Genomic DNA, 72,089 nt, shown 5'->3' on the forward strand with positions numbered 1-72,089 from the left:
ATCTTGAAGACTGAGAAGAGAATTTGCAGCGCGTGCCCCTACTGGAGCTGTGGCGTTTTTTATATGACCACTGCCTATCCTGGGTTCACGTCCAAAATCCACAACAGAATCAAATGGATCAAACATTCAGTTTCTCCAAGGTGGAGTGTGACATACAGCATGCACTCTAGCTGTGAAAGACATGATGTTTACTCGTTTCTGTTGATGGACCTCAGCTGAGGAAAGTGATACAAACACAAGCCATTAATACATCATTGGCAAAGTCTTTCATTTGAATCCCAACAGCCTTGCCATTCCTGGAAAAAAATTAGTTTGATCTAAACCTGTTAATCCTATTCCCCCTTAGTAGTGATTAGTCTAGGAATGGGCCCATTGACCCACTGCCTCTCAGTGTTCCGTGAAGATAAGTGTCCTAGTACTTCCTGGGGTGACCCAGGAAGGACAGTCCCTTTCTCTCTTGTGTCCAAGTGTGACCCATGGAAAAGCTGCAGCCATCTCACTACAGCTGAGGATGAGGCAAAACAGAGAGGAGACTGGAGCTAGGAGAGACACAGGGAAGACCCGGGACAGAGCTTGACATGATCTACCTGCCTTTTCTCTCATGGGCAGACATCTGGGGCAGGAAAGAAACTTGGCCAGGAACAAATTTGTAGAGCTATGCCACTTGCCAGACACAGAAACATTTGGAAAAGTCTCACTCTCTCTGAGCCTTGGTCTCTGCGACTATGAAACAAGGATACAAAAAGCACCTACTTTATAAGGCTGATTGTGAGCCTTAAGTGAGTGCATACAAGTGGGCTGCTCAAAAGAGTGTCTGGTACACTGTGGATGCTCAGTAAATCCCCGCTATACTTATTATTTTTGTTATGTGAAAAATGGTCTTCCTTTATTGTTTAAACCATTATGAGTCAGAATTTTCTGTCATTTTAAAACAGAAATATTTGGCAATTTCACATAGCATCACTGATACATTGGTTTTGCTCCAAGGTCATATTTTTAAGGAAGACTCAGCTCACCAACCTATTTCAATGACGCCTACCTCTAGCATTGCCTGCCTCCTCCCCTGACTTGTTTTTCCGCAAAGAACCTATCATCAAATCAATAATATATTTTACTTATTTATTTGTTTGCATGTTTTCTTCCCTCATGAGAATGTAAATGTCACAGGGGCAAGGGTTTTTTGCCTTTTTTTTTTTACAGCTTTACTCCACAGTGTCTGGGTTGAGTACCTGGCACAGAGGAGGCACTCAATAAACGTTTGTTGACTGAATAAATGTTGTATCACGTGCAGTTTGGTAACACTGCCGCAAACAGGGCAAGCAAACCTCTACACCCTTGGATCATAATGGTGACAGACAGGCAGTGAAGTCAATGCTTCTTCCTCCAAATAGAAAAGTGAAACAATTTAGGTAGCTTAGGGCTTCCCTGGTGGCTCAGAGGTTAAAGTGTCTGCCTCCAATGCGGGAGACCCGGGTTAGATCCCTGGGTCGGGAAGATCCAAATGGCAATCCACTCCAGTATTCTTGCCTGGAGAATCCCATGGACGGAGAAGCCTAGTAGGTTACAGTCCACGGGGTCGCAAATAGTCGGACACGAATGAGCGACTTCACCTTCACTTTCGGAAGTTATTGAGCACAACACTCACTTTCTGGGTCAAGCCTCTACTCTAAGGGAGAAATTATCAGCATCTTTAAGGATGGATACATCATATCAGTTTGTGTGGGCTGCTAAGTCTGAAATACACTGGGTAAGGCAACAGTCTGGAAACTGGGGCAGAAATTGATGACGGAGTTTTAGGCAGAATTGTTTTCTCCAAGAGACCTATTTTTGTTCTTAAAAGCCTCGAAACTGACTGCATGAGGCCCATCCACATTACTGAGGTAATCTCCTTTACCTAAAGTCAACTGATTGGAGATGTCGCCACACTGCAGGAAGTAAGTGGTAGGCATAATCTATGCTTCATCTATATTTACGGCCACTCCCCATTGCTCACATTATCACCTGAGCTCTGCTTCCTGTCAGATCAGTGGCTGCATTAGATTCTCATAGGAGTGCAGACCTACTGTGAACTGCGCAAGTGAGAGATTTGTGTGGTGTACTCCTTATGAGAATCTAATGCCTAATGATCTGATTCCACGCTATGGTGAGTTGTATAGTTATTTCATTGTATATATCAATTAATAATAATAAAAGTAAGGTACCTAAAAATGAATGCACTTGAATTATCCTGAAACCAACCCCCTCACTGCCCTGATCCCAGGAAAAATTGTCTTCCACAAAGACAATTTGTCTTCCACAAAGACACTGGCCCCTAGTGCCAAAAATGTTGAGGACTGCTGCCTGACATGATTTATCTCATTTAATCCTCACTGAAATCCTGTGAGGTAGAAGCTACTGCTGCCCTCGTTTTACAGTTTAGTCTCTTGGGCCACAAAGCCCTTAAGATCATGAAGCATTTCTAGTCCTTCCAGTGTACTCAAGTTCAGAGCTTTATTTGCAATGGATTCTAAAGAAGGGCCGACTGTTAGACTGGCTGGGGTTCCTTAAAAGCTTTGCCTTTAAAAAAAAAAAAAAACAAAAAACAGGCCTGAGAGGGCTCACTTTGTCTATCCAAAGAGCAATAAACCTGTGTCTTTTCATTTCAACCCCTTATTGTAATGCTGCCAAGACCAAAACACCTTGGGTTGGAAACCTGACTAAGAATACGTTATGATCAAAAGTGGCTCCATCTTATATGTCACAAGTTTTAAATTTAGGGTTCATTTCAATGTTCATTTCAATCTGGAAAAGCATAATTTCATTTGAAGGAAAAAGAAAACAATCACTTTAATAAAAGTCTTTATGAACGAGGTTCAGAGTGCTTCTTGGACAACAAATGACTCAGAAAACAATGTTGTGGTGAGTTAAGTGTAAATGGGTCAGAAACATGCAGATTAAATTTCCCTGGAAACACTCAAGGGCTTCCAAAATTAATGGGGGGGAAATACTTGGACAATGTATAGTTTAGACTTTATGCTTTTAATTCTTTTTTCCCCTTTTCACTCTGCTGATTTAATTTTCTTCTCCAAAACACTTCCTAGGGTGACTTCATTTCTTGCGGTCAGGATGCTGTCAGGCCAAATTGTCATTAATCCTGGTGCATTCTGGGTGGCCCAACCTGGGTATCAGCTGTATTCTTTCTCTAACCATAGTTCGCTTTTCTCTCCACTATGTGTCTTTCAATACAGGAAAGGTATAAAAATAAAAACACAGTTCAAAGTCTGTGCCAAGCTTTGGGGCCTTGTGAAAGTCCGCCATTATGACACTCGAGAGATAAATGTGTGGGGTTCTCATATGTTAAAAACTGATAAATCTTTTGTGCTTTAACTCAGAAAATACAGCTATGGATATGGATGTGGTAGAAGGATACATAAATCAAGATTTGAAGATTCTTAGGAGGGACTTTTGAAAGGCCCTCTAACCCATTCCCAAGCCTCAGACATATCTCAATATAAAACATGACAGAAACATAATTATAGTCCCATTTCTTAAATGATGCCTGAGATAAATTTTCTTCAACATACTTTAGAAAAATATCCCTATATATTTTTCCTCTCCAGAAGTCCCCATAAAACTAACCAAATTCCATTTTATAGGAATTTAGGTTTATTTTCTTTTTTCCTGTCTTTGAAGGAGAACACACTCTGCAACACTGGATTGGTGTCCATGACTTTCCTTGCCTGGGCCTTGTCTGACCTTAGTCAGTGAAGCTTGTCAGACATTTCTCTCTTTCTGAAGATAATAATGCTGACAATGCTTGTTTTGCAATTCTTCCTGCCATATCTACAAGCAATATCCTCTCCAACATCTATTAAATCCTTTCCATCACAGCACATTATATGATAGAAAAAAGCAATTTACTTTATTTAATGAGTGTCAAAGTAATGGAAAATATGGTAGCTGCCTCCTAGAGCTTAGAGTTTGGTTGGGGTTATAGAATTCACATGCATGGTTGTGTGACAGAGTTGGCAAATCTCTCTAAAGGCAACCATCAAGTTGGACAAAATTGATAAAAACAACTACTTCTAGAACTCAACCAAAGGTATGCAACAATATGATTAAGATGGCAACTCACCACAAATTGGTGTATATAATCAATGCAGTCTCTAATACAAGCAAATATTTTTTGCAAAAATTGACAAAATTCTCTTAAAATTTATAAGGAAATACAAAGGACCTAGATAGCCAAAATTAGTTTTGAAAATAAGCACAGACTCGAGGCATTATTTTACCTCATTCCAAAACTTACTATAACATCTTAGCAAAAAACAAAAAAATCAGTGTGTTATTGGTGTAAGGAAACACTTAATAACCAATGGAACAGATTTAAGAGTCCATAAATAGTTCATTTCATTAAAGGGTAATTGATTTTTAGCAAAGAATGCCAAGACAATTAACTGGGAAACAATAGTCTTTTCAACAAGGATGCTAGGATTATTGTATTCCTTGTGGAAAAACCTGGACATGGAACCTTCATATCATATGCAACATCGACTCAAAATGGATTATAGATCAAAATGTAAGAGCTAAAACTATACAACTTCTTGAGGAAAATATCAAAGAAAATATTTGTGATCTTGAGTAGCAAAAAAATTATTAAACATAACTCCAAAACATGATCCATAAAAAAACTGATAAATTGAGCATTACCAAAATTTAAACTGTTTGTATTGCCAAAGACACCATTATCCTAATAGAAAGACAAGACACACATAAGGAGAAAATATTTGCAAGTCATACGTATTTTTTCATAAAGGACTAGTACCCAAAATACATGAAGAACTCTTACAACTCAGTAAGATAAATAATCTGACATAAAAATAGGCAGAAGATCTGAGTAGATATTTTACCAATGAAGATATTCAAGTTACTAATAATTACTGTGAATAAAAAAGTTGAACATTAGTTTATGAGAAATGCAAATTAAAACTACAATGTTATACCTCTATATATTGATTAGAATAACTATAAAAAAGATAAAACCAAGAGTTAATGAGAAAGTAGAGAGACTGGAACCATTATGCATTGTTGATGGGAATATAAAATGCATAGTCACTTTAGAAAACAGTTTGATAGTTTCTTTAAAAGCTAAACATAAATTTACATGACTCATCAATTTCACTGTTAGGAACTTACCCAAGAAAACATGTCCACACGAAGGTGTGTATATGAACATTCAAAGCATAAAATGGAAAAATCCAAATATCCATAAAATGATGACTGATGTCAGTATAAGGCAGTATTTATTTATCAATAGAAAGGAAATAAGGATTCTACTAACTGACATGCATGAACCTCAAAAAATGATGCTGACCTGAAGAAGCCAGATATAAACAGCTGCATATTATATGATTCCATATACATAAAATCTCCAAAAAAGGCACAAGTTTAGCGACAAGAAGCAGGATATTAACTGCTTGGTGCTGAGGAGAGTGATGGGAATGAACTACAAGGGGCATGAGTACACTTTTTGGAGTTTAAGGGAATGTTCTAAAACTGGATTGTGGTGTTGATTGTTCAACTCTATAAATCTGACTTAAAAAATCATTGAAATGTACACTTATAATGAGTAGATTAAATTATAATTCAATAATGCTCTTAAAGAAGAAAACATGATATATATACCATTTATCAGACATAGTACTAGGTGCCGGCAACAGAGAGAAACTAAATCAGAAAAAAATCCTGCCATATGGGGGCTTATAGGCAGCCAGCGTCTCTAAGAATTGTGAGCAGGTTGGCCTGCCTTTGCAGTTTCTGAAACAAACGAACCATGTTAAATGCACTATATTCTTCCGCTTTCATGGAAAGTGAAAGTGAAGTCACTCAGTCATGTTCGACTCTTTGCGATCCCATGGATTTGTAGTCTACCAGGCTTCTCTGTCCATGGGATTTTCCAGGCAAGAGTATTGGAGTGGGTTGCCATTTCCTTCTCCAGGGGATCTTCCTGACCCAGGGATCGAACCCAGGCCTCCTGCATTGCAGGCAGACGCTTTACCCTCTGAGCCACCAGGGAATCTTACGTTCTGTTTGTAGAGGTTTTGGGGAAGATGGAAAATAAGGACATAAACATGTAAATATATAACACTTTGCTGCTGGTGTAAGTTGCTTCAGTTGTGTCCGACTCTGTGCGACCCCATAGATGGCAGCCCATCAGTCTCCCCTGTCCCTGAGATTCTCCAGGCAAGAAGACTGGAGTGGGTTGCCATTTCCTCCTCCAATCCATGAAAGTGAAAAGTGAAAGTGAAGTCGCTCAGTTGTGTCCGACTCTTAGCCACCCCATGGACTGCAGCCTACCAGGCTCCTCCATCCATGGGATTTTCCAGGCAGGAATACTGGAGTGAGGTGCCATTGTCTTCTCCCAGATAACATTTTAGGAGACAATAAAAGATGTTCATAAAACCTGATCAAAGAAAGGAAATAAAAACTGTTGAGAGGACCAGGAAGAGGTGTTATTCTAAACAGGATGGTAATGGAAGGTCTCCTTAGTAGGGTAATATTGGATTAGAGAGATCCTGGAGAAAGGGAAGGAGAGCCACACCTTGTCCAGGGGAAAGAGCAGTCCCGGCAGATGGAACTGAGTCCAGGACATTCATGTCTTCTTTGAGGACTGGCAAGGAGAGTGTGGCTGGAACACACTGAGTGGAGAGCAAAGAGATACAGTTAGGGAGCTGGGGCAGATCACTTAGGACAATGATATGCATTGTAGGACTTTAGATTCTGCTCCAAGTGAGCTTAGAAGTCATGGGGAGGTTTGTTTGTTTGTTTTGTATGTCTCTCATTAAAGCTGTAAATAATGAGAGACTTGGGAAGATTTTGAACAGAGAAGTGAAATGATTTGACACACTCCAGTGGTTCATTTTGGGCTTCCCCAGTGTCTCAGTGGTAAAGAATCTGCCTGCAATGCAGAAGATGTGGCTGGAGACCCAGGTTCTACCCCTGGGTCAGAAAGATCTCCTGGAGAGGGAAATAACAACCCACTCCAGTATTCTTGCCTGGGAAATCCCAAGGACAGGGGAGCCTGGCCGGCTACAGTGCATAGAGTCGCAAAACAGTCAGACACAGCTTAGTAAATAAGCAACAACAACGGTTCATTTTGGCAGCTGGCAGAGAATAGGCAGTAGATTGCAAGGCTGGAAGCAAGAAGCACAACTTGGGGAACTGCAGCCATCCAGGAGAAAGATGCCAATGGCTCAAATCAGGTCTTAGCAATTTACACGGCGAGAAGCGGTCCTGGTATACTGGGACTCTAGACCCAACAGGATTTGCTGGTGGATTGGATGACTGGTGTGGGAGGAGGAGGAGAGGCAAGGATGGCCCCCAGGTTTCTGGTTGGAGAACTGAACTAGGTTATGAAACAAATGTTCTTTGACTCTGTGCAACCCCATAGACAGCAGCCTACCAGGCTCCCCCGTCCCTGGGATTCTCCAGGCAAGAACACTGGAGCGGGTTGCCATTTCCTTCTCCAACATGTTGGGTAGGATTCTACAAAATTAATCATATGAAATAGATACCCAAAATCCTAAAGAAAAGAAGAGCAGAATGGGATGCCAGAGCTCTCTTTATACAATATTTAAGTCTAATTATGCAGAGCTGATGACTTTAGAAGCACTGGTCTTTGCTCTTCACACCACAAAGAATTTTCCCCACTATCACGCAAATTCCTGACATTTTAAAGATGGTGGTTGCCATCTTTATTCTTTGGCCTCAACAAGCATTTTTTCCACCAGATGGCAGCACTAAAGTTCAGAGGCCTTCAGCACAGAGCCTCTTTAATGAATATAAGTGAGCTGCTTCAGGCCCCCTTTTCAGACAAGTCAGACTTTTTAGTCTCTTGCCTACCTCTCCTCCTCCACTGAGGGCAACCCCTCCCAATAATCAGCCTGCTAGATGATACCAGAGGCTTTTAACGTCATAATCTCTTGTCACATTACTCAGCAATCTCAAGTCGCCCCCAGGAAACCATTTCCTGGAGGCCTCTTTTTTATTTGTGTTCATTAACTCCACTCTAATACAATCTCTTGGAAACCACAGTTTAATAAATTTCATAGTGCATGACCAGCGGACTTAATGAATATTAGTCACTCGAAGCAATTTTTGTTTGTTCAGCTTCTCTTGCCTCCCCTCCCTTCCCTTACCCCAGGCTTCATTCTGTGGAATGATAATAATACACAGAGAGCCGACCAGCCACAGCTGACTGAAAACAAGGAGTAAAAGGATCTTTCTGAACTCACACCTGCTGTAAGATTTGTTATCCTTAACACGAAAAGCTGTAGGGATTCACTTGACTCCTTCCTTGTAGCTCCCAGGGGACCTTGCTATTAAACCGCAGGGAGGAGCCCAGCCTTCAGAGCACTTAAAAGTACTTATGTCAAATCCATCCCATTCTTCCGGCCTCTGTTCCTCAATCCCGCCACCATTCCCAGGGGCTGGAGCACATTACGAGGCATTCACTTCATATGAATGGGCACAAACAGACTTTTTCACCATTTAGATATGTCTACATTTGCAGGCACATCCTGTAGGCTGCCTGAAACAGCCCTAATTTCAATTTACTGTCTCCCCATGGACCCTGCCATTCTCCCGAACGTGGAAAACTCAACGGTCGTTTCTCCTCCCCGACCTCTCACCCCCAGCCTCTTGCTACCCTCCTCCTCTTTCAAGGAAAAGGCTGTACTGGGAGGAACATTTTGCTCAAGATGAATAGAATGAAGCTTTGATGCTTCTAACAGTGCATATGATCTTTTACTTAAAAAAAACAAAATAATGAGCAAGCAGTACCAGATTATCACATTTGGAACATGTTCAAAGTCAGGGCACTAGATCCAGTAAAAGCCATCTTGGGCCCCCTGGAGCACTGCTGTTCAAGAGAGCGTGAAACTGTAGCCCTGAAATTCTGCCTGGTCCGTTTCTCCTCTGCTAGGGCTAACTCTATTTAATGTTTTGATATGGAAATTCTCAAATGTATGCAAAAGTAGAGCTAACAGTATAGAGAACCTCCATGTATCTGTGCTTCAACTTTTACAATAATGGACATTTGGCTAATCTTATATTATCTAATCCTCCCCCGCACATCCGCATCTTCTTTATCTGGAGATCTAAAAACAAATCACAGATATTTTTTTCCCCCTGTAAACAGCATGAATTGCTAACTGATAAGGGCATTCTATGTTTATCATCATCACTCTGCCCATATCATACCTAAAAAATTAATGATAATTTCTTAAAATCATTTAATACCAAATCCATACTTACTTGCCCCAGGGGCCCTCAATACATCTTATAGTTCAGAATCCGAGCAAGTTCCACTCATTCTACTAGTTGCTTCTTAATCTTTTTTGTTCTAAAGAGCAGTTGTTCTGCTTTTCCTTCCTCCTCTTCTTCTCCTTCCTCTCCTCCTTTTCTTCTTAAATTTTATGCTGTAGGTTTGTTAGTGTTACCCCTATTTTTGTTCTGTAGAAATGAACCGCACTTTCCATTTGACTGATTGCTTCCTTGTGGTGTCATGTAACTTGTTCTTATACTGTTAGGACTATTTATGGTTGAGAAAATTTGGGCTGAGTTCTTCAGTCTTTAAGTGAACAAGAAGTATACTGAAGTAGCTAAATGGATTTGACTGTTAGGGGAGATCATCATTTTGCTTTGCCATCCAAAGCTAGACTTACTGTTAATTCACTCAGTCTATATAAATTAGCTCCTAGACTATACCAAGCAATCTGCTGGGACTTGGAAATGCACAATGGCCAAGAGCAGAGGGGATGCAAGATAACTGAGAAAAAATAGGCATACTATCCTCATGAAACTTAAGGGTCATGAGTTGAAAGTACTACTTAGACGCTTGTATTGAGTTCCCCGAATGCGTTTGTCAAGTCCACCAACTTATCGACCCCTCTCAAATGTACTGAAGAATATTGAGCATTAAGTGATGAGAACTACACTAAAAATTAGTAATAAGAAGTCAGACACCAACCCTCCTGGGCCTTTGGATTCCAACCATTAATAAATTAATTTTAGATCTCAAACTTCAACAGAGGTGGAGCGATACTTCTAAAAAAATTAGGCAACTTCTGAACCAAATTAATATATGGACATCAACCTTTTTTGGCCTAGGTTACAAAAGAGGTTCCTTAACAGTCCCTTGATTTTGATGCTCATCTTCAAGAAACCACCCATGAGTTGAAATTGGAATTGCGTTGCAATGTATTGCGTGCAGACTAAACACAATTGAAATGAGTTGTGCAAAACATGACCTGTCTTATCTACAAGAGTGTCATAAATGCTGACATTTCAAAACCTATCTGGTTTTATTTTTGTTCTATTTTATTAAAAAAAAAAAAAACTGCGGTTGCAACCCTGTAAATGAATTTTATGACCTACCAGTGAGTCAGGGCCTGCTGATTGAAGTGCTGACTTTGGGAATGACACAGCTTTTGGATAAGATAGAGTCATGGATCATCTGCTTTAGTTACGCAATTGAGCCACGCTCTCTCTCAGCCATCCTCTCACAGAAGCTGAGCTTTTGTGCCTCTGAATTCACATTTGAGAAGGAAATTGGGGTTTTCAGAAACTGTAAAGATCATCACTGAACTTTTCTTGTTTATTTTTTAAGTTTTGGATAGAAGAGCTGACAGGCAAGATGGAGGGAGACACTTGGGACAAAGTAAGATCTTTGGGAATTTCAAATGTTTTATTGATAAGAAGGAAGACTAACATTTTGCTATTTGGCTCCTGCATACTGAATGTTGCTTCAATGTATCATATGTAATCTGCATAACAGTATGATGGAGTAGCCTTTATCATCTATAAGTCACATATGAGGAAACGAGTTCACAGAAGGTAGGTAACTTGGCTGAGCTGACAGAGTTCACAAGAGGCACAGACTAGCCAATTAAAAAAGACCATATCTCCTGGTGACTAGGGACCCACAGAAGCTGAGCTCAGTCTTTACTTCAGTTCCTCGTTGTGTCACTTAGTTGACTCAATCCTTTAGTAAGTGAGGAATAAGATAAAATGTGCTAGTACTCCATACCTAGCAAGCAAAGATTATATATTGCATATATGTATATGAGATATATTAAAATATACATAGGAAGATACATATACATGTATACATATGCACACATATATATGTATGCAGATAGATTTTTGTTTCTTGTGATCCCTTGCAAGAAGACAATGTTCGTAGGGACGTACATTGTCTACATTTGTCTGTTAGCATGATGCATTGTCAGATTCCCTAAGTAATAAACACTGGGTGTCAGAGCCCTGCTGGTGTGCATGTTAAGGAGCTCCAGCTGTGTCCGACTCTTTGCGACCCCATGGACTGTAGCCCGCCAGGCTCCTCTGTCCATGGGATTCTCCAGGCAAAACTGGAGTGGGTTGCCATGCCCTCCTCCAGGGGATCTTCCCAATCCAGGGACTGAACCCACGTCTCTTTTATCTCCTGAATTGGCAGGTAGGTTCTTTACCACTAGCGCCACCTGGGAAGCCCTGCATGGACTAGGCACTATAGTAAACTTTGAAGAGCAAACCAAGAAACATACAAATTCAACAAAATGTGTCAATCTCCAGTAGAGAAGTTTGATAGGAGTCATAATTTTGAGCACTTGCTCATGTCTCATCAGTACTATATTACTTTTTAAAAACCCAGGTATTTTGTTGTTGCAATAGAAACATTGGTCTGAAAATGTTTTAATTATGCATTGTATCAAGAGGCAATAATATGTTGTATTTAAGAGCAAGACCTTTCAAGCTAGATGCCTGTACCCAAATCTTGGATCTGCATTCACCTGCTATGTGTCATGGATGAGCTAATTAACCTCCCCTCCCCCACAATATTCTTATTTGTAAAACAAGGTTGATGATGTTGATTCATGGTGATAATGATAAAAGCGTCCACTACCTGGGTTGTTGTGAGGATTAAATGCTTCAGAATGCCTTAAGCACTTGAAACACTACCTCGAATATAAGAAATACTGGCAAATATTATGTTACGGTGGCTCAGTTGGTTAAAAACCTGCCTACCAATGTAGGAGGAACAAGAGATGCGCATTTGATCCCAGAGTCGCGAAGATCCCCCGGAGAAGGAAATGGCGACCAGCTCCAGTATTCTTGCCTGGAGAATTCCATGGACAGAGGAGCCTGCAGGCTATAATCCAAAGAGTCAGACACGACTGAGCACACATGAACACATGATGTTATGAGTTAGGGAGCATTTCCTGTACTTTTGAGAGTCAACTTTCCCAATCTCAGTTGCGAATGAGGAATATTATATTATTTAGTGACATTCTCCAGATAAAAATATGAACAAGTTTATGATTAAACATTTTTATTTCAGGTCCGTCTTTGGTCCATCTTTTTTTTTTCCCCCTCTTCCTTCCTTTCCTTCTGCCCTTTTCTCTTCTTCCTTCTTATCTTTTTTTTCCCTTCTTCTCTTGTCTTCCTCCTCCTGGTTAATCATTTATAACAACTTGTCAAAGAGGCAATGCACCTCCCAAGTTGTTTGCTTCAATTCAGTCTCACCTCTTGGCAATGATGATTGAAGAAGCTTTACTCATTTATTCTCTTCTCTTCCAGTGAGGTAAGTAACTTCCAAATCTCTGGACAGTCTTTCCCTTGATATTTAGGAGGACCTTTGACAATTCTGAATCCATTATTTCAGTCCTCACACAGGTCACTCTATCTCAAAATCATTGCTAATTGAAAATTGAAAGCCATGTTTATTTGTGACATTAATAGAGTCCCTAAAGGGGAACCAGATGCCCAGATGTCTTCATTCTCTTTTAATCAACTGTTTGTCTTCCTCTGAAGATACATGTCTTCTACAACAGCAAACAGCGTCATTCATCTTTAAGCAGTTACCCTGCGTTTAGCCATATAATAGGACACTGACTTATTGAAACGTTGAGAGCCTCCATAATGCACCACATGTCTCATTAGCAATATAAAAATCTGCTCCTGGGCAGAAGTATTAACTAATAGCAAAATGGACAACTGTCTGTCATATGAATGCACTGCCGGAGTCAGCTACTACATGTTGTATTGTGAAAGGTTTCCTTTAGAACAGGGTACAAGAGGCATATGAATTTGTTTTCCTATGTGGTTCCTCAACATGGGTGGATGCAGACAGCCTTAGAAATGGGTTGTGTTTAAAGAGTTCATTTATAAGCTTATTATTTGCAAATAAAAAGCCATCTTCCAATAATGACAGTGGACAATAGTCCAGAAATCACCTATGAAACCTATTGAAAGAAAAGCTGAAATTTGATAATTTACACCCATTAATCTACCTAAGTAACCCTCTGTCCCAGCATTGAGTTCCTTAGGCCCCAAGAGTTGAGTTACTGCCAAGTTAGTAAAGAAGTTAGGGCTTCCCTGAGCTCAGATGGTAAAGAATCTGCCTGCAATGCAGGAGACCTGGGTTTGATCCCTGGATCAGGAAGATCACTTGGAGAAGGGAATGGCAACCCACTCCAGTATTTTTGCCTGAGAAATTTCCATAGATGGAGGAGTCTGGATGGGCTACTGTCCGTGGGATCACAAAGCACTGGATATGACTGAGTGACTTGCACTTTCACTTTCATGCTTTAGTGAAGAGGGATTGGGATGAGTGGAGAAATGCATGGCATTCCCAAAGATGGAGAGAATAAAAATTGAATTTCATGGCTCCTTCTGGGGTCATTGGTAAATCAGAGATCTGTACTCTAAAGACCCTGTATTTCCCATTATGTAGTTTTCTATCTGGATTTCTCCATAAAAAGTCTTAGGTATTTGTAATTGAAAAACCTTGTCGTTAAAATTTTAAGAATTTATGGCCACAACTAGAACCCCCCAGGAATAGATATATAGGTCTATTCATTGGGGAGAAACAGAGAATGCAAGTTGCTTGGCATCATATATAGATGGCTTTTAACATTTATTACCTTAATACTGTATTTGGTGAATAGTTGGACTATGTAGTTTATTGGGATTAGTTTGATTATAACTAAAGCCCACATCTTTATGAGGATTCTATTAGTTTGGTTCAGTTCATTTGCTCAGTCATGTCTAACTCCTTGCAACCCCATGGACTGCAGCACACCAGGCTTCCCTGTCCATCACCAACTGCCAGAGTTTGCTCAAACTCATGTTTATTGATTCAGTGATACCATCCAACTATCTCATTATCTGTTGTCCCCTTTTCCTCCTGCCTTCAATCTTTCCCAGAATTAGGGTCTTTTCCAAAGAGTCAGTTCTTTGCATCAGGTGGCCAAAGTATTGGAGATTCAGCTTCAGCATCAGCCCTTCCAATGAATATTCAGGACTGGGTTCTTTTAGGATGGACTGGTTGGATCTCCTTGCTGTCCAAGGGATTCTCAAGGGTCTTCTCCCACACCACAGTTCAAAAGCATCAATTCTTCGGCACTCAGCTTTCTTTATGGTCCAGCTCTCACATCCATACATGACTCTTGGGTAAACCATAGCTTTGACTAATCAGAATGATGGCTTTGTGGAGCTGAATCATGAACAGTGTCCTGGAACATAATTCCCTCATTGTGCACTGACTCGTTGGGAAAGACAATCTCAATCCCACATGTGTCTGATGAGGTGAGGGATGCAGTGTGCACCCACATTCCTGACGCACATTCACAGGCGCAGCCTCTGCCAGGTGATGGCAGTGTTTTTCCAAAGTTGGTACCATGAAAAAGGAGGTGTTCTCACAGTAGACTGAAGGTTGATCAAGTGGTAAAAAGTGCTTTCTGGATATATTTAAGTGCCTCAACACTGCCCTAGAACTAAGTATGTACACTTTATATTACCTGCCAAGATACCTGTGTGCATGCTCAGTTGCTAAGTCATGTCCAACTCTTTCCTGGACTATAGCCTGCCAGGATTTCCCAGGCAAGAATACTGGAGTGAGTTTCCATTTTCTTCTCCAGAGGATCTTTCTCACCCAAGGATCGAACCCGTGTCTCTTGCATTGCAGGTGGATTCTTTACCACTGAGCCGCCTGGAAAGACCTGAGATATTTAATTAGAAATAAATGTAATGTTTTATATGCTAAGAGGAACTGGTGTTTCAGATATTACATCTCTACCCTTGGGAAATTTGTAGTCTAGCTGTGCTGAAATGTAGTCCAAAAAATACCATGCAATGAGACATATGCTGTAATAGACATATATCCCCACAGGAGGGAGAAATTAATTCAATTTTGAGGAAAGTTGGGAAGACATCATAGAGGCTGTGACATCTAATTTATACCTTGGGAAAAATGAAGGGTTGTTGTATATGGTAAACGAAGTGAGGGACATATTAGCTAGAGAGAACCATGTAAGTGAATATCCAGAGGAAAAGAGTCTAACTTGCTTGGGGGATAGCTAGGGCCCCTGGCGTGGCATAAATTTAATGAGGGACAATGAGGTAGGAAAGATAAACACAGGCCAAAGTATAAAAATTCTTCAATGTTATATGCCATGCTAGGAAATTTGGATTTTAGTCCATAAACAATAGAAAGTCATGAAGGTAATATGCTGGGTAAAGCTCCAGAAACGTTGACAATAGAATAGAATATTAAGGAAAGTAAAAAAGCCTATAGGACTGAAACTTTCTGGATTTGGAGCCCCTTGAGAATGGTCAAAAGCAGTTCAAAAGAATGCTTTTGAACTGTGGTGTTGGAGAAGACTCTTGAGAGTCCATTGGACTGCAAGGAGATCCAACCAGTCCATTCTAAAGGAGATCAGCCCTGGATGTTCTTTGGAAGGAATGATGCTAAAGCTGAAACTCCAGTAATTTGGCCACCTCATGCGAAGAGTTGACTCATTGGAAAAGACTCTGATGCTGGGAGGGATTGGGAGCAGGAGGAGAAGGGGACGACAGAGGATGAGATGTCTGGATGGCATCACCAACTTGATGGACGTGAGTCTGAGTGAACTCCGGGAGTTGGTGATGGACAGGGAGGCCTGGTGTGCTGCAATTCATGGGGTCGCAGAGTCGGACACGACTGAGCGACTGAACTGACTGACTGAACTGAGAACGGCCATGGTCTTCCCCGGTGGCTCAGAAGGTAAAGAATCTGCCTGCAATGTGGAAAACCTGGGTTCGATCCCTGGGTCCAAAAGATCCCCTGGAGAAGGGAATGGCTACCCACTGAAGTATTCTTGCCTAGAGAATCCCATTGTCAGAGGAGCCAGGTGAGATACAGTCCAGGGGTTGCAGAGTCGGACATGACTGAGTGACTTTCACTTCAGTGAGAATGGCCGCATCTTCTAATTAGGCCCATCTAGAAAGCAAAGAAGCCCGGTTCTTGGAGCTGAACTTTGGTATCACCAAAGGCTGTCAAGGCATTTCCATCAAAAGAACAAAGACTCGTCTCCTTCAAATTCGGATTTGAGATGTGCTGATGTTCTGTGGGAAATGGCCCAGATTCTCTGCCCCTGCCTCTTAGCAAACTTCTTTGACTGCCTGATAAATTTCCTTCTCCTTCCTTCTCTCTCTCTCTCTCTCAGATGTCTGGCAACGTTGATGAACCAGAGGAAGATGCAGGCTTTCTAGCAATTTAGTCAGTAAATTTTCATGGAACAGACGTTTGTTGAGCATCTTCAGTGTGCCACACCCTGAGAAACGCCTTATGTCTGGTTATAAACAAGACTGATGTGACTGGCTGCTGGATTTCGGGGAAGCATCATTTATTCATGACTCCACTTTGCTGCCTTATTTTTCCCGTGTCAAATGTATGCATCAATCAAGGCCACTCATGATCTGACTCTGTATCTGTAACTTCTTCTATGTCAGTTGTAATTCTGAGCAACGTGTTCACACTTGTCAGTGTACTCCCTCTCCTCCAGTCAAGTGTGTACTAGACCTCTTTCCCTAACCCAACCTTCTGGTCTCTCCGCATGTTTTCTCCTTGCTGTAAGTCCCTTCTCTTTGCTGAACCAAACCCCAGTCACCATTCAAGTCAAACATGTCCATTTTTATTTCCAAGGGCTAGCATCCTTTTGGTTTCTTTGGGATACAGTTTAAGGTAGCAGTTAAAAAGTTGGACTCAGTTAAAAAGTTAAAAAGTCCAATTTATTCATAAGTTCAACAAAGTTAGCCTAGGAACCGAACTAACATGATTGTCTAAATAGTATTGAACTGTAAGAGGTTATATAATACTTTTCACACAAATAATACATAAAGACAATAACAAAAATAATGAAAATATTTTAAATCTTAGTACAGTACTTGGAAAAATATAGTAGTACCAGTTACATCACTGCTGCTTTTACACTTGCTTCTGGACATCTTGGGCCTGAAATAAAGATACTATACTCCAGTAGTCTATATAGTACTGTTCAGTAAAGTCCACAAAAGCACAAGCACTTATAGAGGATGCATGCACGGGATAATGTATGCCAGACATGGGAACTAGCTTGTGATTGGACATGTGAATGCATGTTCACATCTTTGAAAGATCTTAACATGAAGGTTCATACGTAGAGGACTTACTGTATTTAGGAGTGTGGTTAATTCTAGAGGGAGGAAGAAGAGGTGTGTTTAGAGAAAGATGTTCAGAGGGCTTCATCTAGTAATGCATGCTTAGTCGCTTCAGTCTTGTCCGACTCTTTGCAACCCTGTGGACTGCAGCCCGCTAGGCTCCTCTGTCCATGGAATTCTCCAGGCAAGATTACTGGAGAGGGTTGCCATTTCTTTCTCCATAGGGTATTCCCAACTCAGGAACTGAACCCATATCTCTCTCATTGCAGGCTGATTCTTTACCACTGAGCTTTTGGGGAAACCCCATTTTGGTGGGGGTAGAGGCAAGAAAGGAAAGTGATATACTCTGAGATATTTGAGGCTTGCAGCTACACTCACACAATAACATCTCTCTTGAAATATCTTCACTGTTCAAGAACTTTTCCAGTGGGGAGGGAGGTGGGAAGGGGGTTCATGTTTGGGAATGCATGTAATAATTAAAGATTTTAAAATTAAAAAAATTTTAAAAAAAGTCAAAAAAAAGTAAAAAAAAAAAAAAAGAAAAACCATAAAAAAAAAATAAAATAAAAACTGCTTAAACTGCAAAAAAAAAAAGAACTTTTCCATGTTCTCAACTTGAAGTGATGGATGAGGGATCAGAGGACACTGACAAATACTCAAGAAATGGACTCCCTAAGAGTCTTTTACTGAAGTAGTAGGCAGTGACTGCTGTCTTAAATTTGATCTCCTGTGAATGATTTTACATTCTCTACAGAACTGTAGGCACAGGAAACTCGAAAATGCTACTGTTGAAACTCAGGAACAAGACTGTGTTCTCAGTTCTGGAGGCTCAAGTTGTAAAGGAGAATGGAGAGCTACCCAGAAAGCAGTTTCTATGCCAACGTGCAGCTGAGCAAAGAGCAGGGGGTGTCCCTTCGTGTGTGGCTATAGATTTGTGACAAGAGATTCCTTCTTCAAAGAAACCTGACTTTTATTTTCCTAAATAGTATTATCCACCATTCTCCTTTTCATTATAACATTTGTATGTGATGAGAAACTGATGCAAAGATCTGATGACAGCTCAATTTATCACCAATTGCAACATAAGCCTGAAAGAATGGAGAGCCTCAAGAAATTGCCAGAGTGGCCTAAGAGCCAGTATCACTCTGTTCAACCATCCTGAGAGCAGATTTCACAGTGTCCAGAAGATATTTAGTGTCCAGTGGATATTATCTTCTAGTAATAACATCTCTCAAGCTGGGTGATGGGTATAATGTATTGTTTTTAACATAGTTTTTTATATCTTTTTGTATGACTGAATTATTTCACCCAAAAGAAGAAGGAGTATGTCATTCAATAAGTGTGTACCCTGTAGGAGTTATTTAACTTCTTTATGCATCAGGACCTCATTTGTAAGATGGATATGATGATAGTTTCCACTTTATAGAGGGTTGCAAGGATTGACAATGTAAGTTAATGCCTGCCAGGTATTTATTTACAAAGTGCTTGACATATAGGAAGCACTCGATAAATGTTAACAATTATTGTCCTCTCTCTCTCCCTCCTGAATTCCCTAGAGTACTTTTGCTGTAAATGATATAATTCAACCAACCATTGTGAATTTTCCTTTGCCCTGTGCTCTGTAGCACCCTTAGTATATTCAGATGGGTTAGGAAATACTTATAGGTTGATTGATTGGAATAGTATTTTCAAGAATTAGCGACGTGACCCTCATGGTTTATCACTCCTCTGATGTCTGAATATTAAAAAAGAAACCTGTGCATGTTTGTTACTCTTCTCCTGTAATATGACCCAGGAGATGGCCACTTTGGGCCCAGATTTAAAATATATGAATAAGCAGAGGCCATGCTCATTCTCAGTCTTTCCAAAGCCCACCCACCACCTCCTTTTTCCAATGAGTACTGGAACATCACCCAATAATTCAATAAGCATGCACACTTCCCCCTTCTCAAAACAATATTTCTGAGGGCTATAATCTTCTGTTTCACACTTTAAGGAAAATCTGAGTGAACCAGTTGCTCCACAGCCAAGTTCTGTGGGTGATAATCATCCTACTCTTTGTGAGACTATTTTAGGGGTTGCTTAAAGCCACAGGGTGGTTTCCAGAGCCTAGAGCAGAACTAAAATCTCATCCGGAGCTGACTGCAGGGCATCACTTTACCCAGCAGTATTCCATCTCCCAAGCTGTTGCCTGTCTCCGGGGTGGATCCAATCCAACACAAACAAAGGCGGTCCAGAAAGACTGGTGTGAACCCCTCATGTGTGCTTGCTGATCACTCCATTCATTACAGGGGATCTGAAGGTTCTAGAAGGCCAAGTATTTCCACAGGTGTTCCTGGGTTGGAGACCACATCTCTGTTTCTACCTCTTTTAGTTAGAATTTGGTAACCTTCTAGTCTTGGGTTCAGTCTATCTAATTTCAAGGAAGCTGCTTAGTTGCACTGCCTTTGCTGGGCCTCATGACTGGGCAGCCAAGGAGAGAGTGGTGAAAGGAAAGGCAAGGGATCAGGATAATGAAGATAAATAATTTCAAGAAGAAACCTCACTTAGTATGATAATTAGGTCTCTGAATTGTGACTGTAAATGGATTATAAATTATGCTAAAAGGATAAAATCAAAGGACACTCAAATGAGTCATACCTAATTTTATGTAATGAATTTGTTGTCTATAAAGCAGAAGCAGCGTTTAAGCAGAGCAGGTGTAGAGAAAGGTCATGTGCAGCTTAAATCATAAACACCTCATATACTCTGACTTCTCCCATCTCTGCCTCTGTCCTCATCTTCTAAAGTGCACCCCAGTTACATTGAAAACCGACAGGCACATCACTGATAGCAACCACAGAGACCTGTTTCGCCTGGGAATTCCATGCAGTCAGGCCTGACTTCTGTCAATTACCCCAGATGCTAGACTAATTGGCTTGATTCTCAGATGAAAGAATCTACCTCTAGAAAGGCAGGAAAAGTCCTCTTCTGTGACCAAAGTCATTAAACCTCAATTAGGACATAGACAGGGAAGGTGTAGATGAGTCTGGGGTAATTACCAGGCATTGTCTGACAGCTCAGTTCCTGCAGCCTGGGCCAGAGCAGGTGATTTGGAAATGTGATCCCCAGACAGCTGCAGATGGTGCAGACTGATTGTACTGTGCCAGCTGAACCTCCCCATTATGGACAGTTCACTGCAGTGTGTGAGCCCCTCACAACTTATCACCGCCTGAAGCTAACCCCACCTATTTCTGAAATAGGTGTTGAACATTTATTATATGCCAGATACTGTGTAGTTACTGGCAACACAGAGCTGAACATGACAGATTGCTGTCATAGAGCTTGCATTTCAGTGGAAAGGGAAGGTCACTAAAAAGGAAAGTGAATCAGTTAATTTAATTTTTAAAGTTTTTTTTTTTTTGGTGGGGAGGGTAGGGTGGCTTTACAATGTTGTGATATTTCTGCTGTGCAAGGAAGTGAGTCAGCTGCTTGTATACATATATCCCTTCCCTCTTGGATCCCCTCCCCATCCCACCTCTCTAGGTCACCCCAGAGCCCTGAGTGGAGTTCCCTGTGTGATACATCAGGTTCTCCTTAGCTGTCTATTTTACACATGACTTGCACATATCTCAATCCCAGTCTCCCAGTTCATCCCACCCCCACCCTTCCCCAGTGTCCACCTGTCCATTCTCCATGTCTATGTCTCTATTACTGCCCTGCAAGTAGGTTTGTATGCACCATTTTTCTAGTTTTCACATATATGCATTAATATACGATACTTGGTTTTCACTTTCTGACTTTACTCTGTATGACAAATTCTAGGTTCATCCGCCTCTCTACAAATCACCCAGTATCGTTTCTTTTTATGTCTGAGTAATATTCCATTGTATATATGTGCCATAGCTCCTTCATCCACAAGTTGATTTTCAGGAGTGGTTAGCGTGATGGAGGAGCCAAAACAGGACCATGTAATGGAGCGTTTGTGGGGGCAGCTTTAAACAGGGCATTCAGAAGGCCTTTCCAAGGCTTATATTAAAGCTGGGAACTGAGAACAAGAAGATATTAGACATGCAAAAATCTGAGAAGAGTATGCAAAAGCACTGGGGCAGAAACAAACCGATGTCTTTGAGGAACAGAAAGAGTGAGAGAAAAGTGGTTTCAGGTGGATTTATGTCAACTGGAAGAAAGCCATAGAATGCCCTGGTGCAGACCTCTGTACACAGCCCCACTCTCCTCAAACTGGCAAGGATGGTTGAGAGTCCTAAGTTGAAGGAGATTCATGTAGAGGTGAAAGACACAGAGAATTCTGAGGACTGAATCTAAGCCCTAGATACTTGGTTGGTCCAAACAGTGGTTCTCAATCTGATCACAGTCAATGCTTCTTTTTGTAGCAAATATTTCATAAGATTCTATTTACTATCCTGAAATTGTCAAAAATAATATAAACTGGGGATTCCCTGGTGGTCCAGTGTTTAGGGCTTTGTGTTCTATCTCTGGTCAGAGAATTAAGACCCCATAGGCTGCATAGTACAGCCAAAAATAAATAGTAATATTAACTATTTATATGGAATCAGAAAGACCACAAGAATAAAGCAGCCCCATCTTTTATCTTGGCTACCGTTGCTTCCTCCTGAAACACTGTCTGTTGTTGTTGCTGTTCAGTCACTAAGTCACGTCCAGCTCTTTGTGACCCCATGGACTGCAGCATGCCAGTCTCCCTTGTCCTTCACTATCTCCTGGATTTTGCTCAAGTTCATGTCCATTGAGTTGGTGATGCTATCTAATCATCTCATCCTCTGCTGCCCCCTTCTCCTTTTGTCTTCAATCTTTTCCAGGACCAGGATCTTTTCCAGAAGCATTGTCTACACTGGACAAATCATTACTCTTCTGAAAATAAGCAAAATTCAATGACTTAAGGAAGTAAGATGATGAAGAATTGCACTAATCACATTTTATCCAAACACAATGTTATATGTCAATTATGTCATCATAAAGCTGGAAAAAAATGATAAATAAATTAAAATATCAAAAAATAAACACATAATTAAAAATCAGTATAATGCCCCAATTATAATAAAAGAGAAATATTTATAATAAAACAATTTCAAATACATAGTGAACATTTTCTTTCAGCTTTGTAACTTTTTTCAGTCTTTACTGAATTTGTTACATTATTGCTTCTTTTTCATGTTTTGGTTTTTTGACAATAAGGCATGTGTTATCTTAACTCTCCAACCAGGGACCAAACCCAAACCCCCTGAATTTATTTATTTATTTATTTATTTTTTATAAATTCCAAATGTGCCTTTTAATTTGACATTAAGTTTAATATACTGATGCAGTCATCCTTTTAATAAACAGAATACTGCTTTTACAAGTCCAACATTTCCTTCTCGCACATCAACCAGTGTTTCCAATGGATGGTTTCCCCTTTGCCTTTTACGTGATTTACTCTCGCTCCTTCCTGTCATCATACAGCTGGTACTCTTTGTTTGTTTTTTTTTTTTCAAGAGTGTCTTTCTTTATTTATTTTTTACATTATTTATTTATTTATTTATTTAAATTTTTATTTTTACTTTATTTTACTTTACAATACTGTATTGGTTTTGCCATACATTGACATGAATCCACCACGGGTGTACATGCGTTCCCAAACATGAACCCCCCTCCCATCTCCCTCCCCATAACATCTCTCTGGGTCATCCCCATGCACCAGCCCCAAGCATGCTGTATCCTGCATCGGACATAGACTGGCGATTCGATTCTTACATGATAGTATACATGTTTCAATGCCATTCTCCCAAATCATCCCACCCTCTCCCTCTCCCTCTGAGTCCAAAAGTCCGTTATACACCTCTGTGTCTTTTTTGCTGTCTTGCATACAGGGTCGTCATTGCCATCTTTCTAAATTCCATATATATGTGTTAGTATACTGTATTGGTGTTTTTCTTTCTGGCTTACTTCACTCTGTATAATCGGCTCTAGTTTCATCCATCTCATCAGAACTGATTCAAATGAATTCTTTTTAATGGCTGAGTAATACTCCATTGTGTATATGTACTACAGCTTTCTTATCCATTCATCTGCTGATGGACATGTAGGTTGTTTCCATGTCCTGGCTATTATAAACAGTGCTGCGATGAACACTGGGGTACATGTGTCTCTTTCAATTCTGGTTTCCTCGGTGTGTATGACCAGCAGTGGGATTGCTGGGTCATAAGGTAGTTTTATTTGTAATTTTTTAAGGAATCTCCACACTGTTCTCCATAGTGGCTGTACTAGTTTGCATTCCCACCAATAGTGTAGGAGGGTTCCCTTTTCTCCACCCCGTCTCCAGCATTTATTGCTTGCAGATTTTTGGATCGCAGCCATTCTGACTGGTGTGAAGTGGTACCTCATTGTGATTTTGATTTGCATTTCTCTAATAATGAGTGATGTTGAGCATCTTTTCATGTGTTTGTTAGCCATCCATATGTCTTCTTTGGAGAAATGTCTATTTAGTTCTTTGGCCCATTTTTTGATTGCCAAACCCCCTGAATTTAAAGGTGAAGTCTTAACCACTGGGCCACCAGAGACATCCCCTGAGCTTTATAACTTGTTACAGTAATTTTAGGATTTTTTTTTCAAATTTGGGGAAATTTCTATTAAGCCTCATTCATTTATGGGCTTTAAGATTTCTCGTTGTTACAGGTTTTCTTGTGGAACGATTAATCTTCAGTGCTCTCCGAATCATCAACTTTCATCAACCAGTTTTCATACCCCTTCTGTGCTGGATTCTGCAGGACCCATGCACACCCCGAGAGGACTCTTGGTCCTGAATCTACATCACAGTTCAGGTGATGAGGAGCAGTGGGAACTTTCTGAAAGCCAATCCTCCCCTGGAATTAGTTATATAATGGTAACTTATCTATGGGCTTCCCAGGTGGCTCAGTGGTAAAGAATCCACCTGTCAGTGCCGAGAGACAAGGGTTTGATCCCTAGGTTGGGAGGATACCCTGGAGAAGGAAATGACAGTATTCTTGCCTGAAAAATCCCATGGACAGAGGAGCCTGGTGGGCTACAGTCCATGGGGCTGCAAAGAGTTGGACACGACTCAGTGACTAAACAGCAACAACTTACTTATACATGGCAGAATCCTATAAACATATTCTACTAAACCTAACCCCTAACTTGGCTTCCCTTAAGCTGGATCACAGAAGTGCTTGTCACATGAAGAGCGGGGAAGTGTGACAGATCTGAAAATAGAGTGGAAAAAGAGATTGGTCTTGACCAACTGAATATGTCACTTTCGTAAAATTTAAGAAACTGCGCGACCATGTGAGTGCTCTGTGGGTCCTCGCAGGCATACGCATCAGAGGCCCTGGACCTGAAACTCCATTAGCTTCACTACTCATTTCCCTCTGCTCCAGCTCAGCCTCCTTGTGCCTTTGACCCTAAAGCCAGCAAAATCCCAACTCTGAATTCAGACTTCTTCCTTGATTGCTGTCCTGCTGAGCACTGCTGGGGAAAGATAATACCACCATGTATGATGTCCCCTTTCAGATGTCACATTTTGAACCTCAGTTAGGCTCTGAATCATGACTTGAGATTCCATAAGTCTTATATTAGTTCCCACTCTACTTCCCTAAACAGCAGTTCTCAATATATCTCACTGTTCATAAACACTTATCCTAGGCTGCTTTCTCTCTCCCTCTTTTAAGATTCTTATAAAGTTTTATCTACATACATAAAGTTTTATATATATATGTATATATAATCTCTGTACCCATCCTTACCCTGTATCCTCGTTATTCAAAGTCCTTTCTTAGAAATGTTCAAGTATGGAATTACATTGCATATTTATTAATTATAATCATCATGCTGTACATATATTCCCATGGCTTATTTTCAGACTGGAAGTTTGTACTTTTTGATCTGCTTCATCTATTTTTCCCACCACCATCCTCCTGCCTCTGGTGACCATCAAACTGTTTGGGTCTATGAGCTACGTTTTATCCTGCTTGCTTGTTTTTGTTTTTTAAGGTTCCACATGCAAATGAGATCATATGCATTTGTCTTTCTCTGCCTGACTTATTTCACGTAGCATAATGCCTTCAAGCTCCATCCATTTTGTTGCAAATGGCAAGATTACATTCTTTTTCAGAGGCTTAAAAATTACATATATATATATATATATATATATATATATACATATATATATATATGTATATGAGGGTGTGTGTGTGCACTAAGTTGCTTCAGTCACGTCCAACTCTTTGTGATCCTATGGAATGTAGCCTGCCAGGCTCCTCTGTTCATGGGATTCTCCAGGCAAGAATACTGGCGTGCGTTGCCATTTTCTTCTCGGGGGGATCATCCCAACCCAGGGATGGAACCTATGTGTCTTATGTCTTTTGCATTGGCAGCAGGAGTTCTTTACCACTAGTGCCACCTGGGAAGCCTATATATATATATATATATATATATATATATATATATAGAGAGAGAGAGAGAGAGAGAGAGAGAGAGAGAGAGAAACAATGTTGTTCATTCATCTCTTAAGGGGCATTTACTTTGCTTCCATATCTGGAAGCAAATAATGTTATTGTAAATAATGTGGTAATAAAAACAGGGAGGGGATGTGCAAATAACTTCTCAAGTTAGTGTTTTGCTTTCTTTCGTTAAATACCCAGAAGTGGAACTGTCCTGCTTAAATACCCAGAAGTGGAGTTGTCCTGTAATTTTCTTTTTTAACGGCATCTTTGTTTGGTTTTGGTATCAGGGTAATGCTGGCCTTGTAAAATGAATTTGGAAGCATTCTTCCTTCTATTTTTTAGAAGAATTTGAGAAAGATTAGTATTAATTCTTCTTTGAGAGTTTAGTAGAATTCACCAGGGAAGCCATCTGGTCCTGGAATTTTGTTTGCTGGGAGATTTTGATTATTGATTCAATCTTTCACTAGTAATTTGTTCATATTTTTATTTCTTTATGATTCAGTGTTGAAAGATTGTATATATCTAGGAATTTATCTATTTCTTCCAGGTTGTCAAATTTGTTGATGTATAATTATTCATAGTAGTCTCATGATCCTTTGTATTTCTATGATATTTAGGGTGTTTCCACTTTCATTTCTGATTCTATTTATTTTAGTCTGCTCTTTGTATCCTAGTATAAATGGAAAAGTGTTGTCTTTCTGGCCTATCCTCTCCACCTGTACTCTGCATCATGTTCTGGGGATGTGGATTCTTTAATTATCTTTCTTTTTCCATCCTCAACTAATCCCAGTCAATTGCTTACTGTTCTTACCCTATAAATAAACTCAAATATCTCTAAACTTAAAATTCTTCTTGATTCTGCATCCAACACTTTTCTGTTTCGTTTTCCCATTGTAGTCAAAATTCTTAAAAAAAAAAAGAAAGAAAAAAGACTGATGCTCATTATCTTCATTTCCTTACCCACAGTTGCTTCTTCACATAGTCAGATGTCCACTCTCACGACTGCACTGACACTCCTTCTTTCAAGATTTCTAGCTGTTAAAGAAACTTCTAGTTTCTAAATTCTAGGAGAACTCTACTCTTTAATTTACTTGACTTTCTTGTACATTTGACAGTATTGGTCACTCTCTGATTTTTAAGAAACATTGATTGCTTTATGCCTGTGTTATCTGAATTGTTACAGAAATAATTGAAAGTGTCCTGTCAAAGTATAAATAATTTTATAAGATAAAGTAAAAAATTTTCAAGTGCTTTAAAGTTTCTCTGGGCATTTAACATGTGTACTTAAGAAAACATAAAGGTAGCTGGTATTGTTACCTCTCTTCAGATAACAGATCATCTAAGAACATTCCAATCTCTTGTAATTGTACCAATACATATAAATAATCATTATATATAATTATCATATATATTTTATACATTATACTAATAATATACTAGTATATATATAATTTATAAAAATAACACTAACATCTAACATATATGTTAGTGTTATTTTTAAAAGAATTAATGATTTATGTTTACCCACATACTTATTAATTTCATTGTACATTATTTATTTTTCTATCTTTTGCCTTCTATCTGCACTACTTCCTTCTCCTTTATTAAGTATACATTTTCAAAGTTTCTTAAATAGAGTCTTGTTGATGGCAAACTCTTGTTTTGCTTATCTGAAAATTTCATATTTTCTCTTTATTCCTGAAAGAGAATAAGCAATCCTAGAACAACAGCTTTGTTTTCTCAGGACATTGAGTATTTTATTCGACTGCCTATTTTTGCTGAGAATTCAGATGTTGCTCTCCCTCTTTTATCATGAATGTTCTTTTCTCTCTGTCCACTTTTAAGATGTTCTCTTCTTCTTTGGTATATTGCATATCACTGCTGCTGCTGCTGCTAAATTGCTTCAGTCGTGTCCGACTCTGTGCGACCCCATAGATGGCAGCCCACCCTGTCCCTGGGATTCTCCAGGCAAGAACAATGGAGTGGGTTGCCATTTCCTTTCCCAATGCAGAAAGTGAAAAGTGAAAGTGAAGTCGCTCAGTTGTGTCCAACTCTTAGCGACCCCATGGACTGCAGCCCACCAGGCTCCTCCATCCATGGGATTTTCCAGGCAAGAGTGCTGGAGTGGGGTGCCATTGCCTTCTCACTAATGTGCCTTAAAACACATTCTGCTTGAAATTTTGTAGCTTGCCTGGAGTTAAAATTGGTTTCTTTAATCAATTCTTTAAAATTTTAACCATAATATCTTCAAATATTACCTCTCTTGCAGTCTTGAACTTGCCTCCTTCCATAAATTTGATTAGTAATATTTTGGACTTTGCATTGTATGTTTAATATGCTCTTTAATATCTTTAATACATGGAACATTTTGTTTTTGCTCTTTGCTTGACAACTTTAGAACATATAATCTTTGTTAATGTGAGAGCAGACCTCTGCTATTTCTGTTGATTATTGTTTCAGTTTGATGTTTACTTTGTGTTTTAGTATTGGTGGTTTTGTTTTCCTTAATATGATTTCATTTTGAAACAATCTAAGATTTAGGTCACAATTCTGAATTCCTAGAAGAAACTTTTTCTCAGGGTGATATTTTTCCCCTTTTCTTACTGAAGAGAAGCAACTCATCCTGGGCAAGATTCTTGGTTTTCTCCCTTGGTTGAGCTGATTTATTTATTTTTACTCTCGTACTATAATAAGATTCTCACATTTGTAAAGCATCTCCTATTAGACTCTTCCTCTTATTTGCTCCTGCTTTGTGTATGCTGCATGGCTTTCCAGGTGAAAGCTCAAGTTCTCTAGAGCTCAATAGTTATTCCTCAGTGCCAGCTTGACTGTCTGGATCTATACTTGCATTATGATTTTTGCTTTTGAGGATTTCTTACTGACCAGTTTGGTTCATTTGAAAATATTTAAAATTTTTTTTCCAGCATTTTTTTCCAGAAGGAGGATTGTTCAGGATATCTAGTGTGTCAAGTTGCTAGAAATGAAAGGCTCTCCTGATTTCTTGATAATTTTTTTTCTCTCTTCGTTTGAGAATTTTTCTCTCCCATTTGCTTTTCTCAGCCTTTGTTGGATGCTCTTTTTCTGCTCATCTCCCAAAGGTCATTGTCTCACTGTATTCTATCCTTTACCCTTTTCTAATCTGCTTAGAAAATACATTCTGCTCACGTCTTCCACAGTCAGCTCTACACTGACTGTGTAGAGCTAACTTGGGGGAGATCCCAAGTTATGCAGTGTCTAGCCAAATCAATCTTTGAAGCTCTGGATCCTTGCATTTAAAAGCCTGCTTTACTTGGCCTTACCCATGGCATCACAAGGGCAATGTGTCCAAAGTTCACTTAATCACACTCCCCTCACCTTCCTTTTTTAATTTTTTTGTTTAGAAAAATGACATCAACATCCATCCTGTTAACCAACACAGAAACGTGGGAAGCATTGAGGACTCCTCCCCCTCCCACATTTTCCATCTGCAATTGATCACTAAGCCTGTTGACTCCACTACCTTAAAACCTCACGTATACCCCTTCTCTACATCACAACTCCCACTACCTAATTAATTAAAAGCTTCATCATTTCTCTCCTAGATTGATGTAATTGCCTCCTAAATGTCTGCCATCCATCCCCAGTCCTCACTGGAGTCAAAGTAATCTCTCTAAAACACATACACGATCATCTCATAGCCTGCCCCTTCCCCTACCTAAAATTCATCACTGACTCTCTATAAGGCACAAGATAAAATTCACATTCCAAGTTCATCTCTTCTAGTCCATCTTAACCCAGATGGGAGACAAATTGAAATATTTGCAATTCCCCCAGCACATCATACTTTCCATGATGTGCACACGAATTCCTTTGCTTAGAATTTCCTCTGCTTAGAATTTCCTTCCTCTTCTTCTTTGACTGGCTTACACATTTGCACTTAGTAGACACAATGTTCGTGTGTCTATTAAGACAGAAATCCTCAAGTCTCCCATCTACCCAACTCTACTGAGTGTTTTTCCTCTGCACCCTTGATTCATTCATTCAAGAAAATGCATTGACTTTGTATTATTTATATCATCTCTCAATGTATCACTATGGTGCTATCTTGGGCTTAGGAAAGTAATAAAAATCAAGAAACAACACTTATTACATTGTAGGGTGATAAATACAAGGCAGAGAGCACAGCGAAGGGGAACTTGCACCAGCCTTGAATGAAGAGAAAGGGTTGTTCATAAGTTGATATAATTGCTTTCTCTTCTGGTTCCCTACAGGCTTCCGAGGTGGCTCAGTGGTAAAGAATGTGCCTGCCAGTGTAGGAGGCTTAGGAGATGCAGGTTCAATCCCTGGGTTGGGAAAATCCCCTGGAGGAGGAAATGGCAACCGCCTCCAGTATTCTTCCCTACGGGTTCCTCTGTTCATGGGGTTGCAAAGAGTTGGATGTGACTGAGTGCATATGTACTTGTTACCTACCCTGGATTTTTTTTTATACCCCTAGCAGCCAATCATTTGTGTATGAAATAAATTAGCGTATGATTGATGATGAAATTTTTTATTTTCATAAATTTTGCTGATTTAGTTTAAATCAGCCTAGCCTTGGCTTGTTATTAGCATGCTAGATATCATGAAGCTCTAAGTAATTGTGTTCGTATTTTCAGTGGAGCTTTTCTAGCCCTGGGAAAATGCTGGATTCAATGGGACTAGCTAAGGCCAAATCCAAGAAATGAGATGAACATATATTGAACTATATTTTTAGAATTTTTATATGTTCATTTTTGTTTTTTCTAAAAGGCACTGTAGAAGTTTCTAAAATGTATTCTGTTCAATGGGATAAAATATATTATCAAGGGAATGAAAGAAGGGAATAAGAAAAGGGGTATTACAAATCTGGAATAAGATAAGTAGTTGGAAAGACTAGAAAAGGGCAACCAAATTGACTCTAAGCTTCCTAATGGCCAAAACAAAGAAAGATCATGATTAGAGACAGTTCTCTGTAAGAAAAATAAAACAAACCACTTATTCAGAAAGAGCACAATTTTATCAAAAATTGATTCCCAAGGAATTTCGCTCATGAGCACATAAACTGCTGTGTGATGTGGTAGACAACAGTCCTAACATGAGCCCTTCATTTGCTCCAATCACAGATGTAATGAGTCTGTCTCATTTTAGACTTGTGGGGACTTGGCAGAAAGCCAAAGAACAAGTCAGAAAAAAGCTGTCCTACAGGGAATAAAGTTTGGTGAAGCTCTTGAAAAACTCCAAGATTTTAGAATCAAACAGTGGAGGATTGAGTCTCAGTTCAGTTAAACTCAAAATATGTGAACTTGATCCTTTTACTTAGATCCTTTCTTAGACGATTAGTAAAAACTGTGATGATAATCCTACCTTATTGGTTCTACAGGTTGGTTAAAATTTCAAATATGTAATAACAACAATCAACATCCACTAAACTCCTCCTCTGTGCCAGGTACTGTTCTAAGCACTTTACAAGGATTATCTGATTTAATTCTCTAAAGTGAATTCACTCAGTTGTGTCCCACTCTTTGCAACCCCATGGACTGTAGCTTACCAGGCTTCTCTGTCCATCGGATTTTCCAGGCCAGGGTACTAGAGTGGGTTGCCATTTCCTTCTCCAGGAGATCTTCCTGACCCAGGGATTGAACCCAGGTCTCCCGCATTGTAGGCAGACGCTTTACTGTCTGAGCCACCAGGGAAGTCTTAATTCTCTAAGCAAGTCCATTATGTGGGAACTGTTATTCTCATCTGCCAGCTAGGAAACTCATACTAGAAAGGTCAGGTAATTTGTTCAAAAACACAAAGCTAGGAAGAAGGGAGTTGAGATAATCAGCCTAGACAGACAGACTGTGGAGTTTTATCTCTTGAAGCATTCCGTTCTATGATATTATATATAATTTTAAGGCATCTCTTGATAAAAATCATTTCTCACAACCGGAGTCTTGATAGCAGTTTCATGTTAGCATTATCTCATGATAACCTGGAAAACAGATTTTCTCTGTGGCAATTAAGGTGAGATCCCTTTACTTTGCCAAAGGTAGGGTCATCAAGTTCCTCTAATAAAAATCAAGGAGTCCAACTGAATAAATAGTGTGGGTTACCCTACAGAGCTCTGAGACCAGAAGAGTTAATCCATGTGTCTGCTTACTGTCTGTGGCAAAGACAGCCCTTTGCTATCTACTCACCTCATTTATTCAGTTGACAGACAGCTGCTGGCTAATTGGCCTGCCGTGTTGCCTCTTTGGCTGGTGTGTGTGGGAAGTCAAGTCTGGCAGGAGGCCTTAAACAAAACTCACCCAGCGTGTGTTCAACTGCACTAAACTCTAAAAATAGAAAGCTCAAGCTTTGCAGAGCTGAGGAGTTGAACATCCAACCAGGCGATAGGTTTGTCATCTCCAGGGTGGCTTGTGTTTCCTATTAAACTGGGGTTGAAATGACAAGAGGCAATCTTTTGAGCACTCGAGTCTAAACAGAATGGCACATGACTGCTATGTGCAGGGCCGTATCCTGGCTATAAATCATAACAACAGCCTGAAACTGAGCTATCACAGGCCCTTAAATCTCCAAAGTGTGGCCTGGGTAAGCCATTAGGAGAAGTCAGCCTTTGCAGATATAGGAATTCCATGCCTCAATGCACAAGGCACACCTTCCTATAATCCATGCCTTTGTCTCACCCAAACTTTTTTTTTTTCTGGAATTTTCCTCTAAGCTTCATGACTCGATTAAGCGTTAAAGAAGGTTCCATTTTCCACATTACAATAGAGAAAAGTGGCAGCATATTAGAGAGAGGCAGTATGCACCTATGGTTAAGTCAGCCTGTCAGGATCGACATACTGGCTCCATCCTTTACTAACTTCGTGACCTTGGACAAGGTATTTAGTCTTCATGGGTTTCATTATCATGCTCAGCCTTGGTCTCATTATCTTTGAAACATGGGCAATAAAAGCACAAACTTCACAGAGCGGTTTTGAGACTAAAGTGAGATAATCCAAATAAAGCACTTAACATATGTTTTAGAGAAAATGCTCAAAAGTTATTTCATCACAATGATTAATATCATGTATCATTTGGAAATATCTTAGTATACTCATACGGGAAGCACTTGGGAGAAAAATGGAGAAGATCCTGAATTATTAATAACTTTAGAAATCCAAAGTGATGCAAGAACTCAATTATATTCAGGAGTGAAATACTCCATAAAACACTATACTCCCCAGGAAAAGTCTTTTTCATTTTGATAATTGGGGATTTCCTGTTTCTCATTCATGTATCTAAAGGGAAGTCTGCTCTTTAGTATACCTATCCATTCAGGTTAAAGTGGTAAAACAAACTTCCACAACACAGAGAAAATCAAAGACAGCTATCAATACCAATCATCCTTGTCATAAATCTGGATGGACAGTGAAAAATCACTTGAGTACAATATACAGTATTTAAGAAAGACATAATGAAGAAACATAATTGGAACTAGAGGAAATAGAATCAGTGCAGAAGACTAGAAGACTAGAAAAAAATAGAGAGAAAATAGAAGACTAGGAAAAAATTCTACCAAGTAACTTTGGGAAAATTTTAATACTGTTTCAGCCAAACCAAAGACATATTGTTATGACAGAGAAAATAATCAGAGAAGGAAAGCATTTAGGAAATTAAAACATTAGTTGTCCTATAATCAATTTCCAGAAAATTAAATGAAAGGGATCAGGTAAGAGAGTGGATTTGGATGAAGAATATTGGTTATCGAGAAAGTAAGTGGACAAATCTCCCTAGACTATCAGGCAGAAATTATTGGCCAGCAATTTGAAAAAGTATAATGAAAAATAAAATTAATAACAATCTGACAACCTGAAATAAAAATTCTAGATTATGTCAACAAAACTTTGAGCATAGGTGCAATGGGGGAAGCATGCTGGTGGTCTCATATATTTTAGGAGGGATGGGTTGTAGAAGCTAATATCCAGGTTGTTTGAAAATATGTTGGAATACAATTAATCGAAATTTACATATTATCATTAGAGGTGTATAAGTAAAATGTACAGTCAAATCATTTGTGAGAGAGAAAGAAAACTCAGACAGGAGAAGCAGCATAATCTGAAGGTTAGGATCATGGTTTCTAGAGATAGATTGATAATATCCAAGCCCAGGTTTGGCATTTAGCAGTTATTGGACCTTTAGCAAGTTACTGGATATTCCTAAGCCTTTCTTCACTTGCAATGTAAATCAAAAGATATAAAAACTAAAAAGTACTTGGAATATGATTTGGTACACTGTACAGTATAAAATATTCATCAGTTCAGTTCAGTTGCTCATTTGTGTCCGACTCTTTGCAACCTCATGGACTGTAGCATGCCAGGCCTCCCTGTTCATCACCAACTTCCAGAGCTTGCTCAAACTCATGTCTATCAGGTTGGTGATGCCATCCAACCATCTCATCCTCTGTCATTCCTTTCTCCTCCTGCCTTCAATCTTTCCCAGCATCAGGGTCTTTTCCAATAAGTCAGTTCTTCACATCAGGTGGCCAAAGTATTGGACTTTCAGCTTCAGCATCAGTCCTTCCAATGAATATACAGGACTGATTTCCTTTATTGACTGGTTTGATCTCCTTGCAGTCCAAGGGACTCTCAACAGTCTTTTCCAACACCACAGTTCAAAAGCATCAATTCTTCAGCACTCAGCTTTCTTTATGGTCCAACTCTCACATCCATACATGACTACTGGGAAAATCATAGCTTTGACTAGATGGACCTTTGTTAGCAAAACAATGTCGCTGTTTTTTAATATGCTGTCTAGACTGGTCATAGCTTTTCTTCCAAGGAATAAACATCTTTTAATTTCATGGCTGCAGTCACCATCTGTAGTGATTTTGGAGCCCAAGAAAATAAAGTCTCTCACTGTTTCCATTGTTTTCCATCTATTTGCCATGAAGTGATGGGACTGGATGCCATGATCTTAGTTTTCTGAATGTTGAGTTTTAAGCCAACGTTTTCACTCTCCTCTTTCACTTTCATCAAGAGGAACTCCAGTTCTTCTTCACTTTCTGCCATAACGGTGGTGTCATCTGCATATCTGAGGTGATTGATATTTCTCCTGGCAATCTTGATTCCAGCTTGTACTTCATCCAGCCTCACATTTCACATGATGTACTCTGCATATAAGTTAAATAAGCAGGGTGACAATATACAGCCTTGACGTACTCCTTTCCCAATTTGGAACCAGTCTGTTGTTCCATGTCTGTTTTTAACTATTTCTTCTTGACATGCATACAGATTTCTCAGGAGGCAGGTTAAGGTAGTCCGGTATTCCTATCTTTTGTAGAATTTTCCAGTTTGTTGTGATCCACATAGTCAAAGGCTTTGGCATAGTCAATAAAGCAGAAGCGACTTAGCATGCATGAATACATTGGAGAAGGAAATGGCAGCCCACTCCAATATTCTTGCCTGGAGAATCCCAGGGACAGAGGAGCTTACTGGGCTGCTGTCCGTGGGGTTGCACAGAGTCGGACATGACTGAAGCGACGCAGCAGCAGCAGCAGCAGCAGCAGATGTTATTCTGGAACTCTCCTGCTTTTTCTATGAAGATCCAGTGGATGTTGGATCTAGATGTTTGGTCTGTGGTTCCTCTGCCTTTTCTAAATCCAGCTTGCACATTTGGAAGTTTTCAGTTCACATACCATTGAAGACTTGCTTGGAGAATTTTGAACACTACTTTGCTAACATGTGAGATGAGTGCAATTGTGCAGTAGTTTGCAAATTCTTTTGTATTGCATTTCTTTGGGATTGGAATGAAAACTGACCTTTTCCAGTCCTGCAGCCACTGCTGAGTTTTCCAAATTTGCTGGCATATTGAGTGCAGCACTTTAATAGCATCATCTTTTAGGACTTGAAATAGCTCAGCAGAATTCCATCATGTCCACTAGCTTTGTTTGTAGTGAAGCTTCCTAAGCCCACCTGACTTTGGACTCCAGGATGTCTAGCTCTAGTTGAGTGATCACACCATCATGGTTATCTGGGTCATGAAGATCTTTTTTGTACAGTTCTTCTGTGTATTCTTGCCACCTCTTTTTAATATCTTCTGCTTCTGTTATGTCTGTACCATTTTTGTCCTTTATTGAGCCCATCTTTGCATGAAAAGTTCCCTCGGTATCTCTAATTTTCTTGAAGAAATCTATAGTCTTTCCCATTCTACAGTTTTTCTCTATTTCTTTGCATTGATCACTGAGGAATGCTTTTTTATCTCTCTCTCCTTGCTATTCTTTGGAACTCTGCATTCAGATGCTATATCTTTCCTTTTCTCCTTTGCCTTTAGAGTCTCTTCTTTTCTCATCTATTTGTAAGGCTTGTAATGGTGCAGAGTTCTGACAAAACGTGGTCCACTGGTGAAGGGAATGGCAAACCACTTCACTATTCTTACCTTGAGAACCTCATAAACAGTATGAAAAGGCAAAAAGATATGACATTGAAAGATGAACTCCCCAGATTGGTAGGTGCGCAATATGCTACTGATGAAGAGTTGAGAAATAATTCCAGAAGGAATGAATAGATGGAGCCAAAGTGAAAGCATCGCCCAGTTGTGGATGTGACTGGTGATAGAAGCAAAGTCTGATGCTGTAAAGAACAACATTGCATAAGAACCTGGAACATTAGGTCCATAAATCAAGGTAAATTGGAAGTGGTCAAACAGGAGATGGCAAGAGTGAACATCGACATTTTAAGAATCAGCAAACTAAAATGGACTAGAATGGGTGAATTTAACTCAGATGACCATTGTATCTACTACTGTGGTCAAGAATCCCTTAGAAGAAATGGAGTAGCCCTCATAATCAACCAAAGAGTCCAAAATGCAGTACTTGGGTGCAATCTCAAAAATGACAGAATGATCTCTATTCATTTCCAAGGCCAACCATTCAATATCACAGCAATCCAAGTCTATCCCACTACCGCTACTGCCAAAAAAGCTGAAGTTGAATGGTTCTATGAAGACCTACAAGACCTTCTAGAACTAACACCAAAGAAAGATGTCCTTTTCATCACAGGGGACTGGAATGCAAAAATATCCATACATGTCAGCTATCAATTAATACTACAAAAGGTGGGAAAAATAGTAATAGACAACTTCAAATCACAGCAATAAGTCCAAATATATCAGTATCCATAATAAATGTGAGTAGGTTATATTTTTATGTTAAAACACAATTTGCTAAAGTGAATAAAAATGCAAAAACTAGATATATGCTGCTGGTCCAGGTGAAACAAAATATTTCTAAAATTTTTGATATGAATATAAAGGATGTACCAAACACAAAAACTATTAATAGTAGACAAAACTCTAGCAAAAATCATTAAATGAGATAAACAGAATTCTTATGAGAAAAGTGTACATTCATTCACTTATTTATTAACACTAACATTTATTTTTGGAGCATCAACAATGTGCCAGCTATTGTCAAATTGCTGGGAATATAACACTGATCTAGACAAACATATTTGCTGCCTTCAAGAACCTTTTATTCTAGTGAAAGAAGATAAGAAATAAATTTATGAATGTATAAATGTAATTGGTAGTGGTTAAAGTGCAATGGCACCCCACTCCAGTACTCATGCCTGGAAAATCCCATGGACAAAGGAGCCTGGTGGGCTACAGTCCATGGGGTCACAAAGAGTCAGACACGACTGAGCAACTTCACTTTCACTTTTCACTTTCATGCATTGGAGAAGGAAATGGCAACCCACTCCAGTGTTCTTACTGGAGAATCCCAGGGATGGGGGAGCCTGGTGGGCTGCCATGTATGGGGTCGCACAGAGTCGGACACGACTGAAGTGACTTAGCAGCAGCAGCAGCAGCAGAGTGCTATAATAATAATAAAAGAGATCAAGGAGATTAAAAATGATGAAGGCTTCTATTTTAGTACGGTAATCAGGAATGCCTTTCTGAAGAGATGAACTGAACGGAGTAAGCAAGTCCTGTGAATGTTAGGGATGAGATGGTAGGGAAAGTGTTCCTAGGCAGAGTGAACAGCATAATGTATTCTCTACACACAACGCATACACAAGTGCAAAGGCCCTGCCTGCTGCTGCTGTCGCTTCAGTCGTGTCCGACTCTGTGACCCTTCCAGGCAGCCACCAGCCTCCGCCATCCCTGGGATTCTCCAGGCAAGAACACTGGAGTGGGCTGCCATTTCCTTCTCCAATGAATGAAAGTGGAAAGTGAAAGTGAAGTTGCTCAGTCGTGTCCGACCCTCAGTGACCCCATGGACTGCAGCCTATCAGGCTCTTCTGCCCATGGGATTTTCCAGGCAAGAGTACTGGAGTGGGGCGCCATTGCCTTCTCTGAAAGCCCTGCCTGAGGCAAGAACAATTCACCAAAAAGAACATCAAATTAAATAAAGCAAAATCTGCAGGAAATACAAGAAGAAATTCCGAAATTCCATGATGGTGAGTTGGTTTGTCACTGTCTCTCAGAAATTTATAAATTAAACAGCTAAAGATAATTTAAAAATCAAACTAACAATACTAGTTAAATATATGTGTATAGAACTTATGAATGAAGAAACAAGAAAAACAGATTTTCTTCAAATAGATAGGAAAAACTGGTTCTATATTTATGAAAAATATCAATAAGTTCCATAAGTTCAAATCAATAGGTGAATGTTCTCTAATTATAATGCAAAAGTAGATATTGAAAAAAGTTCAATATTATATCCATTTAGAAATTAATAAAAATAAAACTAAGATTTAAGAAGAAGTCATAGTAGTGTTGCAGACCATTTAGAAACATATAAAATAAATTTACTGCATTAAAATTTCATTACTCAAATGACTCTCTGTTATTTAGTGCATTTTTTTCTATAAAACAAGAAAGAATATAAATAAAATAGCATTCAGTTAAAAATATTAAAAAGAATACACATGCACTGGTGGCTCAGTGGTAAAGAATTTGCCTACCAATGCAGGAGATAGGGGTTCGATCCCTGGGTCGGAAAGATCTCCTGGAGAAGGAAACGGCAATCCACTCCAGTATTCTTTTCTGGAAAATCCCATGGACAGAGGAGCCTGGCAGGCTACAGTTCATGGAGTTGCAAAAGAGTCGGACACGACTTAGCAAATAACAACAAAAAGTGTAAAAAGTAAATGAAGGGGACTAATAAAGGTAAAGCAGAAATTAATGGAATATAAAGCTATGAAATTAATAAAAATAACAATCTTCAATTAAACAAAAAAGAATTTTTTTAAAAACATCAATAAAATAGATAATATTTAGCTATTTAAAATCACATCATAAATCAACAAAGAAGAAAAAACAGATGCAAAATATTTCCAAATTAGAGAATATACTTATCACTTATTTTTTCTCTTTTGCGAAGGGGACCTCATAGTGTACACAATCTTAGTTCTCTGATCAGGAATCAAACTTGTGTCCCCTGCACTGGAAAATGCAGAGTCTTAATCACTGGACCATCAGGGAATTCCCCAGGGTGTGAGTGTGTCTGCTAAGTTACTTCAGTTGTCTTCGACTCTTTGTGACCCATTGGATTGTGGACTGCCAGGCTCCTCTGTCCATGGGGTTCTCCAGGCAAGAATACTGGAGTGGATAGCCATAACCTCTCCAGTGGATCTTCCCCACCCAGGGCCTGAGCCCATGTCGTGTATGCCTCCTACCTTCCTTGGCAGGTGAGTTCTTTACCACTAGCACCACCTGGGAAGCCCAGGAATCCCCCTACTTACCACTTTTTCCATCATTGAATTTGGAATGTATGAACCTGATGACTCTAGAAAAATATAAAGCAAGAAAGACTACCATATTTCTGACACCGTAACTGAAGAGTATCAAAAATCGAATAGATAAATGTTACCCATGGTCACACATGTATATATCATAAATAAATATATGCAAGTAAAATCAAGCAGCTTCTAAAAAAAAAAGTACATCATACTAGAATGGCTCAACATAGAAAACATCGATTGTAATGTAATGTTTTACATTTCTAGATTAAAAGACACAAAAATACATAGTAATTTTAATAGAGAACTTAGTGCCCACCTGAAAAATACTCCTAATAAGAATATAAAGAAGTCATCTTTAGTTTGACAAAGGATGATCACCAGGAAAGTCCTGTAAACATCAAACTACAGGGTGAAACTTTAGAATTGTTCTCATTGGCTTAAGAACAGGGTAATGCCCGAGAGGCCACTGAAATGACATTTGTCAAGAGACAACTTGTTGATTGGGGAAATGAAAAGCACTGAGTCAGTCAGCATTCCCACAGAGCATTCTTATTCCATTTGCAGCTTCCAAGTGAGCCTTGTGCATACTTTTTAACCAAAGCAATTACCTGTTTTTATTGTGTGTGTGTGTGACACTGTTAAAAACTCTCCCTTCTAAGGAAGGAAAGCTGTTCTTTAGGAAAAGGTCTTTTTTTTTTTTTTTTTTTTTTGCTTAATTGTAACTTGCTAGCACATTCCTATTGAGCATATCTCATAAGACAGGAGTGAACAAATAATAGTTGGCTTTAAGTGCATTTCTTCTTTCATAAGAACAGTTCAAATGCACAATTAGGTATTTTCATGGGCTCTTATGTTCTATGGGGCATAACAGAGCATAAGCTCTATTTTATGGGGTTCCTTGTAAAGAATCTGCCTGCAATGCAGGAGACCTGGGTTCAATTCCTTCTTTGGGAAGATCCTCTGGAGAAGAAAATGGCAACCCACTCCAGTATTCTTGCCTGGATGATTCCATAGACAGAGGAGTCTGGTGGGCTACAGGTCATGGGGTCACAAAGAGTTGGACATGACTTAGTGACTGAGCAATAACTATAACTTTCTAGTCTGTTCCATTGACCTGTGATTTGTTTTGTTTTTATTGCTCTAGTTCTCACTTTCAACTAATTTGCCTTTTCTATTCATGTACATTTATTCTCCATATACCTATAAAAATCTCCAGCAGGGATTGTGATGAGGACTGTTTTAAATTTGTAGATTAATTTAGAGGAGAATTGACATCTTTATAACATTCATTTTTTCATCCAAGAACTTGGACCGCCTAACTAATCAGATTTTCCTTTAGATCTTTTATTAGGATGTTGAAATTATCTCTAGAAGCTTTGTGTACTTCAGGTTAAGTTAGATCTTAGACACTTTATTAGCTTTTATAAATAGTATCTTATACTTTAATAAAACATAAAGCTTTTATATTTTATAATTGATTACTGATAGTTTGGAGACATGATATTGATCTTTTTAAAAGTGCTGAAACTGGATCCCAAATTCCTTCAGTTCTTCTAAGAGTTTGGCTATTCTTTTTTTCCCCTATGTAAACAATCATATAATCTGCAAAAAAGAGCAGCCATATAAGTTGCAGGGCCCAGGACAAAATGCAAATTCAGGGCCCTTTATTTAAAAAGCAGGAAAAAATAAAGGTAGCTGCTCCAGAACAGTGGAAACGATATGCATAGGACCAACTCAACTAATTTTATTTCACTTCCTGATATGTGCTGAACATTCTACCAACACTGTCAGCCTTCTACTCACTGGGTAATAAAGGACTGAAAGGAAAAGGACCTATGGGTTGCCCTATCTTTACCTTTTGTTCTGTGTCATAATTTTTAGCATGAGTGTTTGGTTCATACAGGGAAGTGACATGAATGAAAGAGTATAGGTTTCTTTAGCCATTCAAATTTCTTTTTTTAAATTAAAATTCTTAAAATGTATTAAAATTCTACAATAATTAAGACATTTTGAAAGTAGCACTGTAGCTACTTGGCAGGAATGTCACTCTTAGAATTACAAGCATTCTAACCTTTTGTTCAGAAGAATCATCCTCATGACTTAATTGCACCAGGTGAGACCCCATACCTTAGAAAGAATATTAGGCTGTCATTTCTTGATTTGTGTTTTCTGAATTCTCCTGTATGCGAGCTGTAAACATGAAGCCCATAGTGGTCCATTCTGTATAATCCAGCTGAGGTCCTTGGGGAAGAAATGTTGGCTTTTATCTCATATCAGTTTCATTTACTATCTTTTTTTTTCTACCATGAGTGAGAATAGTTAATAAATAATCTTTGAGAAAAAAAATAGAAAATAATTGTGTGTGTGATTTTATCTTTATATACTAATAATCTTAATATAATGAAAACTCTATACAAGTCAATAAATAAAAGATGAATACATTAATAGATATTAGCAATTGACATAAACATGAATATATAAAAATCCTGTTTTAATGAGAACAATAAAAATTAAAATTATGTATCTTATCTATCAATTTATCAAGATTTTTAAGTACTTTTTTTTGGCGTGGACTATTTTTAAAGTCTTTACTAAATTTGTTACAATATTGTTTCTGCTTCATGTTGTGGTGTTTTGGCTACAAGGCATGTGGGATCTTAGTTCCCTGAGCAAGGGCTGAACATGCACCCCCACCCCCACCCCCCATGATGGAAGGTGATGTTTGAACCACTAGACCACCAGGGAAGTCTCAGTACTTAGATGCTTTAATTTTTGCAAACATATATATCATAAGGTTTACTGTTTTAAACATTTTTAAGAGTATAATTCAGTTTCACAATTATGCTGCATTGCATTCATGATTCTTAGAATATTTTTGCCTTCCTTCTGCATTTAAAGTAAGTTCTGAGTCTGAACTGAAAGGATGTCTTCTCCTGGCTGTCAGGACCCCACTTACTTCGTCATCAATAGTACACGCTTATCTTTTACTTGTGAGTGTTGGCGAACTCTTGTGCATTGTGGGTCTGCCAGAAGTCTGTGCCCATGGGGCATCATGAACCCTATGTGCTTAGGCAGTGGAAGAAAGAGTGTACTGTACACTTCCTCTCTGATCTCACGCATGTTCCATTGTCCTATTAGTTGCACTTAACAGTTCATGAATAAAATTGTTAAGAATTCAAGCACAGGCAGAGCACTAAAGTGAAAGGTCTGAGTGGCAAGCCCATGAAGTGGAGCCTTCTGCAAATGATGCCCATTACATTTTCCCCCTTCCAATTCCTACACTTTTTATTTTCTGTTTCATCATATAATTTGCCAGTGATAACAGTAAAGTGAAAGTGAAGTCGCTCAGTTGTGTCCGACTCTTTGCAACCCCGTGGACTGTAGCCTATCAGGTTCCTCCGTCCATGGGATTTTCCAGGCAAGAGTGCTAGAGTGGGGTACCACTTCCTTCTCCAGGGGATCTTCCCGACACAGGAATCGAACCCGGGTCTTCCGCATTTCAGGCAGACGCTTTACTGTCTGAGCCACCAGGGAAGCTCGATAACAGTAAACATCTACTCAATTATAGATGTCTGATAATAGTTGCAATGATATTTGGCATTCTCTTCTTGTCATTGGTCACGTTTCTAAAGTTTCTGTATAAAATAACATTTTTGCTATATTTCAGCTATATAACCTTTAAAAACAAAGTTCTTTCTATTCTAAATTTGTTATATTTTTTTAACCATAAATACATATTGAGGCTTATCCAGTGTGTGTGCATGCTAAGTCACTTCAGTCATGTCTGACTCTTTCTGACCCTATGGACCATAGCAGATTATAGCTCACTAGGCTCCTCTGTCCATGAGATTCTCCAGGCAAGAATACTGAAGTGAGTTGCTGTAGTCATCTCCAGGGGATCTTCCAAACCCAGGGATCCAGCCCCTGTCTCTTATGTCTCCTGCACTGGCAGGTGGATTCTTTACCACTAATGCCACCTAGGAAGCCCTTTCTCAATACTTTCCCCCAATCAATTGATGTTATCCTCTGAATTTTCTCCTTAGTCTGTTAGTATGGTATTTTGTACTGTTTTCTTGTAAAACCATCCTTGCCTAAATTTTAGTTAATCTTGATTCAATTAAAAATGTACTATTGGATTTGGTTAGTTAAAAATCTAAGATTTGTTCGAGCTATGTTCAAATGGAAATAAGGTTTTCCCCTGAATTTTTTTTTTAATTTTGTATTGGAATCAATACTAACTTCATAAAATAGCCTGTAGAGCTTTTCTGTTTCCAATTTCTGGAAAACACTACATAAAACAAGAATAAACGTTCCAGTTAAAAGTTTGTTAGAACTCAAGTAAATGGCATCATCGACTCGATGGACATGAGTTTGAGTGAACTCTGGGAGTTGGTGATGGACAGGGAGACCTGGCTGTGCTGCAGTTCATGGGGTTGCAAAGAGTCGGACACGACTGAGCGACTGAACTGAACTGAACTGAGGGACGTGAGTCTAAGGGTGTTTTGGAGAAGAGTTTTTAAATTGTTCTTAAAGTTCATTGCACAATGTTTTCCATTTTTCTTCCCTCAGTTTTGCCACATCATATTTTCTCCAGAAGCATATCTGCATATATTCATAATACTTTAAAATATTATTTTACTACTGTTTGGTAAGTTCTATTTGTTGTTTTTTTTCTTCTATTAGTTTTAATAAGATTCTTTTTTAAAAATTAATTCTTCCAAAGAACCTACTTATTTTTTATTTTTTATATATTTTTAGTCTATTTTTATTTATTTTTTATTTTCTATTTTATTGTCTTTTTCCCATTCTTCCACTAGTTTACTTTAATTGAATCTTATCTTTATCTTTCTTGAATTCTTCCTTTTTGTATAATTGGTTTGACTTCCTTGTTAATATATTTTAGACTTTTAAAATTTCTTGATAATTGTATATAAATCTACAAATTTATCCATAATAATACTTCTTGGATCCAAGTTTCTTGCCAGTAAGACGGTATAAATTAGACACTTTTTCCTGTGTAAGTTATTTTTTCTTACTTTTAGAAGCATTTTGAATGTTTTCTTTATCTTTGATATCTTTAGGTATGCTGTGAGACTTTTAAAACTAAATTATTTCATTTCATTTTTTGTTAATTCTGAAAAGTTGATCATAATTTTTTAAATGTTTTCCCCCTTGTATTTATTTCTCTTATTTTGCACCTGCATCATCTGTATACTGATACTTCTAGTTTTTAGTGTTTTAGGTTTTCCTTTATATTTTGCATAAAGTTTTTAGTTTTTTTGTAAAAAATTTTTAGTTTTTTAGTTTTCCCTTTATATTTTGTATAGCATTTTTATTTTTTTAGTTTTTCTTTTATATTTTGTATAAAAGATGGTATTCTTTTCTTATTCCCCTCTGATTACCCAACTGTCTAAGCATTATCCATTCTGTTATTGATTTCACCTATTGGATTCCTTACTTCAGTTATCACGTTTTATATACTTAGTATATCTACTTGATTCTTATGATCACTTGCTTCTGATTTTTACTGTTAGTATCATTATCTCTTGGAGTATTTTTATTGTGTTTTGTTTGTTTGTTTTTACATTGTGTGTCCATTGCCAGCTATTCCATTACTAGCGCTTCATGTTCTTTGGTTGCTTGTATTTGTTCTATAGTGGATATATTCCTCAGGTAAATAAGTATATCAGTCTGAAAACTCATGTTTTCCAGGGTGTGTCACGTACCCAATCACGTATCATTCTTCAGAAATAGGGTAAATAGTCAGGCACCTCATATTTATCACTTGTTTATCACCCTACAGAGTCTTTATACTCCAATGAATGTACTTTGACAAATGGCCAGGGCTTTATTGCTTTTCATGGTCACAAGACATCCAATTATTGTATGAGGCAAGGAGGGAACTTAAAAAGACCTTCTGAAAACTAGCCTTTCAGAGCTAGCCGTATTTATGTCTAAATTTTCTTGCATGGTGTGTAGATACATTGACCTCTGAAGTCAACTGACCACCAAATTTAGCATTCAGAGCTTATGAAGACCTCATTGTTTCTGATGGCTTTTTAATTTTGTCAGAAGTAAGGAAAGAATGCTATGAAAAGGTCAAAGACAAACAGTTTAACGAAGGGAGAAGCTCAACCCACAGAACCAGCCAATTAAGACTGAGACCAGGCAAATGATTGGGGCATATCATCTGGAATGAATTAAAATTTTTCCTTAGGACTGTCTTGCCTTGGAAGAGTTACCTGGGTTTGGGACGTACAGTTGGTATGGTACTTGAGAGAACTTTTAAATTTATGAAGTGCTTCATGCAAACACACATGGTCTCTTTTAATCCTTACAATGATCCTATATAGTAGGCCTGGCTGGCAGGATTCTCATGTCACAAATGGGTAAGTGAAGGCTTGATGGCCTCCTTTTGCCACATTATTGGTACAGCCAGAAACAGTACTTGAACACAGGCCCTTCTGCTGCTGCATACACAGTCCTTTAAGGGAAAACATGATCTCAGATGGCTTAGTGGCAAAGAACCCGCCTGCCAATGCAGGAGATGCAGGTTCAATCCCCGGGTGGGGAAGACCCCTGGAGAAGGAACTGGCAACCGGCTCCAGTATTCTTGCCTGAGAAATCCCATGGACAGTGGAGCCTGGCGGTCGACTGTCCATAGGGCCGCAAAAAGTCAGACACAACTCAGCGACTGAGCACGCCCCTTCATCAGCAAGCAAATAAACACAACATTGGTAAAGGCTTGCTGACTCATTTAAACAGAAAGGAGTACACAGAGTATAGAATTACCCTATTAAAAATATCTGCCTGGATTCAGGCCAGCTGGGAATTTCGCCTTAGGTCTGTGGAGAGGTATGGAACTCAACGGAAGGCAAAAAAAGAGAGAAAGAGTGCAGAAAGGAAAGAGTGATCTCAGCAGAACTATTTTAGGAGCCTCCTTTCCTGTGAGTTTTATTCCACAAGATTATAAAAGCTAATCCCAGGCTGCAGATTTTTAAACAGGAAAACAGGCCCTTGGTTTGCTTTCTGACCTAGTCCTCTTTCACATAACTCAGCTTGTCCAACACACAGAGCACCAAAGTTACATTTCTTGGAGCAAAAACCATAACATATTTCTGGTCTTTCCCAAGCGGTTTGTTTACTGGGTTATGGTTGGTTTAATCTTATCAGTTCTGCTGAGCAAGATGCTCTGAGCAATCTCCCTGAAGTTTGTCTCTCAGCAGGCAATTCTCCACTCCTTGCTACCTCATTAATGTCAGAAATCCCGAGGTGAGGTGTTTGCCAAACTGTAGCTCTCTGCAGAGAGAGCGAGCCCTCCTCATTTCCTGTAGATACACATGTAGAGTACATTTTTCCTCTTCTCCCTCCAATCCCTTCAGAAGGAGGAGGAATAATGTCCCTCAAATAGAATTCAGCCTAAAGCATAAATCATAGCCCTGAGGAGAACAAAAGAAACACTGTAAGGGAAAGTAACAAAAATGCTTGGACATTATGGTCAGAAATGACTCCAAAGATAGGTCTTGTGGGCCCAGGATTAACTTCTTTCCTCTTCATCTACTTGTGATTGAGGATTTATGTCAGTTGTGGTGGGAAGAGTAAGGCTTGGACTAGAAGGAGTCGGAGTGTGGATGTGAGAGAGGATGGGGAGAGGAAAGCAAGAAAGAAATGATTGTGGATTTGAGTCTTCAGTGATGCTGCTTTAGATATACGTGTGTGCATGCTCAGCCATGTCTGACTCTTTGTGACTCCATGAATTGTTGCCCACCAGGCTCCTCTGTTCATGGAATTTTCCTGGCAAGGATACTGGAGTAGGTTGCCATTTCCTCCTCCAGGGGATCTTCCCAACCCAGGGATCAAACCCAGGTCTCCTGTGTCTCCTGCATTGGCAGGTGGATTCTTTACCAATGAGCTACCTGGGAAGCCCCTATTTTAGGTCGTGAACATCTAAACACCAAAAGGATGACAGTGTCATGGAAAAAGGAGTCCAGATAATTGGACTTCATGTTTGTCACCTTTCCAGTATCCATATCTGCACCCAATGTGGGGGATGAGCGATGGCTAATACTCTGAAACAGGGAAGTATATTCAGTATTCTGTGATAAATCATAATGGGAAAGAATATAAAAAGAATGCATAATCAACAAGGACCTACGGTATAACATAGAGAACTCTACTCAATACTCTGTAATGAGCTATAAAGGAAAAGAATCTAAAAAATGAAGGCTTATATGTATACATATATCTGATTCACTTTGCTGTACAACTGAAACTAATGACATTATAAATCAACCAAAGTCAAATATAAAATAAAAATTAAATTAAAAAGACAAAAAAGAATGCATATATATGTATGACTGAATTGCTTTGCTGTACAGCAGAAATTAAGTTGCAAATCAACTATCAGTTCAGTTCAGTCGCTCAGTCGTGTCTGACTCTCTGTGACCCCATGAACTGCAGCACGCCAGGCCTCCCTGTCCATCACCAACTCCCAAAGTTCATTCAAACTCATGTCCATCGAGTCAGTGATGCCATCCAGCCATCTCATCCTCTGTCGTCCCCTTCTTCACCTGACCCCAATCCCTTCCAGCATCAGGGTCTTTTCCAATGAGTCAACTCTTTGCATCAGGTGGCCAAAGTATTGGAGTTTCAGCTTTAGCATCAGTCCTTCCAAAGAACACCCAGGGCTGATCTCCTTTAGAATGGACTGGTTGGATCTCCTTGCAGTCCAAGGGACTCTTAGGAGTCTTCTCCAACACCACAGTTCAAAAACATCAATTCTTTGGTGCTCAGCTTTCTTCACAGCTCAGCTTCTTCACAGAAATCAACTGTAATTCAATAAAAATAAGGAAATACACAAATGCTCTGAAAAATCAGTATGACTGTTTCAGAAATAAATATCATCCCTGAAACATTCGTCCTGAAACATACAGGGTGATCCTGGATAAATTAGAGTAAAATTAAGCAAGCTTATCTCATTATATTATAGCAATCAATGATTGTATAGATCTTATGATACAGTAGGTGATATCTTAAGGTTCTAAAAACTTTACATACATTAACTCATTAATTTCTAATCATACCTCTTCAATTGAGTACTATTATGACTGCATTTTACAGGTGAAAAAAAAAGAAACTGAGGTGAAAGAAGTTAAATAATTTTGCCCAAAGACACATGGCCAGTGGTAGACTTAGGATTCCAACTTGGGCAGTCTGGCTCTGGAGTATGTGGTCTTCACATAACATTTTACTACCTCTCTGGGATAAACTAGGATGTTCATACCTGTGCTACTGAAAATATTGAAAAGTTAATAATAAACTCTTAGCAAAAGGGGGAAACTAATAAACTTGCAACCTAAGTTTTAAAGCCATGAAAATTTATATTTTAAAATAATATTTAATAGCATGGGAAAACCCTCATGAGATAGTATGGAGAGAAAAAGCACAATGCAAAGCAACACCAAGTGTGACCCCCTACTCTGTTTAACTACAGCAACTTTCATGCTTACGTCTGTATCATCTTTCTCTAAGTAGATAAGCACAGGAAAAAAAAATAATGGAAAGAAATATACCAAATAATAACAATGGTTGTTTCCAGGCAGTGAAATGCATGGCAATTTTTATTTTCTTCTTTATACTTTGCATGTTGGTTACTTTAAAAAAAATCTATCTGCACATAACATATCTATAACAAAGAAAATTTTTTACTGCAAAGGCAAATTATGTGATTGAATCTGATTTCTTCTTCCCCACTGAGTGCATTCCATCCTGAGACTGGTCTCATTGCTGGCTGCTCTAAGTCAGGGGTGTGGGGTTTTGTTTGTATCCTCTCTACCCATCGCTTGAATTCCCTCCTGCTCCACACTGATGCTCTATAAACTTATCTTCATCTACAGAAAGGAGCCCTGTGGTGAATTCTGGGATGGTACATACTTCTTTGCAATAAGTTTAACCACTTCCTATATTATGACGTTTTGAAATTTGGGTATTGTGCATCAGATTTCTGTTCATACTGTTCATAGTGTTACCTGGGGGCTGCATTAAAATATACATGATGATTTAATTAAATAATTCAACATGAATGGTAAAGAATATATTTATATGTGCATGGGAGGGGAAATGAAGACTTTAATAGAAATGTCCATACATACCTGTTCATTTTTAAATAGTTGAATGGATTATTTGAAATACACTTTTGGATCTTTTGTAAACTGATTATCATACCATGAATATGAACAATCCTCTGGTCTCAAATTCTCTCTTAAGAAAATATCCACTCCCCCCACCCTTCACCTTCTATTGAATATTTCTTTCTTAAAAACTAACAAAGGACTATTTTACTATCCTTGCTATTTGCAGAATTTTCATTTTAGTGTTAGATTATAACCTGAATCCTTCCTCTCATGATTTACACGTTTTTCTCTTGTTTTAATCAGCGAAAGTATATCCAAAGGGCTTTGGGCTCTCTGAGATGAACTAAGACATTAATGAATGGATCTGTTGTATAACTCTTCTAGTGAGAAATTCAAAAACATAAACCTTTATGATCCAATAGGACTCTGACGAATTCTAGAATTCCCGTGCCACTCACAAGGTACTCTGATGATGACTGTTGGTGTGACTTCCACCATTCTCCAGGTGACGACCAGGTGAGGAAGAGGGAGGAGGGTTGGGGTCTGGCTACAGACAGACCCCTAGACCGACTGTGACTTTCCAGCAAACTGGCCCTATGCTACTACCAGCAGGGCCTGAGATTTACCTAGATCCTACACCAAAACGGCTGATATTACAGGATAGAGGAAAAACGGGAAAAAAAGGGGGGCGAGGGAGGGGCTGACTGCGAGTCTGCAGAACTCTTTTCCACTTACTGGTAGGGCCAAAAGAGTCCCACCCAACCCTCGGTGACCCAGCATCATGAGTGTCCAGATGTGGGGCCAGCACACCCTGCCTCCGGGCAGCCCATGAACCAAAGTCCTCAGTGCCTCTTGGGCCCCAAGGCATAAATCATTGATTTTCTCTGAATTAGGGATTACTGCTAAATCGTGTGCTTTCTATTAATAGATCTTCATAAATGCTGCAGGTGCGGCCAGAGCTCGTCTTTGAAGTACTGCTTAATCGTCCCCTTTCCAAATCCTCATAATCCAACCCTCATAAAAAACCCCGGGGATTATTGATTGAGAGGGCCTCGGGGATCCCTAAAGGCTCTGCAGCTCAGACGCAGGCCTGCCCCCGAGGTGCGGCTGCAGCCCGGGGAATGCGTGCCAGGTGCGGCGGTGCTGCCGCGCCAACCTGGAGGTCGGGCCACGCCCCCAGGCAGCGACGGGGGCGGAGCCTCAGCGTAGAGAAAGCTTGCTGGGGAGGCCGGCAGGCACTGGCCAACAGGCCGCTGCTTCTAACTCATCAGCCTCAGCCTTCCAGTGTATGGATTTCCTCCCCCACTCCCCTTATTAAATCTTACTTTAAAAATATTCTTCGGAGCTGTAATTAGAGACACATTTTTAAACTCTAATTAATGAATTGATTAAGGCAATCAATGCAAATTAAAATACATGCTCATTTGTTTAAATTTGTTAATTTTGCTTACTTTATGTTAGTTACTTAGCATTTATTTTTATTTAGTTCATGGGTTTCTTTACTGTAATCACATTTCTGTCCTTACTTGTGCCTCCTCTTCAGGCATTGTTCAGCCTCTTAGGCCAGGCAGGGCCATGTTTAATACACGTGTCGGACATGTATATGAAATTCCTGCACCTAGAATGTCTTTCCCTCTCCTATTTCATGAAATCCTGGCTCTAGAGTCACATTCCTTGTGACGCTTTCCCAAGATTCTAGGTAGACTTAGTCATGTTCCCCTTTCTGTTTCCATAAAACTTTGTTCAAGCCTTATTTTAGCACTGTTAATATTTGAGTCTATTTTATTAGCATAATTGTTGTTTATTCTGCACATCTCTTGTCTCCCGGGTTCCAGGCACTTGGATGAATGCAGAAGATACAAAGTTGAGTAAGACAAGGTACCTGTGGAAAATTCTTAAAGAGGTGCGAATACCAGACCACCTTTACCTGTCTCCTGAGAAATCTGTATGCAGGTCAAGAAGCAACAGTTAAAACTGGACATGGAACAATGGACTGGTTCAAAATTGGGAAAGGAGTACGTCAGGGCTGCATATTGTCACCCTGCTTATTTAACTTCTATGCAGAGTACATCATGCAAAATGCCAGGCTGGACGGCTCACAGTCTTGACTCACGGAATCGAGATTGCCAGGAGAAACACCAACGTCATCAGATTTGCAGATGATACCACTCTAATAGCAGAAGGCGAAGAGGAACTAAAGAGCTTCTTGACAAGGGTGAAAGAGGAGAGTGAAAAAACTGGCTTAAAACTCAGCATTCAGAAAACACCATGGCATCCGGTCCCATTACTTCATAGCAAATAGATGTGGAAAAAATGGAAAGAGGGGCAGATTTTATTTTCTTGGCCTCTAAAATCACTGTGGATGGTGACCACAAGCCATGAAATTAAGACACTTGCTCCTTGGAAGAAAAGCTATGAACAACCTAGACAGCATATTAAAAAGCAGAGACATCAAAGTGCCAACAAAGGTACATCTAGTCAAAGCTATGATTTTCCCAGTAGTCATGTAGAAATGTGAGAGTTGGATCATGAAGAAGGCTGAGTGCCAAAGAATTGATGCCTTCCAACTGTGGTGCTGGAGAAGACTTGAGAATCCCTCAGATAGCAAGGAGATCAAACGAGTCAATCCTAAAGAAAATCAACCTTGAATATTCTTTGAAAGGACTGATGCTGAAGCTGAAGCTCCAGTACTTTATCTACTTGATGCAAAGAACTGACTCCTTTGAAAAGACCCTGATACTGTGAAAGATTGAGGGCAGGAGGAGAAGAAGGCAACAGAGGGTAAGATGGTTGGATGGCATCACTGACTCAATGGACATGAGTTTTAGCAAACTCATGGAGATAGTGAAGGACAGGGGAGCCTGGGGTACTGCAGTCCATGGGGTCACAAAGGGTTAGACATGATTTAGTAACTGAACAACAACAAAAACAACCTGATTTTGAGGAAATCTCAGAGTCCTAGGAGAAAGAGAGGAAAATAACTATATGAGTAGAAGATGCTAAGTGTTATAATAAAATGCACTCTGTACTCTGAGGTCTTATAGAGTGGAGAGTCATTAGTCCTCTCTGGGCTGTGAAAACTTGAGAACTGCCTTAATGAGAACACCCAGTAGGATGCCTGGCTTTTACCCAGTGCTTGAAAAACCTTAATGGAATTATTGGTGCAGTTGAAAGATGTCTAGATCTGGACTCCAGTTACTCAAGTTGTTTCAGTCAGAAGCTGTGTAGCCTAAGACAGATCACTTGAACACTTTCTTTCCTTTCTTATAAATGCACTGGGTGTCTAATACCCACCTTCTTCTAGCCCTGTTACCAGAGGCAAATGAGGAAATGTAGATATTAGCAATTTGAACACTCTGAGGAGGTAAGTGAAGGCTGTCCTCCACTGTGAATGCTGTTATCTTCATGTCACAGAGTAAGGATTCCTGCGACTGGAAGCAACTCTGTCCATGAAACCCCATGGACTAACTACATGATGTGGAAGACTATAACGATGACCCGTGTTAAGACAGTCAGAAAGGGACAGGACGTCCTGTTCTTTCACTCCTCCTGATCATTGGGCCTTCTGATGTATATGTTTCCATGGAAACCTTTGGGTTCAGAGATTTGAGAACACCATAAAGTAATCCTTGAGGTGTGGTTGATCATTTCTATTTTATGGAGAACAGAAGCAGTGCATGGAGATATCCATATGTTCAGGGAGAATTTTCCCAGTCGCTTTTTGTGATCTGATAGAAATAACTCTTTCTGGAAGCAAAATCAGCCAGACCCACGTAGCTGTCATCGGCGGGTCTTGAGAATAGCTGTCCTGTTCAGATTTCTTCTCAGTGCCTTCGTACACGTGGTTAGGAATGAGCCTGTCAGTGTGAGTCTGAGGGTAGGTAGACAAATCTGTCATTGATTTAAGCAGTTTTGTACAACACTATAATGCTAAGTAAGAATCACATAACTCCTCAGCTGGTAGAAAGACACCCTTGGTGGTAAATCGGTAAAAAAAAGAGGTGAATAGGAAGGAAGGAATATGGGCAGGGCTCTATTTCTCATTGTGCCTTAAGTGCTTCCTGGGCTTGTAACAATATGGAAATTTGCATGATAGGGTGGAATTTACAATGAAGCGAGGCAAGGACTTCCCAGGGAAAGAGAGAATGCTTTGCTTCTGTCAGTAATATCATTCCAACTAAAATGTATTTGGCAAAATGTTGGGGTATCCTTCCCTCATGGAATGGTGCTCATTTAATGAGGTAATATACAATGAAAAGCAGAGCCCCATCAGTTCAGTTCAGTCACTTAGTCATGTCTGACTCTGTGTGACCCCATGGACTGCAGCACTCCAGGCTTCCTTGTCCATCACCAACTCCTGCAACTTACTCAAACTCATGTCCATCGAGTCAGTGATGCCATCCAACCATCTCATCCTCTGTCATTCCCTTCTCCTCCCGCCTTCAATCTTTCCCAGCATCAGGGTCTTTTCAAGGAGTCAGTTCTTTGCATCAGGTAGTCAAAGTAATTGGAGTTTCAGCTTCAGCTTCAGTCCTTCAATACATATTCAAGATTGATTTCCTTTAGGATTGATTGGTTGGATCTCCTTGCAGTCCAAGGGATTCTCGAGTCTCCTCCAACACCACAGTGCAAAAGCATCAATTCTTTAGCACTCAGCTTTCTTTAAAGTCTAACTCTCACATCCATCCCCTACTACTGGAAAAACCATAGCTTTGACTAGACTGGAAAAATCTAACTTTGACTAGACTGTGTATTGTCACCCTGCTTATTTAACTTACATGCAAAGTATATCATGTGAATTGTCAGACTGGATGAAGCACAAGCTGGAATCAAGATTGCTGGGAGAAATATCAATAACCTCAGATATGCAGATGACACCACCCTTATGGCAGAAAGTGAAGAGGAACTAAAGAGCCTCTTGATGAAAGAGAAAGAGGAGAGTGAAAAAGTTGGGTTAAAACTCAGCATTCAGAAGACTAAGATCATGGCATCTGGTCCCATCACTTCATGGGAAATAGATGGGGAAACAGTGGAAAGAGTGAGAGAATTTAGTTTCTTGAGTTCCAAAATCACTGCAGATGGTGATTGCAGCCATGAAATTAAAAGACACTTGCTCCTTTGAAGAAAAGCTATGACCAACCTAGACAGCATGTTAAAAAGTGGAGTCATTACTTTACCAACAAAGGTCCTTCTAGTAAAAGCTATGGTTTTTCCTGTAGTCATGTGTGGATGTGAGAGATCCCTAAGGCTTGCAAAAAAAAAAACAAAAAAACACCTTTTTGATTTACTCCTCAATGTAAGATTGAGTAAGAAGCTGGGTTTAGTCTGTGGATACATGCTCACTTGTGTCCAATTCTGTGAGACACTTTGGGCTGTAGCCTGCCAGGCTCCTCTGTCCATGGGCTTCTCCAGGCAAGAATACTGGAGTGGGTTGCCATTTCCTTCTCCAGGGGATCTTCCACAGCCAGGGATCAAACCTGCATCTCCTGTGTCTCTTGCATTGGCAGACAGATTCTTTACCACTGAGCTATCTGGGAATTAGCCCCCAAACTTGCTAGCCTCATAGGGGTGAACCTGAGAAGCCAGGCAGTCATGGCTGAGCAGCTCTGAGGTGCTGTGGTGTGGGGAGCAGAGCCTGGCTTGTGTCTGGAAACCACCGCTCTTCCCTGTGTCTGTTACTCTCTCAGTGGTGTCCAGCTCTTTGCGACTCCACGGACTGTAGCCTGCCAAGGTTCTCTGCTCTTCCATACGTGCCTTTCTACCCAGCAAGTCGGTGCAGTCATCCTTATGGCTGAGTGTCCCCCAGCTTTTGTTAACACTGCCCTCTACTCTCTGGAGCAATCACTCCCCATGCTGACCTTTCAGGGGCAGCCACACTGCATCCACTCACTAAATGGCACCCACATTTCCTTCAATTTAATTTCCTGGCCACAGAATTGTTGGTGACCCTGATGTAGATATTTTTGTTATAAAGTTTTTAATACAATTTGGCTTTTTTAAAGTTTGTAAATATATAACATTTTATAAAAGAAGCTAAAAGAAGTATCAAGTACCCATATCTATGGTTAAGTTATATATTTTACTCAGAGCTTAATGCAAGATATTCAGCTATGGATGATAATATCATACTTAAGCCTTTGTAATTTAGAGAGTACTCTATTTTGGGAGTAAAAACTTTCTGGACCAGCTGCTCCTGGTGGGTCCCCACTAGGACTCTTATCCGAGTGAGTAGAATGGCTGCCTCCCTTATCAACAAGATACTGAAGTGGTGCTAATTTCAAATTCAAAGGAATATGCTAACTAAGTAGAATATAGTAGAATTTGGAAGACGAATGCTACTGGAGGCCAGTCTGATGACTCCTGAGGAAGGGACTCACCCTGATAGTTGTCAGTGCTCCCTGTGGTGCTCTCCAGAGAACAGCTGGTCCCTAAGGAATCTTCCAGCAATCCCAGCTATAAATCTTTTCTGTAGGGAAACAGGCATGAGAGACTGAACCATGTTTTCCCAGAAAGACAAATAAAAGTTAAATGAAAGATTTGATCTCTTGATGTAACCCTGCGCTGTGATTCCCTGATGCGTATGCATTTTCTTTGTAGTAAAGAAAAAACTCCAGCATATGTATACCTATGGCTGGTTCATGCTGATGTTTGGCAGAAACCAACCCAATACTGCAAAGTGATTATCCTTCAATTAAAAATAAATAAATTAGAAAAAGAGAAATAACTTCAAAGAAAAATCCAGTAACAATTTATAATGCTCATAGCAAACACTTGCAAGTTTTCTCCTTTGAGTTGCCATGGAGAATCCATTTCTTTTTCCCCAGTTTGCATTGAAAGGTGAGCAGCTAGAAGCACTCATTTAGCTTCCTGATACCATCCGGGAGGGCTTACAGTCTTTCCGCTAGCACTAGTAATTAAGGACAGATTGGGGTCCTCAAGGGAGTTGCGCTGCCCTCTAACACCATCCAGCACCACTCAAGAGGGAGGCAGGACTCTCTCATAAGCTGTTTGCCCCAATTCACCCAACAGAGGTGGGAAATTCCCAAGGAAAGTATCAAATGAATTTGTTAATGAGCCAAACATTAGGAAAGAGCACAAGGGATCTGTGCACATCCAGGGACTAAGTGAAGGAGTGGGGGATTTATTTATCTGGTTCTTAAATGAGTGTTACTGTGAGGATCTTGATTGAAAGCATTTTCAAGCCAAATCTTTCACTACATTAAAGGATCTCAGATAAACCAAGGGCTTCAGAGTTTACATTCTGAAAAACAAACAAAAGCAATTTGAACCTCACAAGGGTGAATATTTTAATGTGAATTATGGTTATTAGTCATCTGCAATGAGATTTTTAAGTAAGAATTTGTCCTGAATCAAGCCCTGGAAAAAGGAGGAGGAAAAAAAAAAAAAAAAAAAAACTAGAGAAAAGAACTTAGAGGTTCATTTGTTTAAACTCTTTACTTTGTAAAGGAAATCAAGGGACCGATCCAGCTTTGTACATCCAGTTAAGGATTTGACATGGACTAAGCTCATTTCACTGAGAAGGCAATGGCACCCCACTCCAGTACTCTTGCCTGGAAAATCCCATGGACGGTGGAGCCTGGTAGGCCGCAGTCCGTGGGGTCGCTAAGAGTTGGACACGACTGAGCAACTTCACTTTCACTTTTCACTTTCGTGCATTGGAGAAGGAAATGGCAACCCACTCCACTGTTCTTGCCTGGAGAATCCCAGGGACAGGGGAGCCTGGTGGGCTGCCGTGTATGGGGTCGCACAGAGTCGGACACGACTGAAGCAACTTAGCAGCAGCAGTAAGCTCATTTCATTGTGCCGCAGTGATGCGATTTCTACTTTTAATTCTGTGTTTTCTATTTGTCCAGTTTTATCTTTTTCTTCCCTCTGCCATCCCCTTGTCTTGCTTATTTTGAATATGTAGAAATGTCACGATCCTGCAAATGTGCTGCCTCATGCATTCTTCCACTATCTACTATTTCAGAAACTACACTCTCTGTTTCTGTTCTTTTAATGCTTACTCTAGAAATTTCAGCATACATATTTAACTTAAACTTTATAAGATTAGTATCTGTACCCTCCTTTAGTTATGAGATTAGTCAGATAGTTTTACCTTCCTTCTAAGAGACTCTGGGCTTCCCTGGTGGCTCAGTGGTAAACAATCCACCTGCCAGTGCAGGAGACGAGGGATCGATCCCTGAGTTGGCAAGATCCCTGGAAAAGGAAATGGCAACCCACTCCAGCATTCTTGCCTGGGAAATCCCATGGACAGAGGAGCCTGGCCAGGCTATAGTGCATGGGGTTGCAAAGAGCTGGACATGACTTAGCGACTAAACAGCAGCAACATAAGCGACCTTAGAAAATGTTCAATTTCAATCAACATTTATGTTCTACGATAGTCCAGTATTTGGCTCTTTCTTGATTTTTAAAATTAATACAAACGTAGTAGAGTGAAGTACACAGATTCAAGAGGGCAATTCTGTGTGTTTTCATCAGTACTCAATGCTTGTACTGATGCAACCCCACTCTAATAAAGATATAGAACCTTTCCATCAAATTCCTTATTCTTCTCCCAGTCAACCCTCTCTTTACCTAGGCCACCACCATCCTGATTTTTGTCACTGTAAGTTATCCTGCCTAGCCTGAAACTTCATACAAATGGAGGAACACAGTCTGTAGCTTTCGCGTCTGGTTTCTTTGGCTCAGTATGTGTTTGAAACCCATCCTATCGTTTTGTGTACCAATAGTTTAGTGATTCCCAAAATGCATCATTAGGGCGCCTTAAGACCCTTTAAAGAGGGTCTGTAAAGTAAAAAATATTTTTATAATGATTAAAAAAGGTGCTATTTACCTTTTTTTCTCTTATTCTCTCATGAGAGTATAGTATAATTCTCCCAAGGATAAATGAAGTACTGGTATTGCATAATATTGAATGAAGAATTGATAAGATAATCTTTTACCTTTTCTTAAGCCAGACACTGAAGATCCAAAAAGTAAAACAGTATCACTGTTCTCACTAAATGTTTTGTTTTGAAAAATATTATTTTCATAGACATTTCATTTATGTTAACCTGTAATAAGATTATTATTGTTATTTTAAAGTAAATAATGACTACACACATTTTTAAATTTCTCAGTTGGTAATACGTTAAATGTTGAGAGCTATAAGCCACATTTGAAAGGCTATTTTTTGGCTCTGCAATGTTTTTAAGAGTAGAAAGTTTTCTTGAGACCATTATATTTGGTAATAACTTCTGCAGTTCATTCTTTTTTATGCTGAGAAGCTTTCCATTATATATAACACAATTTGTTTATACTTTCTCTTTTGGGGTTATTTCCAGTTTGAGGCTGTTATGAATAAAGATGCAAGAAACATTTTTGGATATATCTCTTATGTACCTATGTTTTTATTTGTCATGGGCAAGTATTTAGGAATATGATTGCTGAGTCACAGGCAAGATGTATTTTCTACTCTATTCAAGGCAGCCACATTATATTCCAAAGTAGTTGCACCATACTACACCCCACCAGGTGTAGATAAACGTTCCAGTTTCTACACATCCATCCCCAATTTTGGTGATGTCAGTTTTTCTAACTTTAGACATCCTAAAAGGCATGCAGTATGGTCTGTCTGTGGATTCTGACTTTCATTTCCTCATGACTAACAAGTGTTAAGTAACTTCATAATAATAATTTGGTCATTCGTATATTTTCTTTTGTGAAATATTGAGTCCAAGGCTTTCTTTTAATCTGAGTTTTATTGTTGTCTTTTTAATCTTCTGCCTTCTTATCTACATAAAGAAAAAGTATCCAGGCTTCTTACAGAGGGTATCTTTGAGTCAGCACCTCAGGGAACTTGAGCTACACAATTGTAAACCGAGGACTCCAGTAAGTGTAGTTTTGGAGTTTTGGGTCCACGTGGTAGAGTTATTTCTGACTGGGCAGTGAATATGGAACTTGGAATGATCCCCTGACCACCACCATCTCCTCTAGTATCTCCTGATCAAGCCTATGCCATTTCTCAGCCTAGGATAAAGGGAGTATTCACGTAGCCAGCACTTTATTCTTCACCTTGTCTTGGGCCTCAGGAAAGATCCCTTGACTGCTTTGTGGATATCTGGATTTCACTCTGGATCAGTCGCTAGGTCACTGCAAGACCACAAAGCCTCTCACCATAAATCCTTAAATTCTCTGGTAGTGGAAGAGGAGAAGCTCAGATTTTCTATTTGAGGACATTGAAGTAAGATATCTCATCAATTTCTTAATTTAAAAATTCTATGATTTTACAAAAATAATAGTGCTTACACCTATGCAAATTACCTGAATCTCAGTTTCAAACTGCAAATGGGACAATATTCATCTTTAAGGTCTGATGCAAGTGTTTAATAATAGAGGGAAATGTGCTTTAAAAATCTGTGATGGTTACGTTTTTGTCAACTTGACTGAAGCACAGGATGTCTAGATTAAAAGTCATTTCTGGATGTGTTGGGAGGGTGTTTCTGGATGAAATCGCCATTTGACTCTGTGGATCAGTAAAGTTGGTTTTGTTCTCTACATGAATGGGTGCCATCCAATACATCAAAGGCCTGAATAAAGCAAAAAGCCAAGGAAGGAGGAATTTACCCCCTTTTCTGCCTTCCTGCCTATTTGATCTGGAACCTTCTGAGATTTATGCTATCAACTGCTCTGGTCCTCAGGCCTTTGAACTCAGAATGAATTATACTGCTGGCTTTCCTAGGTCTCTAGCTTGCAGATCATGGAACTACTTAACCTCCAGCAATCGTGTGAAGCAGTTCATTAAAAGAAATCTCTCTCTCTAGATACCTTCTGCCTTCTTATCTACATAAAGAAAAAGTCTCCAGGCTTCTTACAGAGGGTATTTGAGCTAACCAGCCTCTTTGTTCTTGTCCTTGAAAGCTACTTTGACATAGCCGCATTGTTCACAGACCCACATATTTGGATGGTGTAATTTTAGTTGGGTGAGTTTCCCAGTAAATCTCAGGCTCCCTTGTTTTCACTCCTTAGTGTGCATTAGAAACACTGGTAGAAAGGACCCGCGTGGAGATACTGGGCATGACGGACCAAGTGCCAGCATGCAATATTTGTGTCTCGGGCTCAACCATTGCTTTACATAAACCCTGTCTGTCTTCCTAGTCCCAGGGGAACAGCTGAAGAATTTGTTCATGCTGCAGAGGGCCAATCTTCTACCCAAGGGAAAAATTTCTCCTAAAGCCAATGTTCTCAAAGGATCATGACTCCCCTTGGCTTCTCAGCTTTCTTTTTTTTATATTTTTCAATGAATAACTGTTCATTTTTTTCAAAGCATTCTTCCCATCTGCTTCTAGACAAGGTGTATAACTAAATTACATTCTGCAATGCATGGTGACTGCAAGCTAATAAAAGAATAACCAGATAAGTAGTAAGTAGGTTTTTTAATCAGAAGACTATATTGAAATGGAGATAGTAAAAGCCCACATAACTACCTACAGATGCTAAAAACCTATAAAGGTATAGTCTGGGTCAGTGTGGTTTACCTCTCTAATATGTCAGCCTTTGTTTTGTACTGAGTTTTATTATTGAACTTAATAAACTATCAGTTTTATTATGTACAGTACATAACTCCTAGAGTTTTACTATAGAAAGTGTAATCCCAGCAGAGTTGAGAAAGACAGAAGATATCATTTCATGGGGGGATACTTTGAAATACAAAGCTAAAGACAAGTTTATTGAAAACATTTATTTTCACTAAGCAATTTGACTTTTGATAAACATTGAATACATCATTATTGAAAATAATGTTTCATCTCCCAATTCCTTAAGGTGGTGTCTCCTATGATATAGACCCAAATGGATCCTTGAATCACTGAGGCATTTTACCAGTAATATTCTTATGACTTCCCCAGAATCGGTATGGAATGAAACCACAGGAAAAAGATGGGCAGTAAGGGAAAGCGACAGCCTTTGCACTACCTCTAACTTCTTGTAGAAACCCCAGCTTAAAATATCAGGAAGGAGAGAAAATATCTTGGAACACCTTTGGGATATTGATGAATTTTGCAGACTTTCCTATACTCAATGGTATATCTAAGCCTGTGATTCTGGCATTTGAGTGTCTGATGTGGTTTAGAAAAAAAAAATAAAACATTTATTGTCATTCTGCTTGGTGTTACTGTTAAGAATGCTCAGCTTAAACTAGATTAACTTGATTTGAAGTCTAACCTGACTAGACAAGAGCCAGAGAAATTATCAGTTTATCACTAGTATCCTGCAAGGAGAGGTTTGCTTTTGGTTGAGCCTGAGACTTCAGTTCACCAGAGGGAAAGAATGCTTAGAATTGAGTCTATTTTCTGAGAGAGGCAAAAAGTGATCAGCACTACCCATGTTAACCCACATTAAGCCAAAGAGCAGAACCTTTAGATAAGATTTTAGATTAGATTTTGCTTTTCCTATCTGCATTTTGAAGTTATAAAGCTGATGATGCAAATTTAAAGAACTTTTTTTTTTTTTAGACCAATGTGCCACTTAAAATTTGAGTCATCTCTTTCTTAGACCTACCTTTGCCACCCAAGCACAAACTTTTTGAGGCAAGAATCCTGTTTTACATGTATTTGGCCCCTTCTCACATCTCCTAGCACCCACCATATAGGAGATGGCTCCATGGCACTATCACAACTCATTTGGTTTGCCTGGAACACGACAGGACACAATAAGGGAACAGCAGAGAAGAGGCCAGAGACTCAGCATCAGAGGACCTGCACACTGTCCTGGTACTTTGGATTCCTTGGAATTTCAGTAGTACTTATAGTGGGTCTTGCCAATTTCACATCACGGTCGTTTACCTTGTTTTAATACACTTAATAGGTGCTTAATTTCATGAGAATGTGAATGCCTTAAGGGTTGAGGCTGAAATGGCTTATTCTTATCTGGATTCCTCTTAGAGACTGATATCTTAGGAGAGGATGACAAGGATGTGATGACTTTATAATGTGAGAACCATTTCTGAGCATTCCCCTCAGCCGTTGGATTACCTGTACTTTGTTTCTCTGTTCTGGAGGCTGGTTGGAACAGGGTAAAGGGTACCTTAGGAAACTGACTTCCTATGTTATGTCATCATGCTTCTATCTCTGAGGTTTATTTTTAAGTAATTCTGGCATTTTGAGAAATGCTGCAAATGACCCAGCAGTTCATTTGAACATGGGGCTCCTAATCTTTTGATCCAAGAGAAGGAGAATTCAGTCACACTTACACATTCATAATCCTGGAACAGGATAACTTTCTTGTTTGTTCCCATGAGAAATCATCATTCTCCAAGATCTGGAGGACTTGATCGTCAGGAGGGTGGAGGATGACTTGTTCACAGTAGACACCAGGAGAATAAGGGACCTCACTCACACTTGGAACGTGGGTTTATTTTCTTAAGCAATTTAAGGACCATCAGTATCAATAGTAGATGGAATGCGTAATAGAAAAAGAGGGGGGAATGAAGTTTCAGACAAATAATTCAATTTACTATTGTATTCTGATCGACTCCATGTCATACATACATTCCAGGTTATATAAATACTTTTTCTAGCAGCATACCCAGACTCACACAAATATTTATGAATGAATTGTTTAAAGCTAGATCATTCTAATATAGATACATTCTAATACAGATACATTCTAATATAGAAAGATGAAAGTACAAATGTCAAACTGCACTCTTCTCCTGTGAAGTGGCAATGAATGACACATCATTACCCTACTGTACACTTTGAGTTGTTTCTTCTTCACTGTTCGTGTCATTCACACAATTTACAGCCTATTTTTATTGGCATTTTTGGTTTGTGACAAATAGCACAGGGTGGTGATTCTGCTAAGATTAAGACTGAAGTAGCCGTAAACTTACTTCTCTCACTGAAATGCCAAGTCATTTGTCAACAATAGGAGTTGAGAGGAGTATGGCAACCCGGCCACATGCATCTGGGAAAATGAAGTAGAACTCTTGAGTTCTCAGTTGCGACCCAGGAGAGGGATGTTGGGCATCTTTGTAAGACCATCCTTGAGGAAATCAGAGCACCATGGAGTTTAGTCAAAAGTACCCATAATATCTTCTCAAGAAGGGCACAATATGGGACTTCCCCGGTGGGCCAGTGTAAGACTCCATGCTTCCACTGCAGGAGACGTGGGCTCAATCCCTGGCTGAGGAACTAAGATCCAGCATGCCGTGCAGCATGGCCAAAAAATAAGTAAATGAAATGTGTATATATATATATTTTTTCCTTTTTCTTTTTTTAAAGAAAAAGGCTCAATAGGCTGAACTGAGCTGATATCACTACTGGTCAAAACCATGGTGACTCTGGACCTGTCTGGACCTGTGTAACTAAAAGGCACTGTGAACATCCTTGCTTTAGGAGAGAGATAAGAAAACTGGGGAAAGTCTGAAGTAAGGTGAACACCATTTGCACAATGATGGGACACATTTAGGAAAAGGTGTTATATCTCAGGTCACAGAATCAGAAGACTGTTCCCTTGTTAGAGTGCTCTTGCTTTATGCACTCATTCTGCTCTTTCCCTCCTTAAGCTGGGTCTCTTTTCAAATATTACCTCTGGGAGATGTCCCTCAGAGCCACGTCTGAAATAACAGCCTCTTCTCTTTCTACACTTTCCCCTTAGTTTCCTTTATTTTAGCCCCACCACTAACTATAGTGCTACAGTACTTGACATCTTATCATACACATGTTTATTGATTGTCTCCTATGAGCTGCTTATTTAACTTATATGCAGAGTGCATCATCCAAAATGCTGGGCTGGAAAACTCACAAGTGGAATCAAGATTGCTGGGAGAAATATGAACAACCTCAGATATGCAGATGATGCCACTCTAATGCAGAAAGCGAAGAGGAACTAAAGAGTCCCTCAGTGAGGGTGAAAGAGTAGAGTGAAAAAAACTGGCTTAAAACTCAACATTTAAAAAAATGAAGATCATACATCAAGTCCCATCTTCTCACGGCAAATAGATGGGGAAAAAGTAGAAACAGTGGCAGATTATATTTTCTTGGGCTCCAAAGTCACTACGACTGCAGCTGCAAAATTGAAAGACATTCCTTAGAAGAAAAGCTATGACAAATATAGACAATGTACTGAAAAAGCAGAGACATCACTTTGTTGACAGAGATCCATATATTTTTCCTTTAGTCATGTACAGATGTGAGAGCTGTACCATAAAGAAGGCTGAGCACCGAAGAATGATGCTTTTGAACTGTGGTGCTAGAGAAGACTCTTGAGAGTTTCTTAGACTGCAAAGAGATCAAACCAGTCAATCCTAAAGGAAATAAAGCTTGAATATTTATTGGAAGGACTGATGCTGAAGCTAAGCTCCAATATTTTGGCCACCTAATGTAAAGAGCCTGATGGTGGGAAAGAGGGGCTTCCCTGGTGGCTCAGAGGATAAAGCGTCTGCCTGCAATGCAGGAGACCTGGGTTTGATCTCTGGGTCAAGAAGATCCCCTGGAGAAGGAAATGGTAACCCACTCCAGTATTCTGGCCTGGAGAATCCCATGAACAGAGGAGCCAGGCGGGCTACAGTCCACAGGGTCGCAAAGAGTCAGTGGGAAAGATGGAGGGCAAGAGGATGAGATGGTTGGATGGCATCACTGACTTGGTGGACATGAGTTTGAGCAAACTCTGGGAGATAGTGAAGGACAGGGAAGCCTGGTGTGCTGCAGTTGATGGGGTCACAGAGCCAGACACAATTTAAGAGTGACTGAACAATGAGTTGGAATGCATAAAGGACAGGGGCCCTGTTTTGTAGTCTGGGGATTGAGAACAGTCTCCAGCACATAATGGGTTTTGCAATAAATATTCGTTGCCTCTATTCACTGTCTTTTATCCAACAGAACTGCAGACATGGAAGTAGCTGCGCTTCTGAGTGCCACAATTTTGTGTCTTACTCAGGTTTTATCGGGCAGGTGAGTGGTTAAAAAAGGGATGCTGACTCCCTGTCAAGTGCTCCTTCTATTTCCTCACACCACCACCCAGTAACCACAGCTCTTATATAGCCCTTTGTCAGGAAAACAGCTATTTGCGGGGTGGAAGCCTATGAGATTTTCACCAGGAAATGATCTGGGGTCCAAAGTGAAGCTGGTCCAATACACTGCACTGCTAGGAATCGCATTCTGCCAACCTTTGACTCCTTCTTCTGAAATATAGCTATAAAATAATGGATCTGTAAACTGCTCTGGGCAATTATGGTGCTCCTGGAGTGAAAGTGGGCTGTCGTTAGCCCTGCTTATGGAGACCAGCTTGCCGCTGTTGGCTCTTAGCCAGGTCGCGAAACTGCCTTCCAGTGAGAGGACACAGGTTCAAGGGGGATAATTAGGCAGAGTTTGGTGCAAGCTTGTTGATATAAATGTGCTACAGATTAGCCTTTTCCCCTCTCCCGGCTGAGTAGAGATCAGAAAGAACAGGTGGTAAGCTAATGGGGGAACATGAAATTAATACTTTGTTTCCTGGTCCCACCTTTGTTGTTTTTGTACAGAGGATTTCTTCAGAATCTTCAAACACATTGCAAGCACCTTTCCCCTCCCAGTTTTATTTAGTTTAGTCTAAAACGTCTGGCCCAAAGGAATCTGACACATCCAGGTTTTCAAAAGGAGTTCCCCTATATTTGTGGGAAATGATCTAGAAATAAACATCTGGAAAATGGAACAATTGAAAACAACACAAAGTAAAATACAAACCTTTCGAACTAGTTGTTAAAACCCAACCCATGGCACCTTCTCAGACACTAAATTTCAGCTCAGCCTTGGTCCAAGCAATTTGCACATGCTTGAAAAGATGCCAGGCTGTAAGACTGCGGCTACTCATTCCTCGCTAATGACAGAGTCTCTTGCGTGGTGAGTGATGGGTTTTCATTATGTTTAAGCCTCCACAGGTACTGAAGACCCTAGAGCTTACTTCTAGATATCAATTTTCAGTCTACAAAAACAAAATGAAACAAAGCAAAGCAACAAACAAATTGGCCCCACCCTTTACTATGATGAAACTAATTTCCTTTCCTCATCTTTGGAGTAAAAAAAAAAAAAAATCTCAGAATTATTTTAGAAGGATCTGGAGACTCAGGGTTTCTATCGTTATGGAAGGTCCTCAACAATAAAAGCTTGTCCCGTGAGATGCATTTGAGTGTGTGTGTGTAAGGGTGTGTATAAGGCTCAAGCTAGTTACCCTTTATTCCATGAAGTTTCTTTTCACTATTCTAGCTTTGATCATTTCTCTCTGTGCTCAAAACTTGTGCTGCTTCAAGGCTTTTGACTTAACCACACTAATGGTTTAAATGGCTCTGTTTTGTATTGCTCTGACTTCATATGGGAAGCAACATAGTGTAGTTACAAAATATGGACTTGAGACTGATGTCAGCAAGATGGCAAACTAAGAAGATTTGAGCCCTTGGTCTCCAGTGGAAACACCAAGTAAACAGCAACATACAGACTTAAAGTAGCTTTGTGAGAATGCTAGAAATAAGTGAGGAATCTGCAGCAGTCAAGCAAATGCCTACCCACGGGGAAAACAAAAACATATTCAAAATGGTGAAAAAAAAAGTTGCACTGTTGCTCATCCTTGTCCCATTGCTTCTCCAGCACAGCTGTCACAATCAGGAAAAAAATCACCTGATTCCTAGTTCCTCTGTCAGGATGGAGAGAAAAGAATGGAACTTTTAAGCAATGTTCTTGCTTGTCTAAAAACTACCCAAGGGAGTAGCATCTGTTTTGACTGACTCAGAGTGCTAATGGGAACAGTGGCATAATTTTGAGACTATATTAGAGGACGATGAAGGTGGTTGCTGCGTCCCAAGAGATCTGCAGGGGGGCCGAATATCTGTGGGCATCCGGGAGCAGAGATTGTAAGGTGGAATAATATGATAGAACATCCAAGACCCTGAGAAGAAATAGCTGTGAGATGTGGGGAAATTAAGATTTTTAAAAGCAATCATGTATTCAAGGGGGTTGGGAGTAAAATGCATATGTATATGTCCAGGGAAAACGCATACTCATAGGTCCAAAGGCCTGAGAAGAACTTCAGCCTTCATGCCAGGCTAACTAGTGAAGATATTCTCCTGCACAGAACTAGTTCACATAGACTGGGGGCAGTAACTGGGTTTTCAAATGTTTGTTTCAACAACAAATCACAAAGCATACAAAGAAACAGGGAAACATGGATCATTCAAAGGAATAAAATACATATCCCAAAACCAAACTACAGGAAAGCAAGCCTCAGGTTTGCTTGAGAAAGGTTTTAAACCAACTGTCTTAAATATACTCAATGAGCTAAAGGAGAACATGGACAACTAAAAGAAATCACAAAAATGGCATGTGAGCAAAGTGAGATTGTTAACAAAGGGATAAAAATTGCAAAAAAGTATCTAATAGAAATTCTGGAACTGAAAAGTGCAATAACTAAATTGAAAAGAGTCACAAAAGTTGTTCATCAGAAAACTTTAGCAAGTGGAACAAAGAATAAATGAACTTACAGACAGATAATTTGAAATTACAGTGTCTGAGGAACAAAAAGAAAAAAAAAAAGAATTAAAAAAAGTGAGGAGAGCTTAAGAGACATGAGACACCAACAAAAGGACCAATATACACATTATGGGAACCCATAAGAAGGGGGAGAGAGATTGGAAGAGAAAGGGTAGGAAGCTTGTTTGAAGAAATAATGGTTAGAAAGTCCCCCAATTTGAGGAAAGAGATGAGTTATAATGCAAAAATTTCAACAAATTCCAAGTAGGTTGAGTCCACAGACATAGTCAAACTGATGCAAGTTAAAGACAAAAAGAGAATCTTGAAAGCAGTAAGAGAAAAGTGACTGTACTGCACAGGGATCCTCAGTGAGATTTTCAGCTGATTTCTCACCAGTCCATTCTGAAGGAGATCGGCCCTGGGATTTCTTTGGAAGGAATGATGCTAAAGCTGAAACTCCAGTACTTTGGCCACCTCATGCGAAGAGTTGACTCATTGGAAAAGACTCTGATGCTGGGAGGGATTGGGGGCAGGAGGAGAAGGGGACGACAGAGGATGAGATGGCTGGATGGCATCACTGACTCGATGGACGTGAGTCTGAGTGAACTCCGGGTGTTGGTGCTGGACAGGGAGGCCTGGCGTGCTGAGATTCATGGGGTCGCAAAGAGCCGGACACTACTGAGCAACTGAACTGAACTGAACTGAACTGAATGTTGTAGGTTACAAGGCAACAGGATGATATATTTAAAGCATTGAAAGAAAACATACACACAAGAATTCCATGTATGACAAAGCTGTCTTTCAAAATTGAAGGAGAAATTAAGACATTCTCACAAAGAAAAGCCGGAGAAATTATTTAACTAGACCCGCCCAACAAGAAATGTTAGAGAGCTCCTTCAAGGTGAAACAAAAGGACAGTAGATACTTACTCAGGAAACACACAAAATATAAGGTTTCCTGGCAAATGACAAATATAAAATTTTAGTTATCGTAATTTTGTTTGTAATTCAACTTTTGTTTGTTTGTTTTATGGGATCTAGAAGACAAAAGCATAGATATAATATAAACCTATGGTGATAGGTACATAATTTATAAAAATGAAATCTGTAACATTATACAAAAAATTGATGACACATGCTACAACACTGATAAATCTTGAAGACATTATGCTAAGTGAAATAAGCCAGTCACAAAAAGATAAACATTGTATAATAATTCCATTTATATAACATGCCTAGAGTATTCAGGCTTATAGAAACAGAAAGTAGACTGTGGTTACTACGGGCTTGGCACAGGGAAGAATGGGAACTGTTCTTCGTAAGTACAGAGTTTCAGTTTGGGAAGATGAGGAATTTCCCGAGGTTAGTTGTGCAGCAATATGAATGGGCTTAGCTCTATTGAATTGTATGTTTAATAATGGTTGAAATGGTAAAGTTTACTTTAAAGAATTTTTTGATGTGGATCATTCTTGAGGTCTGTATTGAATTTGTTACAATATTGCTTCTGTTTTATGCTTTGGTTTTTTGGCTGCTATGCAGGTGAAATCTTCAGTCCCTGACCAGGGATTGAACCTGCACTGCTTGTTTTGAAAGGCATAGTCTTAACCACTGGACATAGAAGAGTCACCCGTATCATGTATATTTTATCACAACTAAAATTTTAAAATATGGGCTTTGTCACCAGATAGTCACGCGTTTACATTTCAAGCTCCTTTAAAGTATTAGCTGAGTAACCTTAGGGAAGTAACCTATATATCCTGAGTTTTAGTTTCCTCTGGGATAGTGTGTAAATAAAGCCTCGTGGATTGCAGTGAAGACAGAATGAGCAAAATGATGAAACGGAAAGCACTTGGGACACAGTAGAGAGAGTATCCATTCTATATAGCAACTTCCTCAGTGGCATGCCTCAAGTCTAATACAAGTTCAGAATGCCCAGATAATTGCAATTGTACTTTAGGAGTTTGGTTTTGTAAATGTTCATGTAAACAAAGGTTTTGGAATGGAAAGAAGTCACAGGTAAGTCATCACAGTGAAGCAGAGAATGGCTTTCTCACTTTTGTTTCTGTGAACACACTTTAAAGGGCTTCCCTGGTAGCTCAACTGGTAAAGAATCCTCCTACAATGCGGGAGACCCTGGTTCGATACCCGGGTTGGGAAGATCCCCCGGAGGAGGGCATGGCAACCCACTCCAGTACTCTTTGTCTGGAGAATCCCATGGACAGAGGAGCCTGGTGGGCTATGGTCTATGGTGTTGCAAAGAGTTGGACATGACTGAAAGAGCGCGCACACACACACACACATTTTACGATCGAAAAAAAGTCAGTCTCCCCAAACCAATTTTTAAAAGTCTTTACTGGGGTGAGGATGGTGGAAACAAAAGGGCTAAAAGAATAGATGACCATAAACATTTTTCCACTCTATAAACAATATTTTTATAGAATGTCCCAACTGATGGCTTTGTGAAAACCCACACTTTGTCCTTTCCCATCACCCCTTTGTCTTGAGGGACCGCACCCGCCAACATGCACATGGTTTCATGCAGATTCAGCATCCATAAAGAAAAGACCTGGGACACCTTCTGTTCTTGCTTATCCAGCCTCCTCTGACAGGTGAAGGGGAAGACTACAGAATGAGAACATAGGGAGAAAGGGTTTTGGATTATTATTTTTTTTAACTGAAGCCCATCTTACCAGAATCCTGCCCAGCAAACCCCAGCCTTGGTTTCAGCTACCGCATGAAGCATAGCTTTTTGATGACTAGCTTAGGTTCCAAAACCCCTTGTTTATATGGATTTATTTGGAAAAATAAAGCCTTAAAATAGAAGTCTGGGCTTATCATGTGAAGGCCTTTTCCTACCAACCTATAAGCAACAAACTGTTTGGTTTATTTTTCCCTTCTCTTGCAGATAGAATACATTCCAAGAGGAAGTTGATGTCAAGTATTTGGACAAACAGTTAAGATTTGAGCACCAGTTTTCCTGGGATGGGGGAGGCTTTATTTTAAACATAAAACAAAAACTTCATCAGACTTGTAAACTACAGATTTGTAGCAATTCTTAAGAAAAGGGAAAAATAAAGAAAAGGAGGCATTCTCATCCCATAGGAAAAGGATGTCTAATAGAATACAGGGCACATAGGTCCTGGTCTCTGCAACTAAGTTCTCTAGGGTACCCCTTTGGCCTAGGACACCACTCTGTTGGACAATCTTCCCAGGGGAAACTGAACTAACAGGGTGATCAAAGAGGGCCAAGACAGCTTCTCAGCCCGACTAGGGAAGCCGATGACTGAATGAGGAGCAATTACTGAATACAAAGGCTTCTCTTTTTGTTTGTCTTCCTGGGAGCAGTTTACACTGCCATCCAGGGTGCAATGCTTCCCTGTGCGTCCCATGGGGACATGACGTCTTACAACTGACCCATCGAGTGACGCACAAACTATCAGTGGTGTCCACTGACTTGCCCAACAGAGAGAACGTCAGTGAAAAACCATCTTGTGTGTGTGTGTATGTGTGTGTGCGCCTGTGTATTCCAGATGTCTGGGAGGGCTCTGTAGATTCTTACTCAAATTGCCACTAGCTAATAAGTGCTTGAACCAGAGCTCAGATGCCTAAGTGGAGCAGAAGGAAAAGACTGAAAAATCTGCTCTGGTGATGAGCCAGTTTGTACAGCAGTGAAAGCCAGAGAACTCCAGGCTCCTTCCTCAGAGTGTGAGAGATGGAGAAAGATAACATCAGAGCATCAAAGCCGCCACATTCTTGTGGTTAGATGCAGATTACAGTACAGAGCGAAGAGATA

The sequence above is a fragment of the Budorcas taxicolor genome, chromosome 16 (assembly GCF_023091745.1).
Source record: "Budorcas taxicolor isolate Tak-1 chromosome 16, Takin1.1, whole genome shotgun sequence".
NCBI lineage: Eukaryota > Metazoa > Chordata > Mammalia > Artiodactyla > Bovidae > Budorcas > Budorcas taxicolor.